This window comes from Diadema setosum, chromosome 20 (assembly GCF_964275005.1).
Source record: "Diadema setosum chromosome 20, eeDiaSeto1, whole genome shotgun sequence".
Classification (NCBI taxonomy): Eukaryota; Metazoa; Echinodermata; class Echinoidea; order Diadematoida; family Diadematidae; genus Diadema; species Diadema setosum.
This window is the reverse complement of record NC_092704.1, coordinates 24,537,163-24,609,251: the sequence shown is the minus strand read 5'-3', so window position 1 is coordinate 24,609,251 and position 72,089 is coordinate 24,537,163. Positions and strand designations below refer to the sequence as shown.

General features: G+C 38.1%; 4 protein-coding genes across 5 annotated transcripts in view; 1 reads left to right on the top strand and 3 right to left on the bottom strand.

Moving 5' to 3' along the window:
- Positions 1 to 1,586: 1,586 nt before the first annotated feature.
- Positions 1,587 to 7,168, bottom strand: LOC140243912 (G-protein coupled receptor moody-like). Its single transcript, XM_072323582.1, has 2 exons — positions 6,405 to 7,168; positions 1,587 to 2,118 (listed from the first exon to the last, which is right to left on the bottom strand). Exons 1-2 carry the CDS (start codon positions 7,166 to 7,168, stop codon positions 1,587 to 1,589), a joined length of 1,296 nt encoding a protein of 431 aa, XP_072179683.1.
- A 6,109-nt stretch (positions 7,169 to 13,277) lies between these two features.
- LOC140243853 (hypoxanthine-guanine phosphoribosyltransferase-like) lies at positions 13,278 to 30,066 on the bottom strand. Of its 2 annotated transcripts, none has more exons than XM_072323527.1 (7): positions 29,954 to 30,066; positions 27,096 to 27,202; positions 25,679 to 25,865; positions 22,807 to 22,890; positions 22,051 to 22,180; positions 19,052 to 19,128; positions 13,278 to 18,035 (listed from the first exon to the last, which is right to left on the bottom strand). In XM_072323527.1, the coding sequence occupies exons 1-7, from the start codon at positions 30,026 to 30,028 to the stop codon at positions 17,988 to 17,990; spliced, it is 708 nt and encodes a 235-aa protein (XP_072179628.1). In that variant the 5' UTR covers positions 30,029 to 30,066; the 3' UTR covers positions 13,278 to 17,987. The 2 variants fall into 2 exon arrangements, with proteins under 2 accessions (XP_072179628.1, XP_072179629.1); XM_072323528.1 differs by lacking the exon at positions 29,954 to 30,066 and adding an exon at positions 29,612 to 29,708.
- A 15,437-nt stretch (positions 30,067 to 45,503) lies between these two features.
- On the bottom strand, positions 45,504 to 61,277 carry LOC140243524 (SH3 domain-binding protein 5-like). Its single transcript, XM_072323195.1, has 7 exons — positions 61,218 to 61,277; positions 53,710 to 53,772; positions 52,811 to 52,939; positions 49,086 to 49,268; positions 47,508 to 47,638; positions 46,657 to 46,919; positions 45,504 to 46,162 (listed from the first exon to the last, which is right to left on the bottom strand). The coding sequence occupies exons 1-7, from the start codon at positions 61,275 to 61,277 to the stop codon at positions 45,504 to 45,506; spliced, it is 1,488 nt and encodes a 495-aa protein (XP_072179296.1).
- Positions 61,278 to 65,268: 3,991 nt separating this feature from the next.
- LOC140243901 (cyclin-dependent-like kinase 5) overlaps positions 65,269 to 72,089 on the top strand; it is a 16,633-nt gene continuing 9,812 nt past the window's right edge. Inside the window, exons 1-4 of the mRNA XM_072323571.1 lie at positions 65,269 to 65,431; positions 66,935 to 67,023; positions 68,403 to 68,588; positions 69,925 to 70,020. Coding sequence (XP_072179672.1) covers positions 65,395 to 65,431; positions 66,935 to 67,023; positions 68,403 to 68,588; positions 69,925 to 70,020 — 408 coding nt within the window. The 5' untranslated portion in view covers positions 65,269 to 65,394. The remainder of the gene's footprint in view (positions 65,432 to 66,934; positions 67,024 to 68,402; positions 68,589 to 69,924; positions 70,021 to 72,089) is intronic.

Sequence of the window (72,089 nt, the reverse complement as noted above, 5' to 3'; positions counted from 1 at the left end):
TTTAAACATTTAAAATTCCGTTCAAACGCAAAAATTGGTTTGAACATTACAGTTTCCATACAGATTCGACAGAGAAATAGTGAACCATATACTGCGAAAAAAAAGAAGAAAATTTAGCATTGTCTATAGAATTATTGTTAAACGCAATATTCACCCCTGAGCGTGGATCACGTATTTTCTTAATAGCTGTACCACGTATAACGAACGACTATAGCATGCATGGACAGAAACGTATCACTATAGTACCTGAGGTCTCTTCTCAATAATCATTTTCTCCTATAGACCCGTTTAATTCCATCATGGACTCAAGTTATTGGTGTTGATTTGACAAAATTACACAAAACAAATCAACTAGAATCCATAAATCCTGCAAGGGCGTATGAGTGTCCTATTATCGGACTACTTTTGCCCCTTTCTTTATGAAATTCATCGTAGTTATGGCTTTAGCAAAGTACAACTTCGATGTTAGTAGATATTGTGATTATGGAAGAGAGAAAAGACAGCGGCTCCAGAAGTTAATGAGTGTATGATAATATTGTACCAGGCAGACTCCAATTTTCATTACAGGTGTACGAAAGTAGCTATTCCGATCGCAGAAAATAGGAAAAAGTATAATATATACAATTAATATATCACATTACAAGAAATTATCTTCTTCGAGATTGTCATAGCATCCACACACAAACACACACACACACACACACACACACACACACACACACACACACAAACACACACACACACACACACACACACACACACACACAAACACACACACACACACACACGCGCGCGCGCACAACAAAAGCAATACACACACATTAATTTCTCTGTAATTAAATTCTGAAAGTGCGTCGAGCTATGACATCCGAAAATATAAATACAGGTCAGTTTCTATTGACTGTAAAAATACAATGTCTTTTTTTTTTATCATCATGGTCATAACCTAAGTAGATAAAGGCAATTTAAACTCACAAGTGTCTAACAACATCTTCAAATTGTGAAAAAAAAAAAAAAACAACCAAACGATAAAAGCTATACCTATCGTGCATCAATTAGAAGGCAAAATACAATCGTGATAGACCAATGAATTTACCCGTTCCGTACTGGAGTCTTAAATCCCATAGATTTTAAGAGACCATGCTCGCGTAGGCAATGGCTTAAAAGGCAAGTAAACTTATTGCGTACGGAGGACATTAGGCCTATTGTGGATCAAACTGAAAACGGTGGGTTAGATAATGATGCCAGGTGAGAAAACTGATAGTTGTGAAAAGATCTGCACGTTTTACACTCCTACGTATTTACACGTGACTTTTTTATATACTTGAAATAATAATAAAAGAAAACTTTTCGTCAATAACAGTTTGTACATTTTATTTTGATGACACAGCAAGATTTCGAATATCTTGAAGAGGAGAAACGAACATTATTGTGGTGTACATTTCTGGAGCAGAAGTGATATCTATTACGTTGTAGGTGCTGTTTTTCGCATTACCATTTTCTGTTAAAGTTGTGATGATTTCTGTGCAATTTACGGCATGATATACTATACTTTTAAGGAACATTCCTCTAACAGTCAAGAATATTCATCTCCGAGAACTCGACTTGTTAATGACGAGTCGATGGATCACTCGAGTCGGCTCGGGCACGTTGCGCAGACGACATGTCACCACTGCTTTCATGACGCTCTTGAACACAGGGTGCTTCGTGGCGTAGATGAACGGGTTGATGCACGAGTTGCAGAGCACGATTGCGCATGCGTAGGGTACGAACGGGTCGCTGTCGTCGTAGAAGAGACACACGGTGAAGGGCGCCAGGCAGACAAAGAACGCGCAGACGACGATGAACATGTTCTGCGTGATCTGCAGTTGGCGCTTGTTCACGCTGGCGCCGCGCTTCTTGAAGACCGACGACGAGCGGGAGATGATGCTGTTGTTGTTGTTTGTCTGGACGACCGGAGGTACTCCGTTCGGGTGACTGCTTCCGTTTTCACAATCGCTGGCGCTGCTGATATGCACCTTCTCTTGGGTCGGCTGATGTTGTCCCACCTCTGATAGCTCTTGGACCTGAAGGCTCTGCCGCCCTCTGCTCTCAGCTGCCGCCGCCTTGCTGTGATCACTGTGAGAATATAGTGAAATAATAAAAGAAGAAAAAATGCAAAGCCAATATCTATAGTATTGGGCAGTCATTTGGCGAGTTTAACAGTCCTACAAATTGCAAAACAACAACAACAAACAAACAAACAAACAAACAAACCAAACCAAACCAAAAATAGGTGAATCGACGAACGAATAAACCAATAAGAAGATACATGGATAAGAATGATATGAATAATAATAGGACGTGAACTCGCATATCAGGGCATACATTATCACTCGTACGTACATGAGTAGACACACCTCAGCAATCAGTGAATGACAGGGACGTAGGCCTAAGTTAAGTGCTCTCGATCTATACATCAGGGCAGTTTAGCAAACCCAAATCATTATCTGCTGCTTTCTGATTTGTTGTAAGCTACGTAGAGTAAATTTCAAAAATCGTAGAGTAAATTTCAAAATGTTCATCTTAAAGCACAAATCCTGATGTGTTAATTCCTGACTGTGTGATCTCATGTAACACCGCAGCTCTCTTATTTCTTTAGACCCAGAAGAGGTGTTGATAACTTCGGTTTATCATCACCATTATTATTATTTTTTTTTAATACACAACCATCTGTCTTTGAAATTGAAAGTTTTCAATGAAAGGTCATTCGGATGTTTGAAAGATAGGCCTAAACATCAGTTTTACTCACGGTAATAAGCCTGGAAAAATGAAATGACCTAAGGAACGACGTGTTTGAAAGATGAAAATGCATTGCATGTTCTGTTTTTGGTGTCATGTCATTATGATCAACCTTGCCTACAAGTTGAATCCCAAAGGACCATGCAGAGTTATCCTATGACTTGATACACGCATCTTTATGTATAATTATTTTTCTTCAACTTAGTCCAGTTCATGACTTGTGCGAGGTCGAATTTGTTGAGGTTGACTGTATTTTGAGCGATCTATCGTTCAAATTAATGGTTGTTTCCCCTCAAGTTACGCAGATGACTTTTGAGCAATATAGTGGTTCTCGATCAGACATATCACTATTAAATGCGACTGTAAGAATAATGAACGTACCTGTATAAGGCAAAAAAAAAATGTTTATTTGCCCTTAATTGTCAAAACCCATGAGGGTCGGTAGGTGTTTTTTTTTTAAATACCCTTTTACCCATGTAATTTTGTAACTTTGGCAGGGCATCTCGTACACTCATCCTTCTGGCAATATAGTAAACCTCGCTTAAGTCGACACGATAAAAAAGTCCAGATTTTTGCCTTTGGTATTCCTTGAAAATTTCTTCGTCTTAGTCGACATTTATAAGTCGACAACTCGCGTAAGTCGACCTGATTTTTGAGTGCCAACTGAGCTGAAATACATATTAATTCCCTCGTCTCAAAATCTTATCATCATTCTCTATGATTCGCAGCATTACTACTCGGTAATTCGCTAGTGTACGGCGCGGTAGCGTTCGCGCCATGCGTCCATTGTCTTGTACGCCAGAATAGAAAGGGCAATCACTCATTTACATTGGAGAATTACATGTAGTATACCCAAAGCAGTTCACTTTCCCCCTTTTCTCCATCTCGTTATTCTCAAAACGCACAAATTTTGTACACCTACAGGTCCTAGTAGAGAATCATTATCAGAACATGAAATGAGTAGGTGTTTCTTCGTTTATCCGAATATTATTCCGAAGCGGTATTAGAAACCTGGGCCCGTTTTTAAGAAAATAATTAAAATTAAAGTGCAACTACATTGTAATCAAATGCAACTAAAAATCAAACGCAGATGTATCATATCACGAGCAACTTTGCACATAAACGCAAGTTTGCAGAGTATGGCAATAGAAATTTAAGCAAAACAAAATGATATGGTGACTTAGGGAAGAAAAATCACACATCCTATTTCAATTCAGTCGGCACTGAAAAATTATCTCGACAGAATCATACGAACTCACACGCATCTTCGCAGCAACGCACTTAAATTGCAAAGTTGCTTGCAATTTGGGGAATATATTGTGTTTGATTTTTCAAATCAAATTCAAAACGTACAGTGTCTAGAAACGGGTCCAGGTTTCCGATCCCACTCTCTCAAAATCTCTCTAGAGATTTGGGAATTGTGCGTTGTCGTTACTAATCCGCGCGAGATTTATGCATGAACTAAAACATAATTGTTGCTAATGTCAGTAGGTATGTTTTGGCGGCAAAAGGAGTAAGACTTGGGTAGCGGTCCGCGTCGTGATCTTACTCTGTATAGGGGAAAATTAGTTTTCATTTATAAGTCGACAAAATGTGGACTTACGCAAGTCGACTTTCCCGTAAGTCGACGTGTTTTTCTCAGTCCCGATTATGTCGACTTAAGCGAGGTTGACTGTACTTCGAGTTCTAGTTCAACTTTGCACAGGATGTGGTGCAAGTTTAAATGCACTCAAAGCTCCAAGGGATTCATTCAAATTTACGTCTTGCCAGCTGGGCCCGGTAGGCGAGGCAGAAACACTCACTGACAAACACTTATAACGTTCATCTTTGGGTGCGTTTATCAACTCTTTTTCTCGGCAGAAACAGGTTTTCCAAACGGCTTTCAAGGAATTTTTACGAGTTGATAAACGCAAAGCTGTTTTGATTATGGGGTTCGGAAAGCCTTTTTGAAATCCGCAAATTTGTGCTTTCAGAAACAGGTTTCCGAAACAGGTTTTCAGAAACCTGTTTCTAGAAGCCCTTTGAAGCAAGATAAACTCAAAGCTCTTTTGAAACGGCTTTGTACTACGGTTACAGTATGGACCCCTTCTCCTCTATGTCAAATTGCGCAATGCAGCTGTGAAGTGACAAGGCCAGTTTTCGTGTTCGCGATGAGTTGATAAACTCAACTATTTTGGAAGCCGTTTCTAAAGGGCTTTGGAAACGGCTTCTGAAAGCCGTTTCAAACAGGGGAAAGATGATAAACGCAGCCTTTCTTTAATTTTGCAAACAGCTCCAAAAAAGTACCTTCCAGTGAGATGCTGGCAAATGAACTCCAAACAGCTTTCATTGGTGCCGTGACAGCTGGTAGCGGATGCTGCAAAAGTAGCCATCTTGGCAGTCGCGCAGGCTGCGCTGCGCCGCGGCCGGTACGGTAGCTAGCTAGCTAGCGCACTATACCTATGCACGTAAGCCAAAAAGGTAGCTAGCGTGCAATGCATGCTATAAAACGAAGCCTGCGGCGAACACGATTACGACGGGTCGATGAGATGAAAAAACAGTTTTAGACTTTTTTTTTTTCATTCTTTCTTTAGCTTAAAATTGATAATTTTGGGTATGGAACCTTTCACAAATTTGTAGAAGATGAAATTTGTGGGGGAAAAAAAATAAACTTGAAAGAGAGAGAGAGAGAGGGAGAGAGAGGAAAAAAAAAAAAAACCCCGATCCGAAATTTCCGTGATTTTCGGTCGGTCGCGAAGGGCAAACAAACAATTTTTTTTTGGCCTAATCATATACTTTAATACATTTCACCGGGAAGAGAATGATCACACAACGAACAACGATTAGAACATGGATGCGATTATAAATAGATGATTGCCCCATTTGGTTATAATATATTTTTCTGTGTGGTTAAGACTCAATTGTAATTTCAGATTGATCCAGTTCTTTCGCAAACATGACAGAAATCATAAGGCCTGAAACATTTGACGAAAATTGAATTCTGCTGATCAATGACATCGACAAATAAGTACTACATGAATTTGTCTGAATAAAGCGCAATATCATAGGGGTCTTTACAGGACAATATTACAGTTAGCTTGTTTAATGTGCAGATTTCGACAGCACACACCGAACAGGATCAACTTTCAAACTCAATTTCTGATTCTAAGCATTACACCACACCAAATTTATATTTATATGTCCTTTTCTTGTTTGCTGGTTTGATACTTTGTTGACTCAAAAATACCTCGTCGCAGTCGCGTAAAATATCAGCGCGAAACTGCAAAGGAACCAAATGACGATTTTATTTGGTTGTAGAGTTGGTTCTCGGACAATTATCCCCTGGGCAATCACCCCGGACTCTTCCCCTGACCCTAACCCTAATCCTAATTCTGAATCTAATCCTAATCCTAATCCTAACCCAAACTCTTACCCTAAACCTACCCTAACCCTAATATTTTACTCTAACCTTATCACTTACCAGTATTTAGCCGAGAGGTAATTGTCCTCGGGGGGTAATTGCCTTGATACCTATCGGCGAATACCAAACAATAATATCGGCACAACAAACTGACCTATTAGATGCCGAATGGTCAATCAGCAGCAGCAGGATGACAATATGAATTCTTGGAGCTAGATCTTACCCAGTTTCGTTGCTGAGGTCCGACTGGGTGGTTTCCTGGGTAACGGACAGGTGAGCACTCATGACCTTTGCATGTCGCCGAACGAAGCAAAAGAGTCTTCCGTAGCAGTAGCAGATGATGGTCAGGGGGATCGGAAAGATTCCGAACGCCTGTAAGAGCTGGTAGGTGTCCTCCTTAGGGTGGTCCGACGTCTGGCCGCACGAGTGGTACTTCCGGTTGTAGCCGAGGGCACCGATGTCGATGATGGGTAGGAAGAGCACGAAGATGAAGGAGACGACCCAGATGAGACCGACCCAGATGACGAGGTTGACTGTGGTGAAGGTCCGTCGGTAAGTTTTGAAGTCCTTAGTGACGAGGATGAACCTGTTTAAAGCTACGGAGGCAAGCGAGTACAGGCTGGCGGCGATGCACAGGTACATGATGCCGCCGGCTACCGAGCAGACCCACGGCTGCAAGGGCCATCCGCTGGGGCTGAGCAGTGCCACTGCATTCCACGGCACCGCGGCCGATGTAAGGAGATCCGCCACAGCGAGATTGACGACGAAGACGTTGGTGATCGTCCTGAGACGACGAGAAACGATGACGGCTGCGATGACAACCGAGTTTCCCACAATGCCGACTATGGATGCAATGATGAAGAGGATTGCGACGAAGATCCGCTGCGCGGGATCGTCAAATTTGAACCAATCGGTAGGCGGGATCGTAGTATTCACCGACATCGCTGGCATTGTAATCATAATACCCGTTGAGGTATTGCTTTCCATGGCCGGGAGGTCTGTTGACAGACTATCGGAAGGTAGGGCAGAACTTGGGTGTCAAAACTAGTCAAGCTTGTTCGTTTGATGACTGGATGTAAAAGTGTCATCTAGAATATTTTCGAGTCGCGAAAAGGATCTTAGCCACGTCTACAGAGCAAGACGCGAGTCACGGAAAGTATATTTTGAATAAATCTGACACTGTTTTCACTTCAGTGGTCACTTTGATGTTGCTCTTTACCAGACCATCTTTTTGGACACTCACTCTGAATCATATAGTCCACAACTGTTCAAAACTGATCAAACCACAACATTCTATGTTAATGGTTTTTACTGCGTTTCCACTTGTGGACAGATCAAAGCCAACGATAATCAGTTGTTAAATGAAATGCGATTTTGGCGCAGTATAATACAATAGTCGGACTGTCTCAGAACCAAAGCTGCACGTATCAAAAATTCAAGTTTTTATCCACCCCGGGAGAAGTCAAAGCACACACTGTCAGATGTTGCCTCCCCGAAAATATATATCCGCTGTGGAGTCTGGCGATTCAGCGCTTTCAAAATAAGAAAAGCGAATGGTAGTATTTTTCCCTCCACAAACGCAAACAATCAGCGGATGTTATAGCACCCACCACTACCCTTTCATAAAGCGTAATTTCCTCTGATACGTTGTGCGTCGCCTGCTCGAAAAGAGGTACATAAAATGATTTTTAGGAAAAAAAAAAGAGAAAGAAAGATCTGGCAGGTCAGACAATATCCAAAAGATATCTACCACAGTCACGCTACAGCATCCTCAATGAAATGAAACAAAGCCGAGCAGTTATCGCCGGGAGGGAGCTCAGTTTGCACACGGCAGTATCATTTCTCAACCAATGTTTGCGCAGGGAGGTGGAGCCACCTCCCTGGTTTGCGCTTTCACTTTGACGTTATTACATCTTATGGAAGTTAAAGATTGGAAGGACACAGAATCACGGCAGTATGTCCGGTGTAATAGTGACCATTCATCCATTTCAAAATACGGAGGCCACGAAACAGTATCACAGACCAACACTTTCTTTTCATATCCATCTAAATATCATCATGTGCTGCGTTTGGACTTTGTGCATTTTTTTTTACTTTGTTTTCTTTGTATTTAAAGGCAGTATACAAATTCTGCCTATTGCATGATTATACTGTACAAAAACTCAAACAGCGGCGGCGCTATCTAATTTCCACAACAATGTGTTGACAACCCTGTAGCGTTGTCAACATGTGGCTGTGTTGCAACTGATTGACAAATTGCCAAATAAGCACTGAATTGATCAGTGTTTAGTAGTAGCCATGATAAAAAATCATGGGCGTACGTACGTCGATGCAGGGCAATTTGTCAATCAGTTGCAATGAAAGCATCTCGACGGAAGAATTCCATGAATTTGAATGTGGCTATGTTTTCAAGTAAAATATAAGAATTAAAGGAGATGCATAATATTGTGTACAACATCAGCATCTTGCGTAGATCTCTCTTTTCCAGCAATGTCATGAATTATTAGTTTACATGATCATGTTGATTAATGTGTCTTTTAGAATTCATTTCAGTTTTGACGAGATTGGCTGCTCGTATCTAAAACTGAACCTAAAGAACGAACAATCAGAAATGATGAACAAACAAGAGTTATCAAAAACTGCATTTCCAGCTGCATGTTTTATTATCACAATGTTCCGATGCTAAATTACCCAAAATATATTATGATTTCATGATAATTTGTGTACAAACCGCTGGGACAGTGTCCGTGAAGACTTTAGTGATGACATCATTTCCCTGTTCAAATTATCGCGTAATTTTGAATTTTCGGTGAGTGATATGGTGCAACATTGTAAGTCCATAACTTCCTACTTTTAGGTCCGAACTTGGTGAAACACTATTCCGTTTATCTGATTTTACTCTTTATGATTTTATCGAAGTTACCAGTGTGCGTTCCTGCACATAAAACGGTTACTGTTTGCGCGTGTGGAGAGGATGTGGTGTGATATGAGGTGAGGTTGTTTATACGGTGATTTCCCTTTTACGAGCAACTTCCCTCACCAAGCTGACCCGGTCGTAATTAGGATCTACGATCGTGAGCAAACGCGCGACCGGAAAAAGATTGCAATTATCACCTTTCATTAACAATTTAACGGGATGTTAATATACGGGTAACGAAACCTGGAAGTCTTCAAGGACGGCAGTTTTCAGTGGTCGTTGATTTGTTAAAGGGACTGTACAGTACTGGTTGAATAGGAGATTCATGTTTTGAACATTCCTAAGTGAGATAATGAAAAGCCTCTTATGAAATATGAAAGAGCATGTAATTTTAAGAAGGATTCAATGCTTATTTGATGAAAATTGGTTTTCAAATGGCCGAGATATCCACAAAAGTGCTGATAATAAAAGGCGACATGCCACAACTTTATTAAGATCTCTTTGTTTCACCTTGTTTTTTAAAATCTCAGCCATTTCAAAACCGATTTTCATCGAATAAACTTTTGATACCCATTAGAACTGCATGCTCTTTGACATCTCATAGAGTGATTTCTGAATATCTCGCAAAACGTTAAAGGCTAAATCCTCACCTCAACCAGAACTGTACACACCCTTTAAGAGTCAGATTTCTTTCATGTGTTTATATGCCCCATCATTATTTTACACATTGCTTTGATAATAATTATTTTATATCGAGGGTTCATAATATTATGGGGTGTTATGTTTACTTGGTTTCGTTATTTTGCTTTCAATCTGAGCCGGATTGTCAATCTGGTCAACAAACCTGGGATCGACATAAAAATCAAGAAAGGATAAAATTACCCCTCCCTCCTGAGAAAGGGGATTTCTTTCTCTTCTTCTTCTTCTTCTTTTCTCTCTCTCATTCTCTCTCTCTCTCTCTCTCTCTGTTGTTGTTGTTGTTTTATTTCAAATAGCCAGAAAATAGAGTTCTGACTGAGGTAGATTTGGCTGAATGCCTCGTTTGGTCACAAATCTTCTTTTTTTTTCTTCTTCTTTTTCTTTTTCTTCTTCACCAGGTGGTTGAGATGAGGATTGGGCTTTTATTTTTCTGCGAAATACCAAGGAACCACTTATGAAATAATACAGAGCATACCATTCTAAGAGAAATTCAAAGTTTATTTCATGAAAATTGGTTTTGAGATGGCTGAGATATCCAAAAACAAAGTAAAGGAAAGCAATCCAAATAAAATGTGGGTCCCACCACTTATAAGGATCACTTTGTTTTGGATATCTCAGCCATTTCAAGACAAACTTTCATCAAATTAACTTTTAATTCCTCTTAGAATATTATGTGCTTTTTCATAATATTATGTCATATTAGACGTTTCTCATTATTTCAATTAATAATCATTATCAAAAGCCCTCGAAATCATAAGTCTCATCTGAACTGAAACTGTACCATCCCTTTAACCTGCTCATGAGGAAAAAAAAAAATGAAAAACCCAATAAGCCAGTTCGGAGTTCCACTTTGCGCATGAGCAGAAACAGGGTCATTCGGACCAACGGGCATGTTGGTTTTTAAATTTACTGGGATAAGCATCTGTCATGTAATGATTATTCATGTAATCCTTATAAATGCCGCTTGCCAGCACATCCACCTGACAGCAAAAGTGGTATTTGGCAATATCAATAGAAAGAGATTGTCAATACATCCAATGCAAAATAATTAAATGGATGCTTTCTCAAGTGTGAATTGACAGATCATTCTGCTCATCTGGTCTACGCAAGTTTATTCTTTGTTTGAACGGGATTGATGAATGCCATAAATTGTTACGTAAAGCTTATGCATTATGTCGCTCTGAAAACGAGTGAAGTGCCCCTAACCAACTGAGAAAAAGAAAGGTCATTCGTGCCAATGTGCCCATGAGCTAACTCCGAACTGGCTTATTACATGTAATTTTACCTACACTGGGGCTCTTTCACAATAAGCGCTGAAATCAATGGTAGTGTGTGCAATTCATGCAACTGCTCTTAGGGACAACTTTGGGGGATTAATAAATCCTCAGAAGTTAGGAACTGCTCCACTAGGCCATTTTGGGAATAGTAATATACATGCATTGCTATATACTAGCCACAATGTTATAGAAAACATCTCCAGTGTGAGTCCCTCTTTTCCAATAATGCAACTATTTGAACAATTTATTCGATAAGTATATATGTACATTTATTGTTGTAATACATTGCACGTTTTGTTTTCTTTGTTTTCTTTATCTGTATCGATAACAAACGTGGGTGTGTCATAGAAAATAAAATTTCATTTGAACTGAATGAAATTGAATGTCTGTGTCCCTCCAAGCAGTGAACCCAAAGTTCACTGCTTGGCTCAATATTAGTAGTTTCCATGTTGGTGAAACAGGGCCCAGAAGTTTAACAGACTGAGAGATTAAAAAACAAACAAACAAACAAACAAACAAACAAACAAACAAACAAACGTAAATAATTGTGATACGCACACAATCTTGCACACACGCACACACACACACACACGCGCGCGCACACACACACACACACACACACACATACGTACTTGCAATATTTTTTGCAAAGAGAACAATATGTTTAACTGAACCCAGATACTGGAATGACCTCCCTCAAGATATTACTTCTTTCTTATCCTTATTCACCTTCAAACGGAAATTAAAACAGTGATTTCTTAGTGGATACACCCTACCAGGCTTTTAACAATTTTCTTTTAATATTTCCAGTCTTTTGTACTCATCCTCACCACTAAGTAATGATTTAATGGTAACGATATAACATATATGATTATTTTTCCAAACATGGCGAAATCTTTACAGTCTGTTGGAGCAATATACAATCCATGTGGTCCATTAGTTCATTCTTCATATTGATTTTTGTACAAGAATAATTCTAGTTGGTCAAGATAAACATATCCGCTCTCCGTATAATTCCACGCCTATGAATTTGGGGACCCACAATTTTAAAAGCGTTATAGCTTTTATGTAGGCCCATCATACCAATTTCCTTGTGACACCTTTATATCATGACTTACCGTGTATGACCATATACATTTTGTGTTCAGTATGTCCTGTTTCATTTTCTTCAATCAAAAGACATGGTTGTATATATTTTGTTTTACTTGTTGTATCATACAGTCAATTATTTTGTAATTTCACTGAGAAAGTGGAAATATGAAAAAAAAAATTGAACTGAACTGAACTGAACGTACTGAACAAGTACACAGAACACACACTCAAACATAGACGCAGAGCTTGCGCTCTTTACAGTTCTGTATTTCCTGTCTTTTAGTCTTTTCCATCTTCCTGGTCGATGTGGGGTCAAGGCAAGCGATTGTATTGTTTCTATTGGCCCCCATTATTCAGTCATGTATAACGTACATAGTGTACGATGCCATGATAAAAGTCAATTCGCATTGTTTTGTGGAAATACATGTAGGCCTACAGTGTCTCACGCACACACGCACACACACACATATATAAAATCATGTATATATACACACACTGGATGCTACACACACTAATGCTTGTTCCTCCGCTGAAAAACACGCGCGTATGGCAATACACTTGTATTCAATCTTTTGGTTTTCATTTCCATACAATTTATTGGGGCACTCTTCTCAAAACTTTTGTACTTAATTTTTCATCCTTTTCAACACAACTGTGACAGAAAATAAAACAGTAGGCGCTGCTCTTGTCTCTTAGTCAATCATACACACTTTTATTGCAATCTCCTACAAGGGCTGACACACGTATAGGGCCTTTGCCTGTATAACTAACTTTGACAAGATTTACAAAACAATGTCATTCATGTTACACAGTTGAGGGCATTGGCATGACAGGTGAATGGCCTGCAGGTGTTCTTTATCTATGGCAAAACAGCACAATGTAGTGAGAAGGATGGTGTAATATAACTTTTTTTTTTGTGAAACTACAGTCAACTTCCTGTAAATCCAAAGGGACCAGAGAAAATACATAATTCGAATTAAGGTAGATGAAGACTTGCATAATAGAATCAACATGTACGTTTATATGTAACCTGGCTCTCTCTCTCTCTCTCTCTCTCTCTCTCTCTATATATATATATATATATATATATATATATATATATATATATTAAACTCGGCCAAATTTTGACTCGTGGGGGCGACTGCAGGGGTGGAGAGAAGCTGCAGGCGGGTCTCTTTTCAAGGACTGGTTAAGTAACGCTTTCTCACCCTTCGCTCTTTCCCTCTCTCTCTCTCTCTCTCCCTCTCTCTCTCTCTCTCACTCTCTCCTGCACCGTTGCACCCTTTATCTCTGTCCCTGAAAAAAAAATGAAATACTGTAAAATAAAACAACCCGAATTTGTCTGTTGACTTTGAGTTCTGCTGCTTCTTTGTCAGAGACATAATCTATCAAGCACTGTTTTTTTCCACGGTTCCTTTTATACAGTGGAAACTCGATATAAAAAGATCTGATATACTAGTAACAAAATACCTGATATGACAAACTAATTTCTCTAGTCCCAATGAATTTATTTCCTTTGTTTTGTATTGTTTGACTACTGATAAACAAACTGCCTAATACAATGAAACCCCGTTATAACGAGGTCCGTGGGACCGGCGATATTACCTCGCTATAACCGGTACCTCGTTATAACCGAACTCGTTATAACGGGGTTTCACTGTATAAAGAGCCAATTGTCTTGGGCTCAAGGATCTCGTTATACTGAGTTTTCACTGTATGACCACTAAGTAAGACACCTTCACTCCAGCTTTCATTTGCGACACCTTTGTGGTATTATTTTCCAACAATGAAATGCATACCATAACATTTTGTGTGTGCACGCGCGCGTTTGTGACTTAAAAACAAAAAGTAAAACAAGTAAAGTTCCCTTCCATATGATCTGATTTTCAAATAATATACTGGGTATAGGGACAGTTTTCACTATTAAGGTACACAGCATGCATCTTTCTTATGTTAAAGCTATAACACAAACACAGCATTGCAAAAATCTACTTGATTTAAAAAAGAGAAAGAACAAAGAAAACAGGTGGGGATGTGAAAATAAGAGGGAAAAGAAATCAAATGAAATAGCAGCAAAAAAAAAAACAAAACAAAACAAGTTGCTTAAGCAAAAGCAGTGGCATAGACCTCCCAACCTTTCTGACTGTATATTTGGTTTGAAAGTTGGAAAGAAAGCAGTTCCCATAGGAGTGAGTAGTAGAATTATCAAAGAAAAAGGGAAATTCCTATTTAAACAAGAGCTGGTAATACATGTACTCAAAATTCAGATTCTTTCCTCCAAAGTCAGAATGGTTGCGAGGTCTGAATGACATGTTGAAAGCAAGAGTCATGTAAACCAAGAGCAAAGCATCTTCATCCAGATGAACATAGAATTTTGTCTTTTTCCTTTCTGACTGGAGGATCACTCCGAGGTAAACTGCCCAGCAGTAGCACATACAAACTGTACATTGTATTCACTTTTGAGGTCAGACAAACACTGGTTCAGGCCGTGTGCCACACACTTCTATCGATGCACACCATTCACTTTTTTCGATCTTTTGTCCTTTTCAGCAATTTTTCTTAACATGCGACTCTGATGAGATAAACAGTAAACTAAGCCCAAGATTGACATGCAACTACATGTACCTTACATTACCATTGTGTGTTAGCAGATTTGTTGCGATAGTCTAACAAATGAAAAAATTTGGCCACCGAATCTCGTCACAATTTCAGCATTTTGGCTGCTCCAAAATTTGGTTCAGCACTCTTCCCAAACAGAAGTTTTCTCATTATCTCAATTAGTGTATTAAAGAGCATCGACATGCAGCCCTTGTTCGCCAAATATCAACAGGGCTCTTGGAAAAACTCGGCAACAGCCTGGATTACATTCAAGCCTATGAAAGGTAACATTCCCAATCATATCCCCAGTTACATTAGGCAAAGAAACTAGACAACAAAAAAAAAAAAAAAGAAAGAAAGAAAAAAAAAAGAATTATCCAGGGTGTGCGATACAGTTGCGAGAGGTGTTCTTTGATCAGTTTTTTCAAGGCCTCAGTTTTGCCTTTTGAGTCGCATACACAATCCCTCTTTTTCATCTCTTCAATTTTTCTTTTTTAAATTTCAAATCAAGCTTGTCTATGACACTAGATGTGTACGAACATTGAAAAAACAAAAAACAAAACAAAACACACACAAACCAACCTGAATATAAATATTCCTTTAAACACATGATTCCTCACTTTATTTGAGAAATTTCACTCAAACTGATGTCTGCTTATTATTCTGTGACACACAGAGCGCAACCCTTTCAAACCAACAATCTAACTTTCCTCGCCGAGTGCCATTCCACACCTCACACTGAGATACCAGAATATATATCAGGCATATATATCTACAGTACATCAAATAAAAACAGTGAAACAAGTATACATTGTAGTATCACCTACACGATAAGAAATGAACAATTTCCTTCCTGAGGTTAATCTATTTTGACCTTGCCAATGTGTACTAAAAATAGTTAAATCTTTTCAGCTACACCAGGTTTTGGTATTACCATTTTTTTTTCATTTATTCATTCAAAGAGTTTATTGTAGCATTTCTATGTAGCCAATCAAGACAACAAAAGCTTATACATGTAGGTCAATGGTTGAAACATGCCACAGATGAAATGATTTACTATGTATCTACATAAACCAACTGGAGAATACAATGTACAAGTAAGTTGGGACATGTATGACACAATGAGATACATACTAACCCTTGTGTGTGAATGGACAGTCAAACTACCTTTGTATCTTTCAAGCAACAGTGGCAAAACAAGCAACTATACACTAGAAAAGCACTCAGAGAGCACAGACCTCCGCCAAGATGCTATTTTCTGCCAATACATTGTATTGTGATTTTCACCCTATAATATACATGTAGTCCTACATTCATATCATCTGCATTATTAGATTTCTCGATGATCAACACATACCCTCACTGCTGACTTGTCCAGCTATCGCTGCCTTTGCCATACTTCCTGGCATACAGTGCAATGGTTCTGAGAGTCACAAAAGCAAGTGTTCCATCCAGTGTTCTGCATAATGGACCCTACCAATGATAAAGACCCCTTCAAAAAATTTGAACACATTCCTGGAAGGTGTTTCATAAAGCTGTTATTAAAGTTACAAATGACTTAAGAATGACTGGTGATCAGTTCTTGTGCTGAATTATTGAACTTCTGGTAAGTATAGCACATCAGAACATGTTCCAGTCATTCTTAGGTCATTTGTAACTTTTAAGAACTGCTTTATAAAGCAACCCCCTAGATCCAAAGGATGATCTGCATCTTCACCAAAATTTTATCAAATGTTCCTTGTGTCACTACCAACTTTTCCTGAAAATTTCATTCAAATACCTTGTACTTTCATAACTTTTGAGTTAGTACACAAAGAGACAGACAAACAATCAAGCCAATGCTGGAAAAAATGTAACCATGGGCCATCTGTCACAGACAGTTGGTGGAATGACGTTGCATTGGACAGATTACAGTACAAAGTCGAGCTGCAGTTATGTGCATATCCAATCCAGAAGAGCAAAATGACCTTGTACCGCTGTGGTATCTTTCACAGCACAACGCCAGCACACGCACAACAAGAGCATGGATTTTTTTTTCACCCCTTTCAGATATGTGTAACCCATTCACAAACAGACCGCATTACATGTACTGCCGAAATGGAGAAACTGCAAGCATAGTAGAAATGAAAGTCTCTGAGACTGGCTTACTACTCGGGGAGATTTAGCAAGAATTCTTCTCTTGATACACCCTTACTTTCTACGTACACTACAGCACACACAAACATGGAACCTTTCCCCCATATTTGAAGACTTCTACAATGTTGTATATTACAATAATGAAGCACACAGGGGGAAAAAAAAGACGGGGGGTTGGTGGGAGCATTTGGCTGCAAGTGAACAAACACAATACATGATAATCTTTTTTTCATGGCTGACGTCCTGTGCCAAAATAAGAGAGTTCATTTTTTGTAAATCTTCTGTTACAAAATGATACCCCAATTTTTTTGAAATCTGGCATCTGAGGAAGTTAAATGTTTTAAAAAAAAAAAAAAAAAAAATCATTGGGTTAATCACAAATGTAGCTACCAGTATGGAGCACTGCAAGCAAATTCTGGACCACGGCCAAAACTCTTTCGAGCCCTCTCATTCTTTTGTCCATTCTACAACAATACGGTGAACATGACTACTACTTTTGCTGGGATTTTGAGGAATATTTGAAATTCTAGTCCTCACTTGGAACCAGATGGGTAACACGGGACTGTTACAATAAACTGTAAAGGTGCAAATTTCCACTCATGGCACATCTTGCGGATTATGGTTCTGCCAAGGTACACTGGCCGTCTGTCAATATTTTGGTCTTGTAAAAGATACATACAAAGCCTGTCCTGTGGTTATACCCAATGGTACACCAATAGGCCTGTCTTGTGTATTATGGTTGGGCTGAAGACACACCATCAGCCTTTCTCGTGTATTTCATTTGTGCCAAGGGTACACAAAGAGTCTGTCTTGTCTGTTATTGTTCCGCTAAAGGTACACCGATAAGCATGTCTTGTGTATTTTGGTTGCACTAAAGGAACACTGATAGTCCATCTCTGGTATTTTGAGTGTTTGTCGGCAAGAGAACTCTAGGCGGGATGAATAAGCAATGTTTCTGAGATATCCGCAACAGCACAGGGTTACAAAGTCCACATATGAAATTGCTGAAGATGATGTCCACAGGAGTCCAAGTTGCCTCCTATGCTCGGGAGGGAAATGTACATTGCTGAATCCATACTGTAACTTCTCAGATGGCGTACTTCTTCTTGCCCTCTTCGTTGATGATGCATATGTGCTGAGAAGAGAATGAATAGAAGAATAAAAAATAAATAAAAAAGATGCATCTACATGTATTAGAATACAAGGCTCTAATTTAACAATTCCAGGGTTTCAAATTTAATGACAAACATGTTTTATATAACTTGACCCACCAACATGAAAGCCTTGTCAAATTTTGCAGTCCTCTGATTTTTTTGATTCTGCAGTTTTTTAAGTTTTCTTGACTTTTTAGCTTTCAAAGATAATTTGTCCGATTGCACTTGAAAAAAAAAAAAAAATGTGTATTACAGAAATGGTATTAGCGCTTTGTATCCAGTGGAAAAGGAGCTCTATAAATGTCTACTATTATTATCATTACCGAAAGTGGGCCACCATAGTTTTGGGAAAACAGTCTTTGCAGTCTAGAAGCAGTTTAGAGACATACTGGATTCGTTTGAAACACCAAAGTAACATGCTCCATAAAAGTTGAGGTGTTATCAATTTCAAAACATTCGTAGCTTTGAAATTTTGACATGATGTAGTAAGTAGATATATCACCTTTTTTTTTCTGTGTATTTATCACCCAAATATTCTCATTTTGCAGTTTTTTCAACGTTGATGCCTATGACTTAAGGTACTGGGGCGATAGGTCACACATGTAGTTGACTCTTACTGTGGCAAACTCCCTTGGACTAGAGGATATCACTTTATATCACAATTTTGTCAAATCAGGATTAAAAAACAAACAAACAAACTTTTAATGTCATTAAACTTTGAAATCTCGGGCCTTGAAGATGATTGTTATACTATTTGGGTTTGCTACATCAGTGCTCTACATTAAAAGACTCCACTGTACAGAAATGTTGATTTTCATTTAAACAAAGCTAATAATTACACAATGTCTCCTGCATTTTTCACTACCTTCTACCAAAGCAATGAAATGAGAAATAAGTACTATTCCTCCTCAGGAGAGAAGTAAGCAATTTCCCACCATGGATTACTATAATTATAAAGCACACTGTTATGATTGGAAATATCATGTGGTGTACTCACTCCCAAATCCCTGAAGTACTCATTGTAGTCTAGAGCATATCCAACCACAAACTTGTCTGGAATTTCAAATCCACAATCTGCCAAGGGGAGAAAGTCAATGCAAACACAAAAATAAATGTCAATATGACAGACATATATAATAATCCATGTAGAGATCAGATTAATATATATATTACATCCAAAAGGTCTGAGAATGCTAATGATGCAATCTCTCTTTGGTACGGTACTCCTGTACAAAATGGTAAAGAACTATCTTAATGCTAATGATGCAATCTCTCTTTGGTACTGTACTCCTGTACAAAATGGTAAAGAACTATCTTAAAATGAAACATCACCACACAATTTGATTAAAAACTTGATGGAAGTCATGAAATTTTTCATTTATCAATATTATCAATAAAAATATGTCTTGCACTCCACTATGTAGTATAGGCAACTTGTTCATGATATAACAAATTATAACTTTAACTCATCTTAGTCCCCCCCCCCAAAAAAAAAAAAAAAGTTTACACAAAGTTTAATATACATATAATGTCACATAATCACATACCAAAAGTGAAATAAAATATTTTGCTGGCAATTTCCCAACACATAATTAAGCTTTTAAATGGGGAATCATTTTGAACAAATGATGATAGAGTTAGAGTAAAGATTAGGGTTAGGGTAAGGTTTAGGTTACAGTTTAGGTTAGGGCTAGGATTAACATTAGGGTTAGGGTCAGGGGAAGGATCAGGGGTACAACTGTCCCAGACCCAAGTTCAACTGTTATCCACTGCTGAAAAGTTGCTGGAGTCTGTAGGGCTGGCAAAAATCTATTTCCATCGATATGATCCAACATAGGATAAAGTTCATTTTCAAATGTATTGGACACTAGCATTTTCAATTTTGTTTTGTATTCTTTTTTTTTTAATTACATGAGTCCAAAGTCAGAAAAAAGGAGTGATTCACTGAGGAGTAGGAGTACGGGAATTCCATGGTTGCGATTTTTGGTCATGTTTTGAAAGCTCCACCACAGCTGTAGCTATGTACATCACGTCTTACTCATCCTGACTGGGATTACTCATGTTTGACCTTGGTCTTGAAATGGTCATAAGAAATACTACAACTAAACAGAAAAAGAATAAGGAATTTGAAGTCTACTTTAAAAGCAAAACATTATATTTGTGATGTGTGACATTGAAAAAATGGAGCAAACTTTAATTACAGCAGACTACAAATGTACCTATGTATCTAAATATCATTAAGACAGGAAAATCTGAACAGGCCAAAAAATCAGTGTCCTGCATATTCATGCATGCACTTGTAATCTTCTCTTGAATTTGTAACTTTCATTGGAGTTGACCACTACCAATGAGCATACACTTCAACGCATGTTTCCTAATCAGTGCTATTCATGATCTTTTACTAGTAATATGTATCCCGGTGGGCAGCGAATGAATCAAGCCACCCATAAATCCCCGCACTACTGCGTCTTTAAATCAGGGAGCTCACGATAGCTAGAAATTACTCAGCCAGCAACAGAGAACATACATGTTTTGATCTGACTGAAGCCAACAGAACTACAAACAAAAAATGTTGCACCATGTCTCAATCTTTGACAGTGACTGTGAAGAAGAATGAGTGGAAGTTGGTAGGCTCAAGGGGGTCAAAGGTTAAGTCCTTATCATCCTTGCTACTAAAAATCTGAGTGACTGAAAACAAAACCTACACCAGATCTATAATACTGACGTGTCAATGACACAAGTGTTTACTCAATAACTGGAGTGCATATCCTTTATCTACGTGTATTTTACCCCTTTTAATTTCGATGGATGAAACGTTGTTGCCAAAGAACCATTTATAAAAATCTACTTGTAAGGTAAACTCATTGATGCCATTTGTTGATTGATAAAACTAAACATAATGTTCTGTCCAATTTCTCAATGCTTCAGTGGTTTTGTAAGAAGCACATTTAATTTTCAATAATATGACAGATGATTACTGCATTAGGCAAAGTGACAGGAAAACAGATATTCTTCATTATTTGGCTGGTAGTAATAATGAACCACCGAAGAAAGAAGTACACAAGCTACATGGTAATATTTTTCTAAAATCTGAATCAAAATTTTTAACATATCCCTTTAACAAATAGGTCTATTTGCTCTGTGTGTGTGTGTGTTTTTTTTTGTTTTTTTTAAAAGTAAAACAATGACTGACTTTTTTACAAGTGCTTTTTGACACTGTCTTACATACACCATGTTTATATAACCTGCTAACTATGATGGTCCAAGTGGGGTGTCCTTACCATTGAGTACACAAACATATGCAATCTAACCAAATGATTTCTTGTGATTAGGACCGTCATACTAACTTTTAAGTTAGCAAACTACAAATTACATTCATACAGCAGGGTGGCCCACGAGGGATTTCAGAATGTTGCTGCAACATGATCAAATTCTTGTACAAAATCCTCAAAAGCCAGCAACACGTTGTGCCACATCCTCATGAATTTGCAACAAGCTCAAAATGAAATGTATTAACATGTGTGAAAAACATGTGCAAAACATAGGAAACATCAAACTACCTGGTACTGAGACATTTGTGTGCAAAACACGAGAGAGAACAATGAATGTAAGCCACAAAAAAAAGAGATAAACTGCACAATATTGTGTACTATGTGCTCATGATGTGTGCTCCATGCACATACAATTTCTGCAATATTCTCAGATTCTGAGCTTGCAACATGCTCAAATTTGAAGTTATGCACCACCCTGATACAGTCCCTTAACTCTAATTTACAGGTGTTTTAGGTACTGTTATCATTGAAATTACAAGTAGCTCACTAGAATTTAAACGTAAGTTTGGGGAACTCCCTGTCAGCCTAACTGAAGTACAAAAAATATTTGTGCATATGCATGTTAGTCCAAGTGGAATCACATTACACAAAAGTGTACAAATATTAAAGCGCCGATACGTTACTATTATTTTACGTGATATAACGTGCACACACTAACACTTACAGTCTGGCCGGTAGCCGATACTCCTTGGCGTTCGCTTGACGAGCAGGCTGCAGACTTTTATCATCTTCGGGTTGTAGCCCCCGACGATCTTCAGTAACCTCTGCATGGTGTGACCCGTGTCGATGATGTCCTTCGGCGGAGACGGGGAAATGGCGGGAAGGAAGTGTCATGACTAAATGTGAGATCGAGGCTGTCACCACATTACTGATCAAAACCATGATAACCCGTTACCACTTCAGTCTTCACTTTTGAAATGTTGTTTGATTGTCTATATCTGGTTTTCTACTCTTCAAATTTTGTTTTCTTTATTTTTTGCTTCCCCTAGGCTGTCAAATTTTCTGCTGGCAATACAGTTTAATTTGTTCTCCTTCTTAATGGATCTCCTTATAACTGTTAAAAAAACCCAACAGAACTTCTGAGCTGTGGATGAGTCTAAAATCATGCATTTTTGTTGTTGTTCTTGTTGTTAGACATATCTCCAAACTATCAAAGAAACACCAACAGAGATCCTCAGTAAGAAATGATCTTTGGTATGTTCTGGAGGTCAGGTGTTTAACTCAAGGTTTGGGCTGGAAAGCAGGTAAAAGCACCATATAAATCAATAGCTGTCATCTATTCTCTCCCCCCCCCCCCCCCCACCCCAACCCGCCCTGCCCTAAAACCTGGCAATGATTACATACAAGTTGTACCAACTTTGCAAAAATTCACAGCACTGCATAAGATCACTGCACTGCACTACATGGTTCCTGCGCTTACCTCTACAATAAGGACGTTCTTGCCTTCCAAGTCTGTGAGGTTGTCGCCCCCGACGACGCGAATCTCTCCTGTCGACTTGTCATTCTGTAGAGACCATTTGGGGAGAGGGGCAAGGGTAGAATAATATTATGTTGCATTATCTCTTTTTCAAGTACTGAAAAAAACAACAACAAACATGCACATTTGAGATCCAAACTAATTTTGTTGCAAGCTCAGCAAGGAAGCTCATACCATATTGTAAGTGCCCGTTTCATAAAACTTGTCATCAGTGACAACTACCACATTTCTATGACAAATTTACTCTCAGCCAATCAGATGCAAGGATTTCAGTAGCTTGTCACATCTACGACAACTTGTCACTGATGACAAGTTTTATGAAACGGGCCCCCGAATTCCACTAATGTTCACCAATGTGGTAAATACTTTCAATCAAAACTATAAAATGATATTGTGGTTTGCAGAGGGGCAGAGTAAAGTCAAACCTCCTAATGATGCATAAGATTTTCCCAAACATCTTTATGAACACAGAAGTCATGTTGTTAGCCAAGGCACATTTGTTTATTCATGATATCTGAAAAAGAGGAGGTCTAAAATGCATGAATCTGAATGCTATTTTAGGGAGAAGCTGGCAAAGGGCCAGGGAACATCAAAAACAAATGATATTTTGATGCCATTCCAGAACACCCATTGAATCCAGTGTTAGTTGATGAACTTTGCACTCCACATTCCTGAGAGACAATTTTAAAGGTAAACATAATTTCTATATCATGTCTGCAAAAACTGTTGATTTTTGTTCTAAAATGGACACACACATGTAGGCATAAGAAATATGTGAAATAGTGCTGTGATAACACAATGTCAGTTGGGTAACAAAAAACTGTTGATTTTTGCTCTGAAATGGACATACACATGTAGAAAGGCATAAGAAATATGTGAAATAATGCTGTGATAAAACAATGTCAGTTGGGTGACAACAAAAAAAAAGTGAAATATTAGCTATTTGTATGCCGGCATTATTGCAATCCCAAAGCATATCCAATCATGGTTGCTACATCATGTTTTATAATCGAGAACAAATCCGCCCACAGCAGTATCCACTGATCTTCTGCATCATGAGTGAATCGTATGCAGCATGTTGTGAAATACCGGTACTGCTACGACCTGATCAATTATCATGCAACGTTCCACACTGTACCCACTACTGAACGAGAAGAGTGCTTCAGGTATAAAATTTGTGTACTACTATTGAAATCACTGAACACCTTTGATCCAAAAATACTCCAAAACAACTCTTTATCCGAGCAACTTGCATCAGCCAGACAAGTTTCTTGGTAGACCCTTTCAATATACATGTATGTGACCCGCTACGTACAACAAAAGGATCCTAAAGTCGCTGACGGCTGAGCCGAGAAAATCAAGTTTGAAATCACATCATCAAAATTGGTCAAAACAATCAGATTTCTGTTTTTTGCATAATTTTGTAGTCCAATGTTTTGTCTATCATCTGCCGAAACTTTGAAGCTAAATGATCAAAGAAAAGGCAAGAAATCAGCATTTTTCTGCGCCATGATTTTCCGACTTTCAACATAACAGAATCATGTCCGAAGATTTGGATTTAGTGCCGCAGCTAGAATCCGCCCCTAGCAACGAAGTTATCTTATTGGTCAGTGCGTGGCATCCTGATTACTGATTGGTTGTGTGTAGACCGCTGGTGCTAAGCTTGAATGAACATCGCGGAGGTCCTTAGGAGCATACCTTAATTGTCAAGCGGTGAAAACTGTCTTGCCTCCACTTGATCATGATAGCGTCGGAAGGAAAACTTTGAAGGCGTTTTTCTCGAAACTCTGATTTCCACAACCACTTGACATGCGCTAATAAAATCATCGATATCTCTGCAACCGAGTACTTTTATGAGTTGTGCTATATATGAAATTGAAGTAGAAGAGTAAGGGAATAACGTTATACCATTTGCAGAAAATTTTCCTACCCCGACTTTCGGATCCTTTTGTTGTAGCGGGTCACATGTTGCAAGCTATGATAAATTCAAAATGGTGGAGGATGAATATTGAGCCCTTTTGAGAACTTTGTTTTACCTTCAATGTACTGCCTTTAAACACAGGTGCAGGATTGTTATGCACTGGCAGAAATTTAAATCCTTTGAGCACTCTCAATACCAATGTTTCCTTTTAATGCAAGCCTAACTCATATTCACATGAGTGAAAGAGCTCCTTTATGAAGACACTCTCAATTCATTCAATATTATTTCTGATTTCCGTATTTTTCTGAAAATATGGTAGAGCATACTATCTATGGATTCCCCATTGATGATAAAATTACCTAGCAGCCACTTATAGTTGCTTTATGGAGAACCTTGAAGTCACCCTGCCTGAGGATCACTTACTTCAGTTCTGGGTTTATTACAGATAATACTGCCGCTGGAGTTTTCTTTCTTGTCATACTTCCTATAACCCAGCAAAACTGACATGTGATACCACAACATGTGATGCCAAAACATTGTAATTGATACAGACAATAGACTGTTTAGGCTCAATGTAACATTAGCATGTAAAATGGGTTACTGGGAAGGAAAGATGTGCACATTTGCAAGGACTGTCAAAGCTGTTATTTTCAGGAATGACAAGGTCACAGTTTTGCGAAATGTTGTTTTTGCGATTTGACACCGCAGCTATCACAAGTGCACTTCTGCAAGTCCATTCACTCTGAAATCTTATTGTAAATGGCAATATATTTGCATGTTGTTAAATTCGTAGCCCATTAGTACCGAGTAATTTGCAAAAATCAAACACTCACACACACAGAAAAAAAAATCAGCTTTTACACTATTCTCACACCTCGGAGGGCTTGACCTCACCTCATAGCTCTTGAGGCGGATGAAGTCCACGCGCAGCTGGACCGAGCGGCCGGCGTTCTGGTTCAGCGCCTGAACAAAGTTCAGCAGGTCGGAGCAGAACTTGTAGCCTCCCTTCAAGACGCAGAGTACGACGAGCGAGGAAGCTTCGCCCATGTCGTCCCAAATGTCCCGGGCGAGTCTCTCCGTCCTTTCCAGACAATCAAACGAAAAAGTTACACCATCCATAAGATCCATCATTTCTTTTACATGTTGTTGCAGGGACATCTTTACATCTTTCATAGCTAGGCTTTGTGAATCATATCTCTTTCATTGTTGCTGTTCTTTTTTCCTGAAAGCACAAGGTCACTATGTATGAAGTGCTGGAGCTGCATGAAGATAATCTTTCAAACAGGGCTCTTTTTTTTGGTGGCCCGATGGGGCCACCAAATCATCAATTTCAAATTTTTGGTGGCCTGAGAGAAACATTTGGTGGCCCGAAAAAAACCCCAATGAAAAACATTAAAAGTCCTTTTTTTTTTTTTTTAAATGAGTCAAATATTTAAGTTTTATCATAGTGAGAATTGGAAGCTGGACATATCTACTCATAAATAAACCTCAACATATATTCCGGCGCAAAAAGTTACGAATTTACTGACATACTTTTCAAAAAATTTTGATGGCCCGAGGCGGGCCCATCTCATTAAATCACAGCAAACCAGAGATTTAAGTACTCCCTTTGGAAACCATTACACATCTTCAATGTATCATTTATTGGGTGGGGCATTAGCTAACATGTCATGTCCATAAAATGTCTGCTTCCATTCACAACTGATTTTCTATACTAATAATGACTGGATGTACACATTTTATGTTTCTAGCTACCACGGTATTCCCGCTACATTTCTATCATTAAAATAATCTATGACCTTGTGTTTGAACTACTATGAATCTTCACATGATTGCACTTGCTTGCACTTACGTTGCAAGCACAGCACAGAAGTGTTGATGAGAAAATCACTATGCTACTTTTTACGGTAAACTACTTATTGTACTTCAGAGCAATCCACATCTTTTCTGCCACTAGACTTACAAATTGATATTTCCAGAGACTGTAGAGTAGCACTCCAAAAAGGACTGAATTCAAATATTTCTTCTTCTTTGTTTGTTTTTGGTCGTGGTGGCAAATCAGGATCCAATAATCAGGATACAAACTTCCTGGCAGTGATAACATTGAACTCCCTGTTTTGACAGATCACTTTCGATATTCCCCCCCCCCTCCAAAAAAAAAAAATGAATTAAAAAAAAAAAAAAATGTCAAAGCTTGAAACTTCCTGTAGTCTCAGAGGAAGTATTGTGTGTTTGTTTTGTTTGTCTTTCGGGTTTTATTTTTTAAACAACCATATGTTCCAGAGGCACAGGCCTGTCATCATATCTTTACCTGTCTGCAATGACTCCCTGTGGGACCAGGATCCGGTCCAGGTCCTGCTCATAATGTCTGGGCACACAGAATGTGTTCAGACTGTAGCCCTCGTAGTCATCGGGAATCTGTCAGGAATCAAAAGAGGGATGAATACAAATAATGCATTCTGGTAGAAGAAATGCTTGATATACATGTAGACTGTGATGTGATGTGTCACACAGTACGAATACAAATTTATTTATATATTTATATACATACAGGGGCAAATCCAGGAATTAATAAAGGGGAGGCACCTTTGCAAAACTAAAAGGGGGGGGGGGGGTACACGAACCCCCCATTTTTTCTTTTTCTTTCTTTTGTTTTAACCCCAAATAAATAGGGGGCGCGTGTCCGGTGCGCCCCCCTCTGGATCCACCAGAGATTGATGGATATTCTCTGAGTAGCCTAACAAGACTTCATTATTGGCCAATTTCAAAATTAAGTTAGCCATCAAAATATGTTACAAGGTTCCTACCAAATAATCATTGCAAATCATTTGTAAATAATTTGATTATGTCTGTGATATGATTAAAAAAAATATACAGAGAAAGCAACAGCAATTCTTGTTCATGTACGATAACTTCTTTCCGGGGTGGGGATTATTATGCATCTGTAGAGAAAACAACCTGCCCTTCCAACTATTGCAACATTTGGTTTAGATGACATATTGTCATTTTGGTATCTCTGCACTCTGGCTAACCCCAGCGCAGGGCGCTGTACAGCTGTAACTAGTAACACCGTACGTGTTGGGGTCGCTGGTGCAGTTACACCATTGGCAAACCAAGTAACAGTTTTGTGAATACTGCATATGGACATATTTCTTTTGACACATGAAATAATCATTCCACTTGCATGTGCATAGCATGAAGTTTGAAATAAAAGAACAAAATAAACAAACCCTTGCAACAAACACACATGGATCAATGCACATCAATTGCAAATACAATGTATGAACCTTTTGTAATCTTGCCAATATTATAAAACAAACAAATTAAAAAAATACTCAGAGATAAGAACTTGTAGCAGTCGTTCACACACTTGTCAAATACTGAATTCTGAGATTGATTTATTACCTATATTGATGAGAAAATGTGGAATTTGTAACACAGTTAAACTTCTGTTCTGGCTGCATTTTGATTTTTATCATCTATCACTCAAAGAATGCATACACGGCAGGTTGACTGTGTCTACAGCTGTATGGATAATACTGAAAATGCGTTCTCAGGTGTACACTGTAGGTCATGCGACACAGCTTGCAAGCACGCTCAATTATCATGTAACGTTCTACAAGTACCTACATGTACCAACTTATGATTACTATGACTGGGGGGGGGGGGGGCTTCAGGAACAAGTCTTTCTCTTGAGTCTTATGCATATGAGCAAAATTATTTCATTCTACTCGTGTAGGTCTACACACTGTTCTATGCACTTTTGTCTTGATCTCTGAGTCTGAGTTGAAGTATCGAGTCTTGTAAAATTTTCTCGTTTGAAGACTCCAAAACGACAGATGTTCAAAATGTTGTTTTTTTTTTGTTGTAAAATTCCAACTTTGAGGGCGCTCTTCACAAAAATGACTCGCACAGTCGTGCTGATTTTTTGTGGGCTTGTTCAGCAAGACAAAGTCTTCCAATGTACAAAATATTGAGACATAAACTTATTTCAGTATGGAAGATATGAGCCTCTAAAAATGCCTTTAAAAATACAAAAATTTTGTTTAACCCCATTTTTGGTGACCCTGTGCACGTAAACCGAGGGTCAAACCGGGGTCAAATCTAACTTTTCTTGTACAGGCCATCAAGTTCTACCAATTTGAAGACAATGAACATTCTACCCCAACCAACTAGGCTACAGTGGTCAATCAAAAATGCCAAATTTTATTTATCCTCATTTCTATGACCCTACATTGGTTGCTAGGCAAGGCTGTATCTTAGCAACCATTTGACCTTGGGGCAAAATATTTCAGAGTTTTCCGTCAGACACTCTGGGGAACATTTGGTGCCAATTTAAAGAAAATTGAAGGGGGTCGGGTGACACCCATTGGATGATTTGACGTGGATTGACCCACCTATATCCCTAAAATATTCAGTTCATAACTGTCCAATTCTTCCATGGCTTGCTCGAACTTTGGCTAGAACTTGAAGCTGACGCCATCTCAAAGCAAGATTATAGCAAACAAAAGTTGTCGATTATCCGCAGCGAGTAATGATCGTAGACAATACACGCGTGAATGCAAAAACAGTGTGGCGCGCGCGTCCGCGCTTATTTCGCTTGCCCGACTTAGTTACAATCACTAGGGTCGCGTGGGGTTGACGTCATTATGCATATCATTAGTAAACCGGTCTATTGCCTGAGCTGTCTGAACGCATCAACACCAAAACATGTCATTCATTTCCGGCCATAGAGTGTCTATTTCCCATAGGCCTACATTACATATCCTCTACTTTATTTTACTAGTATTTTATAGTAAACTTGTAGTAGGTAGTGTGGATGCTAACCGAACCGTTGAGAAATGTCATTGCTGTCACGACGAACTTGCTTGTTACAAAATCCCAAGATCTATCCCTTCTTGTTGTATAGAATGCAGCAACACAAGTCAACAACATCACACTACAGTACATTCTCTACTAGTAATTTACTCCACAATTGCAATACAAAACGTACCACCAACAATACACGAGCGATGCGCCATTGTCATTCATTCGCAAGCACATGCATGCCAAAAATAAAGCTGCTTTGAAAACCTCCGCCGCACACCTGGTGCTCTGTGGACGCACATACTGGATTCAGAGAATGTAAAAAAGCTAAACTATGTTTCGACGTTTCAAAAATAAACTTACGGAAATTATGGTCGACATTTTCCTCGATTTCGTTGGAGGCTCACAGTCCGTACTATCGCGCGTTTGCCCGTTCATGTCAGCGCTTTGCGTGTATACATGTACGGTGTGTATTCAAAGTATTCAAGTAGTGAGTGCACAGCAGCTGCGGTAATTCGTAACTGTGCACGTGAACTATGGTAGCGCGGCAAACTCGGGTACATCGATTGGATAGCTGATCTACGAGTAGGGGAAATAGAATGTACGTATCTATCTATAAATTAGATAATTTCAGACATATCTCCAACAAATCAATACTGTGGGATCTAGAATTATATATTTAGATAAAAATACATATTCAGACAAATATTTTTTTTTATCTAAGAGATAAAATTATTGTTATTTAATCTTTGCATCATACCTACATAATAATAGTACCGTCTACACTGAAAGGAAATGAATTGCGCGCGCTTTTTCTTTTTCTTTGCTGTATGAATCCCAGCTGCTTCTCACCGGCACCATGGACCATATAGGTCCATTTTCTCACCGACCTAAGTAGGTCCATGCTCCGAGCCCAAGGCTATCTCTCTCCCTCTCTGGCCTTCCTACCCACCTCCCTGTTTTTAAACACATAGCGCTATCTTTTATGTGTGTGTTACCACAGTAACTCTAATTGTATGTTCTGTCGTGGCTTTCAAGGCCTCGTTTTCATAAGGACAAACTCAGTGGCGGATCCAGGAGGGGGCGTATCGGGCGCGCCCCTCTTTATTTATTTAATTGTTTGGGTTAAAAAAAAAATGGGGGGGGGGGGGCGTGCGCCCCCTTTTATTATGTAAAGGGGCCCCTCTTTACGGAATTCCTGGATCCGCCCCTGCAAACCCCTCTGCAGAATCTGGACAAAACCCATAGAGCTAAAACCCTAACAACTCACAAGAGCGTTGTGCTTTTACGTGTTCTTCATTCGCGTTTTGCGACCTCTTGAAAAGCTCTGGCGAGCAATCAACTAAATGAAAAATAAAAACAGATAAATAGATAGGCCGTAAACAAACATATTCAAACAACAACAACAACAACAACAACAACAACAACAACAACAACAACAACAACAACAACAACAACAACAACAACCGTCTTGACGATTCCCTGACTGGGACGCGTTTGTTCGAAGCATGCACGGCTCCGGAGGGGTGGGGAGTGGGGGCTCAGGTCCCACATCATTTATTTGTTGTTTAAACAGAAGAAATAAAGAGGGGGAAAAAAAGATGAAACCCGGAAGTAGCACCAGAAATATTGTGTGCCCCCCCCACCCCTTTACAGAATTCCTGGATCCGCGCCCCAGCAAGGTAGGCCTGTACTTATGGCTTTTGAAAATGAGAGCCCTCCATGGAGATTCTTCCAATCGAAGGGGGGGGGGGATTGATGCTATGACCAATGAGCACTCAAAATTGTACAAAATTGATACCCCCTCCCTCCTCCCCCCCCAAAAAAAAAAAAAAAAAAAAATCGGGCTCGGAAGACATAATCTATTCTGATGGGAACCAAGTTTAGAGAACAAAAATTTTATAAGAAAAGAAGTGCTTCCAAGAAATTCAGCTTCTTATTGCCAAAGTGAAGAGCACAACTTTCTACAATAGGGATCACAACATTTAGCCCAATAGGAATTATCGAGGTAAAAGGGGAATGGTCCCCCCCCCCCTCCGAAAGAATATGTAATCTCCGTAAAACCACGAGAGTTGCAATTTTAGTACGATTATTTCTTTTTTGTCAGACTCAAAAATGTGTAAATTGAAAGTGATGACAATTAAAGGGATGATACAGTATTTGTAGAGATGAAAATTTGGCTTTCACTTTTTGCGAGATACCAAGAAAACACTTATGAAATAGTATACAGAGCATTCAATTTTAAGAGGAATTGAAAGTTTATTTGATAAAAATCGGGTTTGGAATAGCTGAAACATCCAAAAACAAAGTAAAAAAAAAAACGATCGTAATCAAATGTGGGTCCCACACTGTATTAGGATCGCTCTGTTTTGGATATCTCGGCCATTTCAAATTCAATTTTCATCAAATAAACGTTGAATCCCTCTTAAAACATGTCCTTTCATATTTCATAAGAGGTTTCTCACTATCTCCCCCCAAAATGATAAAAACCTGAAGTAAAGTCTCAACCAAAACTATACGATCCCTTTAAGCTTTCACGGTGTCAAGTGTCAGTTTCTGACATTAATGAAGAAATCCACCAAAAAAAAAAAAAAAAAGCTGCAAAAGAAAAAAAAAATCGGATAAGAAATAAGGAAGATATGACATTTTGATATTTCACATTTTCTCGGAAAATAATTATTTCTTGTCCAGTCCTTATGAATATTCAAATGACGAGTAAAATGATGATGCATGTCGTATACCGTCACAATTCTTCATGTAGGCCTATGTTATGAAATTCGGAAAATTGTTATTTTGAGCTAATACAAGTAAAAGAGTGTTCACATATTACCAAGATATACCAGAGTTAACTTAATCATTTCTAGTTTGGGTGATTTTATTAAGACAAGTTTTATATTTAAACAGCTGAAATATATTTACGGTCATTTCTGTATATGAAATGAATAAGAAATTGTGAGAGCATGACATCGTCAACTTGCTGATTTGAGTATTCATAAGTACTGGTCAAGATATGTTTTCCGAAAAAAAAAAATGTAAAATTTCAAAATATCATATCTTCCTTAATTCGTATTCGATTTTTGTCATTTTTGTATCATTCTGTATAGGGAATATTTGTCTCTTTCTTTTGAAGTTTATTCATTTTTGGGTGGATTTCCTCTTTAAGGGTGTGATTTCACGGAGCACGCGAACGATTTGCGCAGGACGCGAATGGAAAAATCCAATATTCGGAAAAGTTTTTCACCGAATGTGTTCCAACAATGAAGCTGAAAACCATTTTTGCGCAGTTTGTGAGAAGTTCTCACGACGTATCCATGTGCGAATGTCGCGTGTATCATTGCTAAAGTATATGTTACGTACACGAAGAACACGCGACGGAAATGCGAACAAAGCAAATTTTTCCATAATCATGGGAGAAAATGTATTCGAGGAGAGGTGGAAGCTGTCTTGAGTTGAAGTTTTTTTCTTTCTTTCCTGTATTTCTCCTTTCTTTTTCTCTCATTTCTCTATCGTATGCGTGCCTACAGTTTTTTCTTAGGACCTATCTCCACTAGTAAAGCATTTGATTGTCGTTTGTTTTTTGTTTGTTTGTTTGTTTTTTGCAGTTTCTACAACACTGTCATAATCTCTAGTTTCAAATGCAATTTTGGCACACTTTAGATTGATTTTAAGTGTACTATGCGATTTTTTGTATATCAAACATTTTCTTTCTGTTTGCAAGTCTTTATTTTTTTTTTTTTACTATATAGTTGTTAATATAACTTGATGTTTAGATGTATGCTACGATTTTGATTTGTAGAAAACGCAGGTCATAGTCTACATCCCCCAAACATGCGCTAAACGTTCGTGAGAATGTCTCAAAAGGTATGCGAACAGTTTGCGGTTACGTCGTAAAATGATCGGAAAAACTTCGCAGATTTCGCGAAACATACGCGAGACAGTCTCCAAAGTTTCGGGGTCTTTTTGGGGTTTCACGAACATTTTGCGAACATCGCGCGTGACTTGCGAAGGTCTTGCGCATACACAGACGTGGCTTTATAGACACTTTCGAGAGCAAATCACGACCAAGTGTGCGGAAAAGGTTCGCAAAAAATTTCAAACTTTTTTGAAATTCTCGTCGAAGTAAAAACGACATTCGCGAACTATTGACGACGCTTCCGAACCCTCACGTTCGTTTGGCGATCTTTTGCAGACTAAAATACGAATGCTGATAGATTTTGCCATTCGCGTCCTTCGCAAATCGTTCGCGTGCTCCGTGAAATCACACCTTAAGTAAAATCACTGGCTTTGATTGACTGAGATGCTTTGGTAACTAACTGTTACTGTCTTGACTGTGGTGATTGTTAAAAACCGACAACTTGTCAGAGCTGACAACGAAACGGTACCCTGATGGCGACTCGCTCGAGTCTAGTCCACTGGTTGAGGAGACGTCTCCGCGCCTTCTCCGCGACGTCTCACCTGACTTGGGGGCACCTTATTCGCCGACCTTATGGTGAAGACGGGGAAACGTCGCAAAGACGTCTCCGCAACTGAGAAGACGTCTTGATTGGAAAAGTCGCTTGGACTATGCTGGGGACGTCACAGCGACGTATACTCGCTCCATCTCCGAGCGAATAAAGTTGTCACTTTGCTTGGAGACGTCTCAGACGGAACTCATTAAAGGGGAAATCCAGTCCAAAATATAAGTTATTTTGATTTAAAAAAAAAAAATCTTACGAGTTCGACGGCAAACATTAATTTTACTGAAATCGGATGAAAGATAAGGAAGTTATGACAATAGATTTATTTTGAGTTTTGCTAATTTCTCCAAAACAATTCTTGTACAGTTGGTATGAATATGCAAATGAGTGAGCTAACCATGTCATAACCTCACAATTTTCCATTGATCGTGCACAAAAAAAAAATGACGAAAATTCAACGTTTCTGTAATGAAAGTGTGAAACATGATGTTATTCCTTATTGAATAATTTCAGAATAGTGATGATCAGTTAGATATCATGAGGATTTGAGTTTCTGGCATAAACTACATTGCGTGCAAATGAAAAATGGAAATTTCAAAATCTTATGCAAGTTGTGAGGGGATGATATGCTCACTTTACCATTATTGCATTATTCACATTAACCGTTCAAGAACTGTTTCCCGAAAAATAGCGAAACTTCAAAATGTCATAACTTCTTTATTTTTTATCTGATTTCGATCAAAATTGTATCGTTAAACTCTTAACATTTTACTCTTTCTTATCAGACTAACTTATTTTTGGACTGGATTTTCCCCTTTAATTGGAGGGCGTCGTGTGGTGAGAGAGCAAAAATTATCATCGATCTTTCGAGTCACACTGAGTTGCTGCGACTGATTAATCGGTTGCGGCAATCGCGGCGACGTCTCTTCCAGTGATGGTAAACCCTGATTTATATTTCTTCAATAAGTAAGAATGAGCGAGTAGGCGTGTGCTCCGAAGTAATTTGTCAGTGTTGGATTATCAAACTTTTAAAGGGAACATTACTTGGACATTAGAATAAAAGAAAAGAGCTTCAGGCATCTTCATTGGAAATTAGCATTCTTTGTTGTGTCATTTTTAAAGCACTCATGCTACATCTTGCAGACAGAAGCAGCATGTTATCCGTGCAGACCAAGGGGAAAAAAGACACCCAAAAATACTAACAAAAATCCTTATTACACTGTATTGTTTACGCTATTTTTATGAACAACTGCGGTCAAGCGCTGATCTTACCATGCAGGACGAGGACAATCAGACGAGACTTCTTGCCCGATAGCGTTCACCAAAACATCTTTATTTTCTAGCAAAATGTGCCGGTTATGTACTGTTACTAACCCCCTTTCAGCTCCAGCTCGATGGTTCATATCAAACGATATAATTATTTTCGCACATCGTAATTTGTAGACAGCATTATTCTGCACAAGACAGCATGATAGTATTCATTGCTGTCATAGTATTATAATAGCATGCTGGTTACGGACTAAATATTGACTGATGACACGGGCCTGTGAACTCGATGAAAAGCAAAGTCGTAGTACGGCCTCGAGACGCAAGGCAAAGAATATAAAGGCTGAAGATTCAGGAAGAGCTTCCAATCCGGACTGACGTGGAAAAAATATAAAGAGCTGCTTATTTGAATCGCATGCAGTATTTAGAGTGTGTGTATCCATTTATAGGGTCCTAACCATGCCATATGAGTTCTTAGAAAATTAACTTCATCGCCCATAAGACGTAAGCATCTTCTTTTAGACCTTTGCGTTTTGTTAATAAACAAGTGCCTCACGAAGAGCATAGGCCTAATAGTATAGTATTATTATAGGGTACATGCTTACAGAAAAATGGGAGGAGCAGGCATATTATGCAGAGAGGAATGAAACTCGGAGGACCAATCACAAATAAAAATGTTAAACCAGAAACACTGCAGACTTATAGTCGTAATGGTGTATATGCATGCTTATTGGTGTATGTATCGTTTTCGTTGCTATACTGCCAGGACTAGTAGGCCTACATAATAGGCCTATACTACCATGACTAAGTTAATGCTGCTATCACTTTTTACTACTACTACTACTACTACTACTACTACTACTACTACTACTACTACTACTACTACTACTGTACTCTCTAAAATAGTCGAGTGAAAATGTTCACTCTTGAAGGAGTGAATACAAAAAAGAGAGAATTTAGAATGAATTCTGAGTGAAAAATTTTCACTCGTTTTAGAGTGACCTCGGGGATCACTCCAAAATCTTCGAGAAATCCCTGAGGTCACTCCAAATGGAGTGTAAATGAACATTTTTACTCAAAATTCACTCCAATTTCGCTCAAATTCACTCTTTATGTATTCATTCCTTCAAGAGTGAATATTTTCACTCGACTTTTTTTAAGAGACTACTACTACTACTACTACTCTACTGTCACTGATAATGATGATGATAATGATATAATAGTAATAATGATGCATGGTGCATGATTATGATAATAATAACGAAAGGTTTATACCTAATAATATTATAGTTAATAATAATGATAGTGATAACAACAACGCTGGATAATTATAATTATCTAAATAAACTGTCCTTAGCTAATGGTAGTAGTGACATCAATAACTTTATAACATGAACATACAAAAAGGAGAACTTCCCATTTATGGTAATTTGATTATGTAATTATCAGAAATGGGTGTGTATGGGATGGGGCACGTTGTGTACCATGCAGATAATAGATTATCATGTTCGCGATCTTCGTCTGAAATAATAAATCTTCTAGATTGCCAATACAAGCATGATAGGCCTATACATGCACGCCTGTAATACTTTTCAAATCTGAAGGACGCAGGACTACCAGAGGAAGAAGTATAATAAAACACTACGCCTTTAAAGTTATATCTTACTTTCTAAAAAATTCGAGTGAAAATATTCACTCTTGAAGGAGTGAATAAAAAAAGAGTGAATTTAGAGTAAAATTAGAGTGGATTTTTAGAGTGACCTCAGGGATCACTCCAAAATCTTCGAGTGATCCCTGAGGTCACTCTAAAATGAGTGAAAATGATCGTTTTCACTCAAAATTCACTCCACTTTCACTCTAAATTCATTTTTTTTTTTGTATTCACTCCTTCAAGAGTGAAAAACATTTTCACTCGATTTTTTTCAGAGAGTATAGGTGAAACACTGTAGTCGGGAGATTCATCAGGCACCACCATGTATACACAATGACCATGCGGAGTGCATGCTTGCTTGCATGAGCTGCACATTATCGCGTATACAACACAACGTACATACATCCAGTACAATGACGGAGGGTTATCATAATTATATTGATATAAGCCTACGTGATAACTAACAAACGTACCTTTATATACGGAATGTCATTCATGTTCCCTGATACCAGCTATCTCCGCATGCAAAAGGCCAGGAAACGAACAGATCCAGCTCTGCTTTGGTGTCACATGCAGTGCGCATGCAGTTTATCCTATACTCTGAAGATTATTTTGGAAGCTTGGTGCGCAACTATGGCTGTCCAAATAAAAGTGGGGTGTTATCTGCGATTGATTGTACTATATCGGAAATTCCAGAGGGTCCTTTTAAAACGGTTGATGTGCTTAACACAAAGGGGAAGGAAGTTAATTCGTAGACCCACACCTCGAGCTATAAAAACTCCAGCTTCCGAACCTGAACACATTTAGCTGTTCCGCCCGAACAAATTTTAAGAAAAAACGCTTAATATCTTGTCGTCCCACCTCTGAAAAAAGAAAACAGAATGCTGCTTTCATGTCCTATTGTCATTTCATATACCATGAAGCACGCGGCTGACTTAAGTTGCAGAAGGGGTTAACGTCCTCTATCTACTTTGTCGCACGAGACCATAACCTTTCCCCAACATTCCAACTGCGATGTCTTTGATCACCCTTTTTTCTTTTTTTTTTCTTTTTTTTTTTTTTGGGGGGGGGGGGGTAGTTTAACTTCTGATAATAATAACTACGTGTTGTGTTGGTCAGTGATAGCTATGTGACGTGCTTCATTCAATTCAATTCAATTCAATTCAATTCAATTCAAATTATTTTTTATTTCAATATGAAGTAATACAAAGCAATATACATAACGCTTACAAGAGTAGATATTGTAAGGAACTTTGAATCACATAAGCTTCAACAAAACATGGATACAATATATCAACTTTGGTTTTTAGATAAATAAACAAGCTTAATAAGCAATACAATCTTATTTTGTAACTCTAAATGGAAAGGAGGAATTCACAAGAGAAGCATAGCTTGTAAATTTTGTGAATCTCAAGATCCGTACAGCACTTCATGTATGCAAAATTTGATATCATGATGTCCGCAGGCGAAACAAACCTTGGTTCCCATCGATATACAAAGGTTACGGATTTTCTTTTTCCGAGTGCAGGTTTATACGCTTATCATTATTTTCAACTTGCCCTGTGTCAACAAATTAGACGATCGGACTTTGCCCGCCGAAAGGTAATGGCACTTATAGAAATACACCTTTTGCACTAAAACCTGGAATGTAAGAGAAACAGAAAGGTAAAAACAACCAAGCATGCCTCTGACCCTCCAAGAAAATTATTTTTTAAGCCAAAGCCATCGGATACACGCTCGACACCCATGTACAGCCTAATCAGCTAGAGACTATTAAAGTGCATGCACAAAGCATAATGAGCTCGACATCAAGTAAAATAGGCCCCGAGCTATATATTATGGTCCACCAGTTCGGCACTAGGCATATCATAAGGCCCATGAGCTCGACACTATACAGACAAACGAAAGGCCCACGGGATCGACACTATAGGCAAACGAGACCGGCATCATTAGGGCCTACATCACAGGGTCTTGACCGAGTGTCGGTCTCGTCCCATGGGCCTTTTTGCATAGTGTGGGCTAGCTTATGGGCCTTAGCTGCCTAGTGTCAAGCTGGTGGGATTTTTTTTTTTTTTTTTTTTGGGGGGGGGGGGATGGGGGCTGGTATAGAGCTCGTGAGCTGTATGACTCATGGACCTTTTTTGTGTGACCTATGGACCATTTTTTTTTTTCAGTGTCGAGCTCGTGAGCTGTTGGCCTATGACTCGCGGGTGGCGAGCTCACTGAAACCCCAAGCCATCAATCGTTGTAAGGTATAAGACTGAAGTTTGGATAGAATTACGTCTTGTAATATTATGACTCAATCTCAAATGAAAATAAAAAGGGGGCCTTAGTTGAATTATCGCTCATGAATAAATATTGGCCTCCACGTCTTTGAATAGAAAAGTCTTATGTTTCATTGTACAGTAATGTACAGTCTAATCCAGGTACATGTATAATTTTAAGGAGTTTTACGACAGAATTGCTTTAACAATAGAACTGCAAAATGTTCACCATACTACATCACACACCACACACACACACTCACACACACACATACACATCCTGAATGCTTCACTACCTGCTTTCTCTGATTTGACGCTTTCTATTGCGTTTGTAAAAGGCTTAAAGGAACTATATACTAAATGCAAATACAATACATGTTGACTTGTATTGAGTCATGTATGACACCCTCAACATCACATGTGTATAATATAGCCAAATTGTCATGAATATGAATTTGTACAAAGTGGGTGTGGCCTGTTCGGACCATGTTTATGGGACAAAGATGGACCGAGACTGGGACGATGCCGTTTGAGGCGAGGTTTTTGTTACTTTACGTCTGATATCATTGGTGGTGGTGATTTTTGTTTCGGTGTCAGAATGTGTGACATGTTGTTGTGCCACCAGGATACGCAAGCCGCGCCCACACACACACACACACACACACAAATAAAAAAAAAAAACCACAAACCTTCCAACTCAAGATTCTATCGGTGACTTCATCTGTTAATCATTGTTAAAGTACACAAAAATGATTTAAAAAGACATTGAACTACACCGTCAACTATAAGACCGATCGATGTTTCCTTGCATTAATTTGTTGTTGTTGTTGTTGTTCATGGAGTCATAATGAGTAATATAACGCATGGAAGCATGCATGTTATGTTCAGCCTAGGGAAAGGTGCATTCGAATGCCTTTTACTAATCATGTTAGTACAGTGTATACATTAATTTTTTAGCAATGATTAACAGGATGTCACCGAGAGAATCCTGGTTTGATTGATTGATTGTTTGTTTGTTTGTTTATTTGTTTGTTTGTTTGTTTTGTGGGTGTATATCTAAGTAATTTGAAGAGAAATAGTACACTGTGTAGATACACTATAACAATTTATAAAATGGGATTTAGAATCTCTGCAATCTGATTGGTCAATTACCATGCATTGATTTTTTTTATTGAACCGCACTGAGCCATGCGTCCGGTAACATCCGAACGCATGGCCATGCGTTCGGTATGATAACGACGTCGCCTTGTATAGGTGTACCGGACGCATGATCTGGAAATGGTTGTATGTCATGAATTTACGGGGCCATTTTTTAACAGAAATTATGCACAGGCCTATTTCGTGAATCAGTGAGAATTGGATGCTCTCGTGTAACTTTGGAACAGTCTAAAACCCACTCGCTGCGCTCGTGGGTATAAACAGTTCCAAAGTTAAACTCGCGCATCCAATTCTCACCGATGCACTCTGTCTAAGAGACCTGCGCATTATTTGCATAATAATCATGCATGGCACATACAAGTCAAACTGCATCGTCGTTGCAAACGAGTAGTTTCTTTATAATGAAAACGTTTATTTTGCTCAAAACATGGCACTTTTAGTCGTCGGTTTCATACTCAAACCGTGTTAGACATGTTGGGACGGTAAATTGAGTACTAACACGGAAACAATTACTGTCTAAACTAGAAAAAAAAGTTCTTCGTTCAATTAATTTTATTAGCTTTGCATATTACTGAAGACACATTCATAAATTCTAATATCTTATATTTTTCATGATCTGACTATCAACAAGAATATTGGGCTAACTATAAGAAGTTAACTAAAGTGATTTCCTTTTCATCCGTTGCGTCATAAAGTATATACATTTTACGTTACTTGCCATAAAACTGGCGAGCTTTGCTGTTCATTATGAATAACGCAGAACACATACTGAGTAAAATGATATGATGCAGCTGATGATATGGCATATTGTGCCAGTTATTATAGTCGCTCTCTCAAACTGCATGAAATTTTGGGGCAAGATGATGACAGCTACTCCAACTAGCATTTTGCTCCAAAGATGAATGTTGTGGCCAGGTCTACGTTCAACGTTATGTCTGCATAGTATCACTTATTACATTAACAAACTCAATAAACGCTTATTCTTGTTTGTCACGCTAAAATAAATCACACTCCCAAACAAGTCGTGTCATAACTCTGTCAGCACATTATGAACATTTTGAATTGATCAAAGGAAAACGATGAGTAAAGCATGCAGACCGCTTAAATCCACACATTTCTTTTTGTTCGCTCATGAGGGGACAAAATAGTTTCATAATCATAATATCTTTATCCTTGTTTCTTACGTCAAAGCATCCACCAACAAATCATATGGGTTTCTGTAGTGATCTGACACTTGAATAGATTGTTGGTCCTTTTGAACAAACATTCTAATTCAAAAGTTTTTATGTCACAACAGTAATTTCATGGGCCTACGACACTAGATTCATTTTCGACTTTTCAATAATGGCTGCCGGGCATGCCGGGTATAAGACATTCTTGTCTTTTCTGTCAGAAACGTTCTAGCCTCACTGCCATAAGCCGTGTTCTTCGGAGAGAGGATTTAACGCTGTCGGTCCCATATGGCTGCCTCCTCACGAGCATCCACTTCTTCCAGAGAGGTCACGGAAAACAATATTAATATAACAAAATTAAATCAAATTTGAACACTATCATCGAGATTGTTTGGATCGCTATAATAACGAATGAAATCTGAATACGAATACTGGTGATTATACTTAAGCTCTCACCATGCGACAGAACGAACAACGATAGCGGCGGATTCAGTGGGGACGCACCGCAGGCCGGGCGCGCTCCCATTATTCTTGTTAAAAACAAAAGAAATACAAAGGAAAAATGGGGGGGGGGGGGGCGTGCGCCCCCTTTACTTTTGAAAAGGCGCCCCTCCTTAACGGAATTCCTGGATCCACCCCTGTATGGCAGCTATCCTCTCTTTCGATTCTTCAAAATGCCTATCAAGTTCCACTGCTGTCAGGTGGCGTCATCTTATACATGCTGTCCTGAAATACACAAGATGGCGTTACACGAATATAGAATTTTCATTTCATGGAAAGTTGTCCCCGAATGTGGTAAAAAAAACAATCAACAAGCAAGTACGGTGCCTACAGACGGTTACACGATGGCACTCAAACCTCACACAATATAAGGTTGCACGAAGATTTGAATATTTATTAAGAAGTTTGCCAAAAGGGGACACGAAGGAAACAAAACGGCTAAACGAAGATTTTGCCACCTCTGACGAAGTTGCTGTTAGCGCCTGACAACGGCGGTCGTACGATGACCCTCACATAATGGCCGGATGTTGATTCATGATCAGAGCCGGATTTAAACATTATTTTCCTTCATTGTGTGTCCGTCTTTACTCAATTTCGGAACTGTGTGACGCCTGCATTATGATGACCTTCGGCAACCGACAAGTATTCTGATGGGGAGATTTTTGAAAACTGCTAGCACATTTTGATTTGGTTGTATAACAAATTTTCTCTGTAATCAAAGAGATTCAAATGCAATGTATCTCCACAGCCTTCGCTCTGGATCCAGCACGAACCATGCACAATATTATTGGTCTATATTCACTATGCAGACTTCTCAAAGGCTACCACGCTGTCTTAATAATAATAATGCTGCTGTGTAAAGTTTGCCCTGTATCTCATACAACCATTCGATACTGAGAGTGCTATCTATCTATGATAAAATCCATTATGATGATCGAAATTTTTTTTTATTCTTTGTTTGTCATGTCTTTAAGTTTGATCTTCTATTGCTTTCTATAAAGTACTCCGTATTTTCTTTGTCAATCAATTATTTTGTGCATACTCGTACACAAGGGAACTTGTACTTTACAATGCCTTTTAGGCTTTACTCAAGTTCTCTTTTTTCATCTCACAGATATATTGTAAATGATTGATTATCTTTTTGTTCTGTATTGAGAAAGTCAATACTGTTGTATTGTTTTATCAGAAAATGAGATGAATAAACACAATTGAATTAAAGAAATTGAAATCTGAACAAAAGAAATTCCTCGCAGAAAAAAAAAAAAGAAATTTAATGACATACAAAACAACCTCTCTTTTATACAATCCATGCATAATATTTGGGAATTTAGTTGTAACGTAGCCACTGTGAGGTATAAGGAAATACTTTTGAGATACGTGTAAAGAATTGACATCATAATACATAATATGAAGTAAATTTGCCAAGTGATCGTTGACGTAGAAACCCCATTGCATATAAATAGGCCTACTTCATTCTTTTTGAGCGCACATGAGCTCAATTGTAAAAATATTTTTGTACAGTTTGTTGGTGACATAATCATAAAAAAAATAATAGAAGTAGAAGTAGCCGAATCAGCAGAGGTGTACTTTATTCTAAATTATACTTGCCAGGCTACCATGATAATGTACTGGGCAGAGATAATAATCTTATTATACAGTACCGTCAAAATTTCATCACAAATAATATTATCACAGTACGTAAACGTGCACATTCAAAAATATGCGAAGAAACCGAACGATAATACTGCTCCAGCATTTCACAAAATGGTTTTGACTGAAGTATATAAGCAGCCAGGTTAAATCACCGCTAAAGAATATACTGTACACATATCTGTCCTCTAATGCAGCATAAAGAATGTAATTTTGAGTCACACTTGAAGACACAGGGACGGACTTCGACTTGGATTATTATCAAAATGAATTAATATTAATGTTGATGATATTTCACTGAAGCCCTTTAAAAATATACTCGTGAACGCAAATTCGTGGATTCATCAATAAAATCGGCGTAATAAGACAAGTATGAAGTTCATATACTTTGTAAGGCCATGATTGAGATAATTCGTCTTGAATACGAGAGCAAGTTTTGCACTACAACAAGGCAATGTTAACACACAGAAAACAGTACCATGTATAATAACACGGTCAGGCGCAAATGCGTGATTCGTGTACAGCGTATCTTATTTTCATTGATTATTAAATTCGATAAGACACGATGTGGATCACAAGGAAAGTTGTGCAATAAAGCTCAAGTTACCCTCAAGAGAAATTATTGCAGTGTATTGATATATTTCTAGTTTAGAATTGAGGTAGCCGACTAGCTTTGATATTGGTATTGCGTTTTATTCTCCAGCTGCTGATGAGGCATTCCTCGTTTTGTACATACGTTTTCCCCCAGCGCCAATAATATTATAAGCATAAGTACATAGGCGTTTTCACATCAGCCCGATAAGAATCCTAGCTCGAAATATTTTCGCGATTGCGAACTAGCGCGCTATTTCATTTCTTATTCACATCAGCCCGAAGAGACTTAGCCCGAAATTTTTCGAGCTAATTCGACAGCTGAGTATGTGCAAACAGCATAAGTAATGTGTGTGCCCTCTCAAAAATCCCTCATGATTTGTGTGCAGTTTGCCTCGATCGATCGGGTCACACACGCTAGGCATAATGGGATGCATCGCGCTACTTTCTCGAGTCGTTTTCACATTATCAAATAGCGCGCTACTATCCCGCTATTTCAGAAATTTCCCGAGTTGGACTCGAGAAATTTTCTCGATCAGAGCGATACAATTAGCGCATTAATTTGTGTTCACATTATCAAATAGCGCGCTATTTCGCTATCGGGAAAATTTCCCTAGTCAGAAAATAGCGCGCTATTTCAAAACATCGGGCTGATGTGAAAACGCCTACTATTAAAAAAAAGGTGCAGCTGGGAGGTTATACAATATTAATTCTTCATTTCCATTTTTTCTACTTTGACTGGACAAAGCCAGTTTGCATCATCATGGCAGTTCATGCAGACAAAAAAAAAAAAATAATAATAACACATGTATGCTGAATGTCAACAAGTTAGACAGTTTGAGTCATTTTGCCAATGCCATAATAGTATTATAGCGATACACACAGCAAAATGCATTAATTCCCTTTTTGTTAGAGCGCCGTCACAAAGCACATGATGTTACACAAAATTCCTGGTACTGTAATGGCGGTAGACAAAATGCATATCTCTTATCGCCTTGGTGCACTGACTTCACAGCTTTTTCCATATAAACAGGCAGATCATTCGTCTGCATGACATGCTATAGCACTCGATACAATTCTATAACGCACGTCTGACAAAGCGATACAATCCCTTCCCGTGCAGTGGCGATGCTTGTAGCGTGACTTTCAGAATTTGAGCAGTCCAGGTAAATTCTCATCAAACCTTTCTACTAGTGAGGAAAATCATATCCAGACTTCTTTCCCATCTGCCTTGTTGTTCACAGGGCTTGAAGCCTGTGGGGCTGCCGCTTCCTGATTTGATGAAGATTCAACATTTTCAGACGTCTTGACTTGATCACTGGTATCATTTTTCTGTTCTTTTGCAGCTTTCTCGTCATCAATGATCTCGACTACCTGATGGCAGTCGTCTTCATCGACAGCGTTCACATCAAACGACTTAAGGTCGCCAATGCTGATGGTTCTCAGTCTACGATTGACTTCCATCTTCGATTTCTGGGTGTCAGTATCACTGTGGTTATCATCATCATCGTCAGTATTCTCGTCGATGAAAATGTCTGCATCATCGTCGTCATCATCATCGTCATCATCGTCTTCGTCATCTCCATAGCTGTGCAGTTTCCCATGGGGCGATGCCCTGGCGATATCCGCACCATCCGTGTCCGAGATGGATGAGGCGCCCTCAACGGAGACTCTGCTTTGTCTTGAGGGTAAGGTGCCATCGATTTCGTTTACGGAGGGCAGGCTGGTACCCGACACGGAACGACCGGCGTTTTGCAGCGCATAGACTGGCGGAGATCTGGCGGCTGTTGGCGAAGAGACACTCGATACGTCGGAGATGGCGCTATCCTGGTCGGTGCTCGAGATATCACTGAACTTGTCAGCTGCAAGATCAAAAACATTTTTTGAAAGAAAATATTATTTTATTTTATTTCATTTTATCTTATTATGATTGCTAAGACCATTAACTTTGCTAATCAAAGAACGAAATAATCAATTATCTTTTGTGTTTATTTTTGTCGCAAATCAACCTCGATCGTGAGGATAAACAAATACACTGCCCTGTCACTCTCGTCATCATAGAATGATACACGAGCTTATAGGGACATTTTGGGGACATCATCAATCTTTTTGCAAGTGCGACAATATTTCAGTTTAGTAACTAACTCATCCTATTTCGTACATCAACATTCATCTGAGAAAATAGATATATCCTTCACATGAAAAATACATTTTCAAATGAAATTCGTGTACTTGTACGTCAGTGCAAATCATTCCATTTGGTAATTGTATTGTACACAGGAGGTAAGATTTTTTTTTTTCTCGTAAAATTCAATGCATTGCGTCCAGGTGGAAAGAAAGTGGCTCTTGTGATTACCAAGATTAATAGACAAGTCGAAGTGTTCCCCCTCGGGCTCACTGTCTGTATTGCTATCGGCGCCCACTCCGCTCTGTCGACTCTCCGCCAGGATGACTGCAACCTGCCGAGAGTGGTGGATGTCTTCCGAGATGCGCTCCAGGCTCTTGAGGGCGCTGCGATACTTTTCCTTGCTGTCGTGGAGGGCGGTCTGCAGCGCTTCGATGCGGATTTTCAGGTCGTTGAGATCGTAGAAGAAGGACTTCTTCAGGTCGTAGTAGTCGCTGTCCATTCCAAAAGGAGCGAAGAGAACAACAAGACAAAGACTTTGATTGACAGTCTGCGGACAGTGGTGTTGTTTCTATATGATTTCAGGGCCAACCATATCATTTTTATCATTATTGCGCGAATCATGTGGCAGTCAAAAGCACGCCGTTTTCACATCTCCATGATTGACTAGGTCATGGTCTTTGCTTTCCTTTGAAAGTAATTTGAATTAACTATCCGGAGCTTAAAAATTGAGCGACAGTCTAAGCTAAAAAGCGAATTTCTGAAATGCTGACATGGATCTTTTGCGGTTCAAAGTTATGAAATCAATCATAATCATTTTTTAGTCTAGTGATCAGGAAGAACGTCTGAAAATGATTTACAAATTGTGTTCAGATCTAAAGTAATAATAATAATACTAATAATATGAATTTATATTGTGCTAAATCCACTCTAGGAGTGCTCAAAGCGCATAACTTTGCAAGTAGACCTATGTGTCTACACCATCATCAAACTTTTATTCCTGTCGATACATCCACTGGATCAAGAAACTGAAACAGAAAATCCATAAATTATTATTGTTTTGGGCATAAAAGAATACTTACGCCGATTTTGCGATCGATCTCTTGAATTTCTTGGAGAGTTGGTCAACCTTCTGCTGTGCGGCAATGTACCGTTGAGAGCGCTCTTCATGCTCCTGCTGACTTTCCATTCTTTCTCTCTCGGCTGCGTTCAGCTGGAACGAGGACACAATGTATAACGAATGTTATCGGATGTTCATCAGCAACAACAATAATTATGATCAAAGCTCACCAATAACGACATGCGTTGATTGTAATGTAGCATAACCAGACTGATGAAACGGGATAAATAACAGACCTATACTTATATAAAGGCCTCAATATACCCGGTATTGTGATCTTCTTTCGACAACAAGACATTGTTATATCTGTGTGCAATGATAACAAAGCGTGACATATTCATTTTAACTCATTGCAAGAATGATTGTAGTATGATATAAAACCGACAAGTCACGGCTGCTTGTCACGCAGTTTGTTGGTGGAAAATCAGTGTTAATGCCTTGTGAATGTAATTTTACGGCGTTACAGTAAATAACAATAATCGATGATAATAAATAGCTGTAATGATTCGTCATTTTGTAGTTTATCGTGATTGCATTAATTTGTCATCCTCCTCTTTTTCGTTAGTTTCAAGATTACAAGGACAAATTGAATACAATATTAGCTGCATGTGCTAAAGCACAACAGACAATCGACTATACGCTGCCAATAAATAAACTCAGCTTAATTCCGCACTGGAACTTTAAATGTCTAAATGCACACAGGAAACACGATAAGCATCATGGATCACGTTCAGGAAGTGTGTTAAGGTATTTCCTGGATATACGCGTGTTTTCCCTGGTCCTATCAGCAAGATGAAAAAATGTTTTGAATGGAAGAATGAAATATCTAATTCATATATCTTTTGACACCAAATATCACCCTTGCCTTCTTTTCATTTCTCTTCTCTTCCTCAGACTTGTTGACTCGCATTATGATTGAATTATTATTATCATTCTTATAATGACTACATTTCTAGTAATTGATTTCATCTACTACATGATGCCGATTATTGCTATGTGATTACCGTTATCTTGATATAAGTGGCGGTAATGACACTAACAACTCAAAACTCTCTCCTCCGTTTGAACACAAAACCACCATTCAAATTACATTTTGGTAGACAAAGACGACTTTTCCCTCTTACGAATTCCTAGATCCGGGAAGGTCATTGCAAAAGACTTTTTGAAGCCTCACATTGTATGGCGACATCTAATTCATGATTATTATTTTTCATGGTTGTTGCTAATAATTATCACTCTTTCATCAATCAAAATGAAACTGATATTCCATAACTTTCCTATTTCAAATCTGTTGTTCTTGAAAAATGTACAATAATATTTGTTTGATTTTTTCGCTGTTTAAAATTTTCTGCAATCATTAAAGTCTGTTAGAACATAAACACGTAGTACGAATAAAATTAATAAGGATTTGAACAGTGTGTTAAAAGTCGCAGGGTTTACTATGTGCTAATCGGTACTCCAAACACACGAAGGGTTAAGAAATCGGTGCTCCATTATTACGGCAGGGTTTCATGAGACAAGCGAGACAGAGTTGACGTACCTTCATGGTCGATAGGTTGAGCATTTCCTGGAGGGCCGAGTCGAATCGTCTCCGTCGCTCTGTCGTCCCGTCCGTGGAGGTGATCGCCGCTTCCTCGGCAATGGCTATCGTCTCCTTGGCCGCGCTGAACATTCCCACGGCGCGCTTGTAGCGCAGCGCTGCCTCCTGAGCGCTCTCTTGGGCCTGCAGGAAAGCATGAAAAGAAGTCATCATGGTATGATGATGATGATGATGATGATGATGATGATGATGATGATGATGATGATAATGATGATCGCATATTGATAACCATAACAATTACCAAACTGATAACAAAAAGATATCAGTAATGATGACAACGATAAAAAAAATACCATCATCACTATCCTCCTCTTCCCTCTCCTCCTCCTCCTCATCATCATCATCCTTATTATTATCCCACAATGATAGCCTTAATAGATCAAGAGTCATCACTCCAACCTTCAAAATGAGCACGGTTACTTAATCATAAGCAACTGTCTCTAATGGCTCATACGCCAGGGCCTTCTGAGAAAAAACTAGATATATCGCTACGGCGACTGATATGCCTCCGCCATAATGCATGGTTCTCCTAATAGGTCTATAGTACAATGTCTTGACAATGTGTGATGACAGTTTCACACAATTGGCAAAATATTAAAATGACAGGTTTGCCACAAATGTGCTGAATGTTCACTTTCCTAGAACTAGGTTCAATTGGATGAATTATTCAAATGTCAGAGTGCAGGTATTTGGGGAACCGATGATTTTTACTTGACTTTTGACCCTTTTTATATGTTTATGCATTGAGTAATTTTCAAGGTATTGAGAAAAAGTATAATTTCAGTATCAAATGGGAAAAAAGCAGTATCTAAACCTGGTCTTTGACCTTTGACCTCACAGTTCCACAGAGAATCACTGTTAGGTAGAACATGCATGAATATGTAAGTTTCATGATGATACCTTGAGTTACTTTCGAGATATGGAGGAAAAAGTGCAATTTAGCACTTTCACTTGACCTTTTACCTTTTGACCTTTGACCTTTTGGTAAGAAACTTCCCCAAAAATATATATTGGGTGATACATGCCATACATCAAGTTAAAAAAAAAAAACCTTCAGGCATATTGCATTCTAAGGAAAGTAGTGATATTTTGAGGAGTTGACCTTGACCTTTGACCCCCTGACCTTTGACCCATGACCCCCAACTTCCCTAGATAATCATTGCCCATCGGTACAAGCATATATACTAAGTTCCATGAAGATACCTTGAACCATTTGCGAGATATGGAGAAAAACATGAAATTTCGATTTTTTTTCTTCACAAAATAACCTGTGACCTTTGACCTTTGACCCTGTGACCCTAAAATCCACACAAAGTATTATCCCCCAAGGATATACCCTCATACCAAGTTTGATGTAAAACCACCACACGGTTCTTGAGATATCGACAAAAACAAAACGGGACGGACGGACGGACGGACGGACGGACGACCCGAAAACATAATGCCTCCGGCCACTTCGTTGCGGAGGCATAAAAATAATCGCTTACACCGGGGAGGTTATACGCTTGATAAATAATACCGCAAAATTATGTACATTATTATGTTGGCTTACATTCCCCATTTATAGTGGATTAAGGCTGAGATAATTATCAATCCCCATTCCTTTGGGGTCACTTCGAAGCTAAAATTCACATTGCCATCAAAATAGTGATTTGGGTGTCGCCTCGAAACCAGAACAAAGTCTCTACCGAGGCGGTTTATGATGATCAGAACATATTTCTGCCCTTTGTTACAGAGGGCTATTGTTTGCGTTTCCACGTGGTAGACACAGTCATGGAGAGTCGAAAATTCAAATATTTAATGATCGCAGAGACACTCTGAATGAAGACCATTATTATTATACTGACTCATAGGCAGCACCTTGTTTGCCAAGACTTCACTTTAGCGACTTTCCTGTGAATTCGATGAGAATATTAAACGTTTGCAAAGACAAAAGTAATGGTGGGAACTCTCACTCCCCTTTTTCTCTTTCCCCCTCGATATCCCCCCCCCCCTCTCTCTCTCTCATCTATAACACATTCACTCACTCACTCGCAAACACATACTAACGCACATATGAATACAGTCACATGCACACACACACACACACACACACACATTTTAGTAGCAATCTTATGTAGCAATAAATGATTATTAATATGCAAGCTGACTGTTCCATGATTGAGAAAACTGCGATTATTAATACAGGCAAGACCTCATGAAGTGGGTAAATAACTCTGAGGCACAAGCGTTATCTACAACAAAACAGCTTGTAAAACCCTTATGAAACAAACGCAAAGATCTCATGTGTTCTTTACAACAACACTCATAAAGGAGACAACAAACAACATGAATACCTGTGAGCCAATACTAGGTAATCACCTTCTGACATGCACTCACCAATCATCTAACCGCTTTGTGTTCATTAAAGCTAGTCATTATTATGCATTAAACATTGCCCCAACTATATGATCAATATTTGAGTAAGTACAGTGTTTGATATAATAGATAAGTCTTCTCAGCATATCAAAGTTTTGTTTCAAAGGAACATCGTCCACCGAAGTCCACACTAAGCAAAGATGTAAGGACTCGTAACCATTCGTTTATAGGGCAACGGTATAGACATTATAGCATAACCTCTCGTTTTAGTAAAATATTACCAAGGGATTGATACTCGGTTTAAATAGACGAGCTCGAAATCAAAACGAAATTGTCAGGAAAAAAAACAACAACAACAGAGACATGCTGAACAGAAACGTGCACACACAGTCACATCAAAAAGCAGGAACTATCCAGAAGGAATTCTTGGTTAAACTAAAGGAACGAAAAAGAAAAAAAAAAGTTTACCGATGGTTGGACCGTTTGCGGTTTTCTTTGAGCAAAGTCGCACATTTTGATTTTTACCCGATTGTTTCCTAGATATTTCCATCATGCACGCAAAGCTATACGTCTTTCCGGAACAGGATCATCGCAAAGGAAAAGAATTAAAAGAGCATAAAAGTTCGACAACAAGTCATTACAACCACACAATACCAAGTGTTTCCATTGTCATGAGCCCTGCTGCTACAGAGTTCAACTCGAGTGCACGTCACCCGACACCCAAGAATCATACAGCCCAAGAGCCATTCAGCCCATGAGCTCAACACGAGGCAAAACGGCATGTGAGGCTGACAATAGGCAAAGAGGGCCATGAGTCTGATACTGTACGCAAACAATCATAAGCCCATGAGTCCGCCACTCATTATACATCACGGGGCTTGTACGCATTGTCGGTCTCGTGGGCCTTTTTTTGCCGAGTGTCAGACTCGTGGGCTTTGTTTGTCTACAGTGTCGATCTGATGGGCTGTGGAATGACTAATGGCTGTATAGCTACGTCCCACTTAGGCTGTGTTTATGCTTCCCCTTTTCGGGCCAGAATCAGCGTTTTGATACGCGTTTAGTTCAAAACGCGGTTGCGTCCTTGCTCATAATTACAAACGCCGTTTCAAAACGTCGTTTCAAACCGCACATTAGCCGAGTTGTATGATAGTCTCGCGTGATGACAATCATGTCGTCATCGCGTGAACTCGCGTGAAAATTGCTATGACTCTTGGGCTGTATGACACATGGACCTTTTGTCAATGTCGAGCTCGTGGGCCGTATAGCACGTGGGTGTCGGGCTCGTGGGATGACCCCATTCAACTCACCTTGTTTGCGATTTCCTTGGCTTCATAGTAGCTCTGCGCTTTGGCGGCCGACTTCCGACACTTCTTTAATTTCTCGTTAAGCGTCTGGGTCGACTTTGTGAGAGTCAGACGAAATTGTTGTCGAGATTCCTGTTACCAGTACAGAAAGAAAAGCAAAGGTCTGAAAATCAATTTGGTCCCTCATTATTTTGAGAAAATGGACGATTATAGTCGGGACTTGTAAATCACGTTTGGCTTCGTGAATGGCTTGAAGGAGGATATTCGTTTTGAGGGTTATTATTGATTTTTAATCTGTGTTGTTAGATTACTGTCATGGTAATGACAGTATTTCCTTAATCTCTCGAGGTGATCATCAGTAATCATAGTTTGTATGAAAAATCATAAACGATGCCGCTCATAAATATATGCGCTGCTGACAAAAAGGAAATTTTCACACGAAGATTAAAATAACTCTATTTCACCGAATCATGGTTAGGACTGACATCAACATTGCTTGAAATAACTTTTGTACATGGAGTCGAGGTAAATTCTCCTATTTTGGCATACAATATATGTATATTTGCCTCTTACCTTAAGCAAAAAATAACGGTTGTTAGGAATCTATGCAGTGGTATAATAGCTCAACAATACCTTCACTCTAGACAATTATTGTATACAGCAACCTTTGTCATACATTGTGTCGAATATAAAGCGGTATGAAATGCAGAAAAATACATTTGCATATTATCAGCCTTTACCGCAAGTATCAAAATATTTATTACGAAGCCATCAGTTCTGTACACGTGTGACACTATATGCTTCTGGTATCTACGAGTACCACGTGAAATGACGTGAAAGCCTATACATAAAAACTTCTGGATGTTACGAAATTGGTGACACTTCAGTCACATTGTACGTACGTCTAATTGCTTTTCAAGACGGTTTATTTCCGCAGATGCTGTGTTTAGCCTTTCCAGTTCCTCCTGTAAAATTAAAGAGACCAAAGAAAGAGAAATGGAGAGAGAGAGAGAGGAGAGAGAGAAAGAAAAAAAAATCTTATCTGACAATCCAGCTATTCACTTCATAAACTTACAAGCATACGTGTAGTTATTATTTGAAAACAATCTGGTAGAGATATTATCAAGAATATTCAAAATCTTGACTCTATTACGTTTAAAGAAAATAACTGAATTTTCGTCTGAATTGTAGTTTTCGAAAATAAAATTGAATAACATGAAATGAAATTAAACGAAATGAAATAAATGAAATATATCAAATCAGATCAAGTTATATATAATGCAAAACGAAATCATATCAAACAAAATAACAAAATAGATAAAACACATATATAGAGTTAACTCGTCGAGCATGTCTGATTTAAATATGACCATTTAATTTTGCTATCCACTATAATACATGCCATTCAGATCGAGGTTAGATTTTCTGAGGAGTTCGCTCACAATGCGGCGTGAGCTCATCACCGCCTGAAATAACCCGCAGCAGCGATATAAATGTTTGTCTTGAGCACCATTTCATAAAATTTTATGATCGATAGGTTTGTTGAAAGTACATAATTATGATACATATGTATATGTATGTATAATATATATATATATATATATATATATATATATATATATATATATATATATATATATATATATATATATATAGTGGTAGATCCTGATGAAGGCCTGATGACAGGCCGAAAGCTCGACTGATTAAAAGGGAGACTCAAGATCGAGAGCAACAGGCTGTTTGAACCCAATGGTTAATATGCCCTTTGAGATGGTGGTCCCGAGAGAATCAATGATAAACATGGTCAGTTTCTCTTCTACCAGTAAATATTATATCCCATATAGTTTCAGTAAGTGAATGCAAAGAAAATAATTGTGCATGCTGCACCTGCTGCGTCCATGGAAATGTAGAAACCCTGGTCCTTTTAGATCTTTATTTGAAGGTTATGTTTATATAACAAGCTTTACTTTTTTACTTTGTTCTTTTCCAATATTATCTATTATAAATGAAAATTTGACCTTCTAAGTTACGTCAGAAATTAATGATTTAATCACTACATTACATCTATTCTAAAAATCCTAGTTTTGTGATTATACATACGAAAAATATCATTTTGCATCTGACATGTCACGAGAGATATACGGGTATATATATATATTATTTCCTCAGCGTGTATATAATACATAATCATATAAAATTACACATCACATGTATGACATAATATATATATATATATATATATATATATATATATATATATATATATATATATATATGTATATATATTTATACAGAGAGAGAGAGAGAGAGAGGGAGAGGACAGACAAAGGGTGAGAAGCTTAAACAAATACTGGAAGTATGGGGTGGGGCAGTATCAGCAAGACGCAATGTAGGCTATACCTCCCTGCTATATGGGATATTTCAAAATTAATGCATCCACATCCGAATCACACGACATACATTGTGTAGATAAAATCAAATGTTGACATACTGCCCTTTACACCGCAAATTGTCAGGTTTTGCAGTGCTGAGCTCATTATTATCTAACCGTGACCGCGATGCCTGCAGCTGATAAGGCTTGTGCTACCTTTTAAAGGGGCTGCATGTCTCCCTATAGGTAACTTTAGGCATAAAGTTGAAAAGGAAATGTGAAAGGAAGCAAGAAATGTTTGAATGGTCTAGAAAAGTTTTTCTGAGCATCAAATGGTTTTCTACTCTTCTCAAATATAAAGATGTCATAAATGCAGTACACTGTGATTAGCTGTTTTACCACTCTGAGCTTTACATGAAAATCTAACGTAAGGCTCTATATAGATTGCATAGTGTTTCTAAGTTTAGTGTTTACGGTAATAATGATCCAAACAGATTAAAAGGCAATAAAATACAGACTCATAATATCATGTCTAATGATATAATTACACCTTCGATTTATTTGTTGTTTTTAATCGGGACACGGGAAGGTGACAGAAATTCACACAGTCATGCAGAGACGAATAATGTCAATGTATTTTGCCTTGTAAATCTAAACCTAAAAAGTTGTTATTTCTCTCCCCGTTATTAATCACTGTTAGAGCCACATGTTTTTCGCAAAGATCGACAAAACTTCCTTGAAGTTTGTCGATCCTGAGCTTTGCATCGAATGAAAATCGTTTTTCTACCTCTCTTGCAGCGTAGTATATATTAGGTAAATCTATAATTTCCCTGATACTGTTTGACCCCAAGGTTAACTATTAAAGGGGCTATGTAAGCAACAGCTTGATTATGATGATGTCGGATGTCTCCCCAATCTTCCAAAGTGTATTTACATAGCAGACCTGGAAAGGCGAGCTCCTGTTAGAAGACGAATCCTTGCTACCAAATTATCAATATTGGCTAAGGCTAGCGTTTGCACAAACCCGACCTTAGTGCCCTCATTAGAATTATCTTGTTTTACTGCACCATTCGTGTTGACAGTGCAGTACCGTGAATCTTCCCTCTATTATGACACTAGTCTGCGTTCAAGTCTATTTTGCTTGACATTCATTCAACCTTGACCGATGAATCTAAATCTACCTTCCAGATGGTATACTTTCAGAAGAGGAGTTATACTCATTTGTGACTACTCTCTTTACCTCTCACACCATTTGAAATGTGTATAATGTGCAAATAAAGTAAACTAATCTTGCAACTAGCACCAATGTATCATACTTTATACATGGATGAACGATAATGATATAAAACAAACATTGTTTTAGTTATTTTCTATATATTTATTGGATGTACAGTAAATTGAATCATGTCTGGTGGCGACATTGTTGTGTATATAATAAATGATTGAATTCTGTGTAATGAGAGGACACAAAAAGACATTAAGTAATCTCAACCTGGATTCATCTTCTGTTTTGAGATATGAAAACAGTTGGAAAAATCATACCTAATATAAGTAGCAATTTCATAACAGATCGACGATTTGAAATCGAATCAATGTATAGACTCAGTTAATTACAGGGTTTCATGAACTTAATTTTGAATATCACCTTGGCTTCAATATCTGCGCTGTGCAACTTTGTGGTGTATAATAAAGGTCGAACATCAGAACTGATTATGCCGTTGAGGTGGTTGTGACCGTATTTTGATCAAAGGTCGTCAAAAAGATACCAATGTAATCCTTACTTTACATAACATATGCCACCCCACGACCCTATTACTGTGCATGCAGATAACATTATACATTGTATCAACACAATGTAGAATATAAGGCATGATCGGTGCGTGATTTGAATCACGGATGGACAGACATGCTAATCAAACAAGCAAGGAACACACAGATGAGGTTGGCATTTTCCAACAGATCACCTTCTAAAACCGGATTGTAAGATTCTTCGCCATCCTGCATCTAAATGTCACCAGTCCAGAATAATAATTAATATTACATCGTAAAACACACCTCCAATTTATCAGTTTTCATTAAACGTATACAATTTTCTTGGAGTTAAAACACGCATTCTCATATTCATTGATGGCATGATCGGGATGATGTGGCGTGTGTTGCAATGAGATACCGCGTGATCATCTAGCGATCCACAGATTATGAGAATTAAGGCTATGATCAAAGAGATACAATCTCTATAATTAGGCCTACTATAAAGTATGATTAATATGTAACATGCCCTTGTACCGTCGCGCTCTAGACCTTTATTAGTTGATTTCGCAATGTTGTGTTACGAAAATGCAGGGGTTCACATTATGCTCTTGCGTGCAAACGGGCACACAAATTCATGGATACTGCATATATTAGTCACCATAAACCTTAATCATTTAATTAATCATAAAAAGCAACATTAACTATATGCTGGCAAAAGCGACATTGTACATCCACCCTCTAACACACACACACACACACACACACACACGCACACACACACACACACACACACACACACACAAAGTTAGTTATCGACAACTGATTTCGACACTGTATACGAACTTCGGATGTACATCGGTCTTGATTGATTTCATATAAAAACTGATTGAAATACGCTGTTTGCTGTATATATACCTCCATACAGCACAAGGGCTGTTCTAATAAGGCCTAAGTAAAAGCACCATAGTCAAATCGATCGAATTCAGTATTCTCGTAGACAAAACAGCATTCGACGTCATTGATATTGTGTAACGCAAGGGCACAGGATGGATTCTAGTATACATCATGAAGGTGACTGCTGTTACCGTGCTATTTAGTTTTGTTATCTCCACAGCAGTCAATATTTGAAGTCCAAACAGGAGTAAGTTATCACAGACACACACACACACACACACACACACACAAGTAAAATGAAGGGAACATCGATATAGACACCAAATGAAAATTGAAACCATGTACTTGTTACAGAGCAAAGAATTTTACACGTGAATATTCAATTCATTTATTTTCATTCTTCTTTTTACAACAAAACATAACACAGAGTAAATCAGGAATTATATCATAAACATATACATTCGACTTTGCAGAGGATAAATGATACAGAAAATGATATGCATGCAGCATACTGACAAAAAATAAAAAGTTATGCTTCAGTCGAGAAAAAAAAAAGAATATTGTTAATGCCTCAAACGAAATTCCATGTCTAACTTGTTATAACATTTCTCATGTCAACATTTGCCGTCATTGTATTATTTAAAGCTGCTGGGTGTTTTTGTTTTTTGTTTTGCTATTATTATTTGATCTGTTGCTTCTTTTTTTTTTTTTTTTTGCTGTTGTTTCAAGTGTGTTTTGTTTTATTTTCACAACGACATACTTTCATGAAGTAAAGTGGAGTGAACCGAAATAATTATTGTGACTCATGCTTGATAGTATATTCATCATCTCTGTTCGGGTCCACTAAACGAAACCATTGTAAAAAAAAAAAAAGTGAAAGTGATTCCATTTCCTTCCGATATACTCGCTCACTGCAGTCGATGTCAGGGATGTTGGGATAAAATTGCAGTTAGACGCAGGACAATCATGGTTCTGTGCAGTGGTTTGTCAATTGCCACGATAATCATGCATACAGTGGCATTAGCTTGTACTTTATGGGTAAACCTATCAAGTATGGAGTTACTATAGAGTATTCTAAAGGTAACTCATCCAGACAAATCAAGACAAGGTATTATGATACTGACATTAGACAATTTGAATAGCAGCAAGTTACCCAACACAGTCAAATCCTGTAAAAGCATCATTTGCCAACCTTCTAAAAAGCCGTAACGTATCGATATAACTTTTGATGCTATATTCGTTTGTTTGTTTGTTTGTTTGTTGTTTGTTTTTGGCAAATATACTTGAACATGATTCATGTTTGATATCGAAACGTGAGTAACTATCCTGTGTGTGACAGTATTCTGACATCGTTGAAACCATACATGCTGATGGTTTTGGAGCAGATTATGCATAATGATGAATTCCGAATTCGGATTACGTGCATGTCTCACAATGCGTGTTCTTTATCCAATATTGTAATACACTGATAATTACTTAAATTTGGACAGTGTAATTCGCGACACAATCCTATTCTTTGACATTATTATATTAGCATGAGTTATAAGTTCAATATCCAAATATGCATTTCTTCTTCTATTTTTTGAAATATCAGATCAGTATAATTTATGATATTATACGTTTCATTTATTGGTTTTGTTAACATGATTGTAATTGTGTATTGCCCAGAATGAATGAAGTGACGACAGCATGGACGAATAAATGGAGGAATTGGCTGAATCAAATTTCACTTAAGATAAAGAAATATAACTCTGATGTCACGTGATCAAAAATAACACTTATAGAGGTGCCCTTTACGACGTTGCGTTTGGTTCAATAAACTTTATGACCTTTATGTTTCCTCCCATATCTCACGTTCTTTAGTATAAAAACTCTAAATCTGTGTATGTGTGTGCACGTGTGTGTGTGTGTGGGGGGGGGGGGGTCAAAGGTCAATAGATTGCTCCCCCTTCCTTCGACGGGAGAAATCTCACTTGAGTGTGATGGGTTTTGTTGTGATTTTTTCCACATTTTTTGGTTATTTTTCTTTTAATTTGAAGATCAAAAAGTTTGTAATGATTTGTGTGTGTGTGTGTGTGGGGGGGGGGGGGGCTGCAATGCATATAACCCTCAACACCCCTCTCCCCCCCCCCCCCCCCCATCCCCGTTTCGCGGCCCCAGTCTTCCCAATAGCTCGGACTCTTTTCTTGGTTGACGTCAACAATCGTTATCCTTGTATTACAGCCAATTAGGAGGTTTACTAATTCGTTGGTGTAACGGAATGGCGCCTACACTCTTGCGTTCTTGTTGCTTTCTAGCAATTTTTGTTCCTAAATCATATGCCAGGCATCACTCTCATGTCGTAAAGTTCATCAGCGTGGACCCAAAACGTGAGCCAAGTGCACGTGGACGTGATTTAATCTATGACACTCAACACGAAATCGGCGCCTACGTATATACGTGCCATTCGAAACAAAGTACAGTTGTACCCTCTTTTTATTTACACAATAAAGAAATCCAGGCGTGTGTATTGATCTAATTCCGAAGTGAGAGAGAAAAAAACAAAACAAACAAGAACAATTCACGAAGATAACAATGAAGCAAAAGTCGACATACATCTGAAGTCAAGAATGAAATATCTGTACCGTAATTTGAACAACATCCATTTCCTATACATAAAACACAAGTATACCAGGCAGCAGTGATCAGGTGACGAGAACGCAAAATGTTCTTGCATTAAGTAGAGCAGTATTGAGCAATTAAAATGGTAAAATAATGAACTAATTAGGCCTCCTATAACCGCGGTGAAATCAATTCTATTCAATTCAATTCAAAATGATTCTATTTCCATATAAAGTACAAAATACAAAGTATGCACGTACATAATGCTTACATGAGTACAAATAATTAACAAAATATGAACAATAATTATTATAATGACATCAACTTTGGTTTGGATAAATAAACAAGTGAGTTATCATTTCTCCACAAAAGTCATAATAATAATTTCTTCACAAAACTATATTGAATTATATGAATAAAAAAGTGTATTTTCACATGGTAAAATAATGCACTTATAATTGCAACATTGAAATATACTTGTGATACATAAACCATGAAGTCCTTTTCACAGTAATATTTTACTTTACTTGCTGCAATTTCAAAGTTGTCCTTTTCAACTTGTTTTGTTGAAAATCAAGATGGTACGTGATACATAAGCCTAGAGAAATAATATTGGCGTTAGATTAAAAAAAACAAACAAACAAAAAACAAACAAAAAAACAGACAAACAAAACAGACTCGTCCCGGATTAAAAAAAGGTCAAACACGGGTTGTGTACATCATGAGTACTGGCTGTTGTGCCTCATCAGCAGGTAAGTATGGGCTATGTTCATTAGGGTGAAATAAACTCACCTGAATGCGAGGATCCAAGAAGGTGCCATCACTTGTTGGGTCACACTCGACGTCAGACATAATTTGTTGAGCTTGTCAAGTCCTTAAAGGATGCAAACAGATAGGAAAATGGCAACTCTCACTGAGAATGTTACAATAATTTCTACTCTCTCCTTTTCCTTCCACTAACTTCCCTTCGGAAACGGTGTAGCGGATTCAGGAAGACTTTACTCAGCACCACGAGATAAACGTGTCTTTCCGGCTGTGTTCAGAAGGTGAACTGGTTGCTCGGGTAAGCATCATGTTGAGAGTGTCATTCCTGATGAAGCCAACCTTCTTCCAGGAAGACCATTCTCTTCTGACGCAGCGTGTTGACCACCGCAGAGACACCAGGGCACCGAGACACTGTCCCCGCCAGTTACGACAGCGTCTAGCACGAATTTCGCTGTGACAGGCACACTCTGTCGCGTGGAAAGCTGGCTGACGAGAAACTACATAGCAAGGATCGGATGCCAAGTGCGGTCAATGACGTCATAGCTGGCCATTGAAAATCGCATCTCATCATTTCTTTTTTTTTTGTTTGTTTTTTTGTTAAGTACACATGATGTATGTTTTGTACGGCCCCGTCCAAGGCTGTCGTATCTTTAGGCTATTTGCTTATTTTACGACAGCTTTCTGCATTTAAATACACGTATTATAAGTCAGTCGGATCATTGTTGTCCCACTGTCCTGAATAGCTCCCAATCGACGATTTTTTTTTATTTTTTTTTTCAATCTCTTAACAGTCCATTGTACACGTAAATTTCAATTATGTTCAGATATACAGATTGTATGCCTTGTCGTTTTCGGGAAAAAAAATGTGACTGTACTTGGCTCATTTGTGATTATAAATATTCATTATTACAAATTCTGAATAGACCTAAATTGAATTGAATTAAAAAAGAATAATGTTGATCTAAGACTAGATTAATCAAACTGTCAACTTTTATCATTGTCATCGATAAATTTGTATTATATTTTAAGATATTTTGGTATATAATGTTGCTGTTAGGACGATTTTGATAAGAAGCATGATTTTTGCACAATTTCTAAAACAGTGAGAGATACCGGTAAAAACATTGCTCTCAAATTCATCCATCAGTATAATTATCATTACCACCTTATGTGATTTGTAATATTGGCAGAAGCACTCGAGTGAAATACCACATTATGTTCAAATTGACCATTTTTATATAGAGTGACATAATAATGCACAAAGAATAGCAAACGTTTCATTCAGAAAATGACATTTAATATTAGTGAATGTTGTGTAAATTCCAAGGTTTTCACAACTGTATTTTTTCTTAACAGTGGACTGGTGCTATCACGACTGTGTCACTTTAGGCCTATACCACCATTAAAGGGGAAATTTGGGACAAATAAAAGTTAGTATAGAAAGAAATTAACGCGACAATGGTGTTAAATTTAACTTTCATATCAACATCTTCATTCCTGTTTAAAAAAGTTCAATATGAAATAAAATAAGTGAATGAATAGAATATATCAATGTATTTATAATTTATGAAAATGTGCATGAAGGAATAAACTTAATGAATAAAAAGGCAAGTACATGTAATAATATTATATAAACATGCAAACATGTAATTAAAGCTTTAGCATATGAATACTAAAGCATATAATCATTACAGATGAAAAAGATAAACAAATACATAAAATAAAATATGTGGAAATAAGCAAACAAAAAGGATGTGATCTGTCACTTTAAAAACTCATGAGGCAGGTCTTGATAATGATTTTTTGAACGCCGAAGAGTATCAAGTATAATTGCCGTCATCCATTGCAGTATGCGATGTGACGCAGCAGAAGATACGAGTACAGACAGTGTCGTATCCGAAATCAATAAACAATCTCATTGTACTAAGCGGTTTCATCGTTAGCGTACACGCCCCCTTAGCCTTTGGCACCAAAAATTATAAAGCGCTTTGTTTAGGAGTTTAGGCTGGACAAGGAGGTATGAGTGCTCTCATACCTCCTTGGGCTGGAATTGTAACATAATATTTCTTGAAAAATAACTTTGTACAGAGTCCAGGTAGGATGATACTGTAATACAAACAATTTAGAAATAACAAATAACATAGATTGAATCCTGTCTTCCAAGTCCTTAAGGTACGTACATGTATCATTAATCTTGACTTTCAGTGGAAAAATTCGCCCCCTGCTGTATACCTGAGTTCTCTCAACATAGACCCTATTTGCAAGATTTATGCATCGTAAATTAAATACTTTGAACACTACAGCGGAATAAAAATTCTCACAATTTTCACAGAGCCTATAGACATTGATTGACCGTAACGTCGCGACGTATTACGGTCAATCAATGTCTATAGGCTCTGAAAATTGTGAGAATTTTTATTCTGCTGTCTCGTGATATAGGTAGCTCTTCGATCTTTCGAAATTCAATCTGATGAACTTTGAGCCCTTGTGAAAACTTTTAATATATATTTGCCTCTGGCCCTTGTTGGGCTAATTATTTTCGCCCCCCTCCCCCCTTCTCGAGATAATGTACGGAAAACAGTTGGTCACAAGCAGCTATAGTGTATAGGGACCCCAGAGCTGTATTTACAGCTCTATGATAGGGACCCATACAAACAGTTCCTCCTCATCATGAGAATACACTGTCCTGATTGTATTTTCAACATGTTGGTCAGTATCGGGTTGATCAGCGATCATTATGAACAAATTTGATAGGCCCTACATTGTAGACCTACAGTACTGTACTATACGAAACATACAGCAAACAACTTTTGAAGAAGAAATCGGTGTATGAAAGCTTGCAGGGGCCCCGTGTTATAAAGATTTGTGATTGAATCAAATCAATCGCAACTTTACGATTGAATGCAAATTCCATCTTATAAAAAAGTTATGATTGAAATCTAAAGACGGAGAACTGCAATCAATTATCAATCAATCACAGGTTGCGATTGATTGCCTAGCTTTCAAGAGATTTGTGATTGATTGATTTCTACACAAGTTTTATAAGACAAAGTCCTGTGGACCGCAAAACAACTAAGGAACAAATACTATCTACACAGTTCATCCATCTAAATCTCCGGCCATAGCATTCGTGGTTCAGCCAGGGAGGTGGTTCAGCAAATCTCCGCTTTTGATTATCATAGAGCTGTATTTTACGTATAATAGAGCTCTATAGCTTATATCCACTTGTGTCTCTATTTGAACCGTTCAATGTATGACGTAATAGCGCGGGACTTTGCAACCGAAAGGCCATTCTCGGCCATCACTAATACTGTCCCTTCACAATTCCTATCGACCGGTGGACAAAACGTGACTGCAGAACCGGGTAACAAACATAGAGATATCACATATCATTCTTGATGGTTTTTTTTTTTTTTCGATAACGTGATGTGCTTTGTATCATTGCCACTTATGTGTATAAATTGGCTATACATTATATCCGTTCACTGATCCTTGTTGTGTACTCAACGCGTTCGACTATATCGCAAGGCAAAATTAATTGTTCCCATCACATCATGAGTTCTCTCTCTCTCTCTCTCTCTCTCTCTCTTTCTTATATTCTTTCTTTTTTCTCATCCCTTTCCTTATTCCTTTCTTTCTTCGTTCTAGTTCCTTACTTCCTTCCTTTTCTTTCTTTATTTCTTTATTTTGAAAATATGTGTTCATGATGTGAGACTAGTTACAATCAGGCGTGTAGCTCCAGGGAGTCAGAGCGCAGCCAAATCAGAATTGCAGTTCAGTGACTTCCGGCGAGGCTCACCGGCTCTAGAAGGTACTTCGGATATTGCATCATGCACATAGAAAGATAGGTCTGCACCTCTAAAGTTAGAGCCTTTCGGCTCCCTAGTCAAGCTATGTATTCTACATCCCTAGTATAAATCCTACAATGCATGCATGAATCTTAGCCAAATTCTGGGGCTGGAAAACAACAACAACAACAGCAACAACACACAAATTAGTTGTGTAGGAATAGGGCTGAATATTTTGAGGCCGATTTTGCGCCCACCGTATAGCGCCAGCAAGCCAATTTTGTGTTCGCCAAAATAATATCGATCATAATAATCTTCTCGCTCAGAGGGAAGGACACAGCAGAACAAAAACTACCGCGGTTTTGAACGAAACAACCGTGGACGAATGCTGTTTTCCGGAGCACAGAAGACTGGAAATGCAAAAATATGAACGTCTCGAGAAAATTGGAGAAGGTAATTCAACATTTTATGTTTTGAACAAGCTTTTGTCTTTTTGTAAATGATTAATTGCAAAATGACATTGAGCCCGGTGAAAGGGAATACAGTCCCGCATATTCATGTTACTGTAGTGCTTGATATCTTTCCGTTACGCGTCGCGTCGCTTCGTCGCGTCGATGCGATGACGATGAGTTGAAACTTGAATTAGAATGTAACTCGCTTGGTTTTTACGGATGTTCTCTTCTGAATGGTTGCTGCTTTGCTACATACAGTGTATCAGTTTAAACCATCAACATATACCAGTATTACCAGCAAAAAGTACCCCATGAAATACAGCCTACAGGACGAGTAAAAATTTTTAATTCCTGGCTATTCGAGAATGATGAGGAGATGCGTGATACATGTATTGATAATGCGAGAGTCGATAGACTGGCTGCTGAGCAATACGAATTTTTCAGGACAACAAATTACTTAGATATGTAGTATTAGTTTATAGACACTAGATAAATATCATATGTTCTTGAATCTTGAAATGATAATCCCTGTAGCAGCTCGTCGAAGCTAAACTGGGATGTTTATGTAGATAGATCATAAGTAATTCAATGGAAGACCAAGTGAAAAATGTTTGCATCTATGCAAACCATGGTCCATGATCATGGTCATAGATTCACAGCCCAAAAAGTACACTAGACGTTAGTAGGCCACTAAAACTAGTCATTTATGACTGACTAGTACTGGTTTGTTTCTTCAGAATCATTGCTATTGGAGGGATTCCTTCTCAGTCGGTTGTCATGTCACTGTTCATATTGATCAGAAAATTTGCAAGATGTTTTGTGTCTGTTCAGTTTAAATAGCTTAGTGACAAGCAATGTATAAAAGTATTATGTTTTGATATGATTACTTAGTGTGATAGCAGGGTCCAATGTACGTGGTAAAGGTTATCTGAATTGGGACCGTATTGATTTCTTGGCAAGACTTCCTTAATAATCTTATATGCCCCCCCCCCCCCCCCATACAATTGTACATGAACCCCACCACTTATCAAATGTAAGTGAGTGCATCACTTGTAAGTGCATCACATGTAAGTGAGTGCATCAAATGTAAGTGAGTGCAAATGTAAGTGAGTGCATATTTGCATTATAAGGAAGTCTTTCCGATTTTTTTTTTTCAGAATTTAGTTTATGATGGTGTCCAATGGCAATGGGCATTAATACATTGGTCATGCTGCATGTACTGGGTAATGAAGTTTTAAACAGCACAATCGTTTTTCCCTTTCACTTTATACTTTGTAACTTCCTTGTTATCTGTCTGTCGTACTTTCTGGGTTTTTTTAGAACGTCATTTTTTTTCTCTCTTTTTTTTTAAAGGCCTGTTGGCTACAATCATTCAAGACTACTTTCTCCTTTTCCAGGTTGCTTCAATCAGGGAGCAGTCTTTTGATTTGATAGAAAAATCTGTGTGTATTACAGTAAATTGTTGTGAGCAATAACCAAATATCTTTGTTTTTTTTTTGTCCAGGCACATATGGAACCGTTTTCAAGGCAAAGAACCGCGACACTCAGGAAATCGTAGCACTCAAGAGAGTGCGACTGGATGATGACGATGAGGTAATTATGGGTGGTCGGGATTCAAAAGCCAAATAACATTTCCTTAAAAAAGGAATTCTGCCTTCAAATTTCAAACCTGCATTTATATCACCTCACACTCCTTGGAATTACAGTGCTCTCCTGTTATTATCGAACGCGGTTTTAACGAAACTCTCATTACAACAAAGTAAAATTTCAGGTCCCCAAATTATTGTCCGTATATCTTTATACTGTAAAACGAGGAATGTTCGTGTGCATTTTAATTTCGCGAATTTCGCGAGCGCAGAGATTCGCGAAATTAAAATGCACGCGAAAGTTCTTGTCTACGCTATATGCATTGAATGCCAGTGGCAGTTCACGAAACTTTCATACAGCAGAAAAGGCCGTCGGCTCCAATCCGAGAAAATTTCATGCCGTGAATATATCATGTTTTACAGTATACTTTATTTCTTAGCTGCCTATAACAAAATTTCGACATAATGAAAATAAACTGCCTATCCCAAAGGGAGTTGCTTATCTGTTTTATCAACCTGTTAAATGTTTGTCTGTTTTGAATAGCATACATTCTCCATACACCTCGGCCTGCATGTGTGGAGCTAACTTAAGATGAGGTACAATGTAATGCATGATGTGATTGTTTTCTTCCATACTTCTTCCTCATTTTCCCTCCTAGAAAAAGAAAAAGTACCTCCCATTTATTATTTTGTTACCATGAAGCACATAAAAAAATGCTCTGTGAATGGATGATTTTGTAGAATGGAAGCAAGTATGTGGTTGGTTTGTTTTGAAATTAACATTTGATGCATCATGCGTTACCCCGGTGTACCGTTGTACCCCGGGGTACCACGTTGTGTAGCCCCACCTCACGTCCACTCGAGGACAGCCGCAGAGAAATGCATGCACTGTGTGTGCGTGTACTGTATAGTCATTCCCATGCCACTGCATGTTATACTATGCATGCATGGTATGCTGTGCTAGCAATAGCGTGTGCAGTGCAGTGCAGTGGCTAGCACGCGCTAGCTCCAGCACCAAAAAAATTTTCCACTTTTTGGCACCCAGGGTACAACCTTAACAAAAAAAAAATAATAATAATTCAAAAAAAATGGCTGATTTTTATTTGGTACCCCGGGATACCATTTATGTCGTCATTTGGCACTTAGTGAATCAATGTCAATGTGAGTATCCATTGCTGCATCCAGCATTGATTTACTGTTGATGATATGTTCACTTCACTTTATATAGACGTCTTGCATGACTTTTGAAAATTTTGAATTGAGGATTATAGATTACATCATTAAGATGGAAAGCGATGAATGCAGATAATCATATATTATGAATTAAGTACCCCTGCAGCAAGTGCAAAATTCATTTATCCTTGTCTTTTTTCCAAATGCTGCCAGGGTGTTCCGAGTTCAGCGCTGAGGGAAATCTGCCTGCTGAAGGAGCTGAAGCACAAGAACATTGTGCAGCTCTATGACGTCCTGCACAGCGAGAAGAAACTGACTCTGGTCTTTGAGTACTGTGACCAGGACCTCAAGAAGTACTTTGACACCTGCAATGGAGAGATTGATCCTGACACAGTGAAGGTACAGTCAAACATGGTCTGTCTATAGCAGCCACCTAAGGGAGCAAAAAAAAAAAAAAAAAAAAAAGGGGGGGGGGGAAGTGGCCATTATAGACAGGTGGCTGCTTTAACATGGCTTTTCTCTTGGGGGATTTTTGTTTTTGTTTTTTTTTTTTGGTGGCTGTATAAGGCTGGTAGCCACTGTATGGATATCATTTAATTCAAAAGAAATGTATAATGTATATTATTCATTCATCTCGAGGGTTGCTCTTTCCCCATTTGGCTGAGTACTCCAGTGTGCAATATTCACTTCACCTGTTCCTACAAAACCATTTCGGTACCAAGCTGCATTCATTGTATGTTGCTATGATGAATGGGCCTTGGGGGGCAAGTTACTTGGTTGTCATGAACAATCATTTTAATGGTATGCATAATATTTGAAATGTTATTAAATTGATCTACCAGAAAGGGAGTTGGTATGCATATTTGGAATATCAGTAAGCTGATAGATTGGAAAAGGTCACTCTCTGTCTGGTAATATTTAACACTGTAAGGGAAGACAATGAAATAGCTTGCTGCTTGAGGGCAATATGTACATGTGTTTTAGCATAAGTGTGCGTTTCTGTCTCGCTGACATTCTTACGTCAGAATGTGTGAAATCTCACCAGTTTCCATATGTTATGCACCTGTTAACCTTCCTAGGATATTGTCTCATGCTAATCTTGTGCTGCTTGGAAATAAAGGGTCATGACCTCACAGGCAAGTTTTGTTGTGTGCAGTTAGAGAACACAATGAGAGATCTGAGAGATGTTTTGATTTACTCTTGCCCAAGTATTTATCAGTTTGACAGTTTTTCATGTAGTTCTTCATGTTCTGATGCAAAGGCAGTGTTGTAGGTTGTTTTTTATAAGAACAGACCAGGGCCCTGTTGCATGAAAGTTGAGATTAAACTTAAATCAGAAAATCAAACGTAAGTCTGTAAAATCAGAAGTGCTCCATTTTCATTAGCTAACAGCTGACTTAAATTTGATTTTTCCCGACTGTCTGTTTTATTGTTGTTGTTTTTTAATGCAACAGGGCCCAGTTTAACATACTCTGCATACCATTCATAAAATAGTTTGGTTCTAACACCCAGAGAGCTTGCCTGAGCAATGTCTGATATAGTAACATGTTATCCATGCAAACTGCATTTCTAGTAGGCCCACTGATGAAGGGTGCTGGGTAGAAGCAGATGAACAGAGTAGCTTCCTACCACAATCCCATGTCAAATATCCATGGATTTCAAACATTAGTAAGCAAGCCTATTGAGCCTTTCATTTTTATAGTCTTCTTTTTCTTCTTCTGGTTGGTTGTTCTAGTCCTTCATGTACCAGCTACTGAGGGGCCTAGCCTTTTGTCACAGCCACCATGTACTCCACCGTGATCTCAAGCCACAGAATCTCCTGATAAACAAGGTAGTTATAACCACTTTAAAGGGAAGATAAACCCCAAGAACAATGTGGATTGAGTGAAAGCAGCAACATTAGTAGAACACATCAGTGAAAGTTTGAAGAAAATCGGACAATCGATGCAAAAGTTATGAATTTTTAAAGTTTTGGTGTTGGAACCGCTGGATGAGGAGACTACTAGAGGTTATGATGTATGAGTGGACTACAATATCAAGAAAATATAAAGAAAATACTACAAAAATCCATTTTTCATGAAAATGACAAATTCCATCAACTTGATATTGACATATGTTAAGGGTAGCAATTATTCCCCCTGCTTTCTGAAAGCGGTTGGTCCACTGCTCTTTCATAATTCTAGAAAAGTGAATTTTTGTTGAATATCCTTTATATTTTCTTTGTATTGTTGTCCACTCATATGTCATATCCTCTAGTAGTCTCCTCATCCAGCGGTTCCAACACCAAAACTTTTGCATCGATTGTCCGATTTTTCTCAAACTTTAACTGATGTGTTCTACTAATGTTGCTGCTTTCACTCAATCCACATTGCTCTTTGGGTTTACCTTCCCTTTAAAGGACAAGTTCACCTTCATTAACATAAGGATTGAGAGAAAGTAGCAATATTAGTAGAACACATCATTGAAAGTTTGAGGAAAATCGGACAATCTGTTCAAAAGTTATGAATTTTTGAAGTTTTTGTGCAGTTACCGCTGGATGAGAAGACTACTGCATTGTATGATGTCACATGCGTACAACAATATAAGGAAAATATAAAAAGAATTTCACAAAATTTCATCTTTTGAAAAAAGTACACATTCCCTTGACTCGTTACTGACATATGTTATGGGTAATATTATTCCCATTGTCTTTAGAAAGAGGCAAGTCAAGTGCTCTTTTATTAAATGCGAAAAAATGAAAATATGTTGAATTTTCTTTACATTTTTTTTTTATACTGTTGTACTCATATGATATCATGAGCCTTAGTAGTCTCCTCATCCAGCGGTTCCAACTCAAAAATTTTAAAAATTCATAACTTTTGTATCGATTGTCCAATTTTCCTCAAACTTTCACTAATGTGTTCTACTGATATCGCTGCATTCTCTCAATCATTATGTTTATGAAGGTGAACTTGTCCTTTAATATGCTTTAAAACATATGTTTTGATCATTTAATACTTTCAAAGTGTGATTTGTCACTGACTGTCAATCAATCCACACTTTATCAGTTTCCAAGAGATTGCCATTTTTCTGGAAACATGACAATATTTTTGCCTATTGTGAAAACAGGCACCATAGTAACTGAGTAACTACATAAATACCATGATTTGCAAAGGACAGTAACTACCCCCCCCCCCAAAAAAAAAAAAAAAAAATAATAATAATAATAAATCAATAGATAAATAAAAAAAATAAAAAAATAAAAATGAAAAATCCAAGAAGTACTACATAAAATTTTCATGCATGCATTTCATAGTGAAGAGTTTCAATGCTATAATTGTGTGTATGGTGTGGAAAAGAATATTTTCCTTCTTTAGTAACAGTACCATGTGTGCAGTTTTATCCGCATGTCCAGAATATTCTAGTTGTATAGTTTGTCATACTAAAGCCACTTTCCATCTTAGTTATGGCTTCACCACGCCCTAAATGGACTTGAGTTAACAGGATACAAAGAAAACAAGCCAGAAAGAAATATGTTTTTTCAATGAAGTGTAGAAGATTCAGAGCAAGCGATCAGTTGAAAGTGGAATGAAATGAAAAAAGAAAAAAAAATGTGACCATGTGAGTATTAGTTATCCAACATAGGATAGGATGCATTGTGTTCATCAGGAGTTGCTGTCCTGGCTCAATGACTGTTAAGTTTCACATTAAATTGCTAATATTTTCGATAGAAAATAGACAATGTTTCACTTGTTACTGACTTTTGTGTTTTTGTAGTGTAAAGAAATATCATTCAATTTGTTTCTTGTGTAGAGGTATGAATAGTTCCAATCAAGAAAATGTGAAATTCAACATGGCAGAAGCTGATACAATGTAGTTTCCTTGCTTTTCCTCTAATTTTCTCTTGGGATTCTCAGTATG

Bases quoted from the DNA above. Each gene is read 5' to 3' on its own strand.
- LOC140243524 (XM_072323195.1), bottom strand. From the start codon at position 61,277: ATGTCTGACGTCGAGTGTGACCCAACAAGTGATGGCACCTTCTTGGAT. The intron at 47,639-49,085 runs GTACGTCAACTC...TCCTCGTTCCAG, and splicing joins TCAACCTATCGACCATGAAG to CTGAACGCAGCCGAGAGAGA. The intron at 46,163-46,656 runs GTAATCACAAGA...TTGATCTTGCAG, and splicing joins CGACTTGTCTATTAATCTTG to CTGACAAGTTCAGTGATATC.
- LOC140243912 (XM_072323582.1), bottom strand. From the start codon at position 7,168: ATGGAAAGCAATACCTCAACGGGTATTATGATTACAATGCCAGCGATG. The intron at 2,119-6,404 runs GTAAGATCTAGC...ATATTCTCACAG, and splicing joins GACCTCAGCAACGAAACTGG to TGATCACAGCAAGGCGGCGG.
- LOC140243853 (XM_072323527.1), bottom strand. From the start codon at position 30,028: ATGAACGGGCAAACGCGCGATAGTACGGACTGTGAGCCTCCAACGAAA. The intron at 25,866-27,095 runs GTAAAGATATGA...TTGTCTGGAAAG, and splicing joins CAGGGAGTCATTGCAGACAG to GACGGAGAGACTCGCCCGGG. The intron at 22,181-22,806 runs GTAAGCGCAGGA...TCTCCGCCGAAG, and splicing joins AGAACGTCCTTATTGTAGAG to GACATCATCGACACGGGTCA.